A 61063-nucleotide genomic window follows, 5' to 3' on the forward strand; every position below is an offset into this window, starting at 1 on the left:
CATGCGAATTTTTATGTCAATCGGATGTTATTTACCATTCAATCCATAAACTCATCTTTTATGTATTGTTTTAATCTACAAAAACTTAAATTTAAACACGTAATTGATGACATGGTATATTTGATCATCTTGAAATTTTGCAAGTTTGGAGAATAGATGAAGATAATGAAATCTAACAATAGATTTGTCAAAATTTACATTTAATTAAAAAATATTGGGTGATATAACATTATTTAAAGTTATATTATGTGTAACTTTTTTTTTTTTGAAAAGATATTGTGTAACTTGAACCCATGGATGTATTGTATTGGTTAAAAGAGGGGCTTCTTCCATTTGTGGCCTGATGGAAACATGTTGCAGCCCAGAAATTTTTTATCATGCACATTATTTGGCTGGTAAAAATTCATTACCAAATGATATACACATTAGTATGCAACATGCCTAGCCAAATAAAATAAGAAGAGTGTAAGAAATAGGAGAAATAGATAATCAAATTGAAGAAACCTGGAAGTTGGAGTTTTTGGTATAACGATTAATGACATCTCCGCCATTCATTGGATAAGATTCAGGCACTGTATATGTATTGTTGCTCATCTTCATCTCTCTCTCAATAATATTAATAAGGCACTCGATCTTATAGAATTTTGTGGGCTTTCAAGTTTTAACTCTATGGAAGAGGGCGATTCTTTGTCACGATGATTTTTTTATTTTTTATTTTTAATGACAATCATGGCAATATGTTTCCAAAAATAAAAGGACGGATGTTTCCAATAAAAAAAATCCATATACTATTTTTTTTCTCAATTATTTATATCATATCATCTATCTATTTATCTATCTATCTATATATATATATATAATCGAAACTTTTGAAGCCCCTCCCATAGTTTTCCACCACAACACAATAAAAAATAAAAAATAAAGTAATAAATTTTTTTTAAAACCCGACTTTGCCTTTCCCTTTCACGATGCTATGTCTTCACTTCCCTGCCTTTATTCTACTTAGTTGGCTTTGCAGACCCTTTCTCTTTCCTCCACCGTTTCCCTTCTCCTTCCTCCAAAACAAAGATCCACTCCTTCTCCTTCCTCGAAAACAAAAAACAAAATCCCTACTATTAGCGAACTGAGAACCAGCGTAAGAAACCTCCTTTTCTCCCATTCCGGTCTCTATCTCCAATGATCCAAAAAACCCAATCATTGCTTTGAGGTACGCTTTTTTTCATCTTTTTTCATCTTCTTAATTGTTTCTCCCTCAACCTCAGGCCTCAAATCTCTCTCTCAATTGAAGTTTTCTGTTTTCAACTTTTCCAGTCCCAACTCCACCAAACCTTTTTCCCATTTTTCAACTTTCAAAGCATTTGATAGAAGAAGAAGAGAAGAAAGGCAGTGGATCTTATTGTGGGCAAAAGAAAATAAAAATAAAGAGAAGATGAAAGAGATGACAGAGAGATACGAAGGGCACTGTGAGAGAGAAAAAAAAATTGATGGAGAATGTCAAAGAAGAGAAGGGAATGACGATAATGAAGAAAGGAAAACAAAAAAAGACTAGTACTATAACTATAAGAGAAGCTACAATGAAGAAAAGAAAGAGGAGAAAAAAGAAGAAGAAAGAGATGAAAAAGAGTTACAATGAGAGGAGATAATCACGTAGGGAGGGGTAGATTTTAGCAAAAGTGAAAAAAGAAGCTTCATACAAGGTGCATGATATATAAACACCCTTCTATATTTACTAAATTACAAAAATACCAATTTTTTTTTCCTTTAAAACTTCTAATTTACATCACTTTTAAGATTTCCTTTTACTGTGCATTAGATTAATAATAATAATAACTAGTCGCTAACCCGTGCTATGCACGGGAACCTACCTATTTGTGAGGTAGACTAAAATAATTTTATAAAATCTTAAATTGATTAAGAAACTACACTATTACATGATTTACTCTTATATGACTATAATTTGTGTTACAATTTGATGAAGAAGCCATTGCTTGAACGTGCAATAGCTTACAAAAAAATTTTCAGACAATTTCAGATACTGCAAAAAATAACTCAAAAATTCAGATATTAAAACTTCTGAAAGACAAAAAAATATTAAAGAATCAAATGATTCAAAAAATATATATTACTAAAAAATAGAAAAAAAAAATTAGGTTACATTCAAAAGAATAATCCATGGCTATAAGTTTGCACCCTATCATAAAATATCATGTTAGTGAAGTAGAGAGATAAAAAAAAAATAATAATAATAATAATAATAATATCAACGTTTGAGTTTGAGTTTAAGTTAGACTTGTTAGAGAGATAGAGTTCACTCCTTATTAAGTTTGGATTAAACAAAAATAAAATTTTCTCTTTAAATGATGAGTTTGAGTTTAAGTTGGACTTGTTAGAGAGATAGAGTTTCATTCTTTATTAAGTTTGGACTAAACAAAAATAATTTTATTTGAATAAAATGATAATGTTATTTAAATATTATGCTAACGTGGAAAATTGTGAGAGTTTCAGAAGTTTTGGTTATAATAATAACTAGTCGGAAACCCGTGCAACGCACGGGAACTTACCTATTTATAATAGACTAAAATAATTTTATAAAATTTTAAATTGATTATGAAACTATACTATTGCATGAATTGCTCTTATCTTTTTGAGTTACAATTTGATGAATAAGCCAAATTTAGATATTGAAAAAAAAAATAACTAAAAAGTTCTGATATTAAAACGTTCGAAAGGGGGAAAAAAATCAGAAATTTACTGGCACTGCCTAGAAATTATTGAAAAAAAACAAAATATATATGACTACCAAATAGAGAAATATAAGAGAAAGATAGGTTATCTTCAAGAGAATAATCCATAGTTATAACAGTTGAAATTTGCTAAACTGTTTCAAATATTGCAAAAAATTGAACCCAAAAATTTAGATGGTCAAACTTTCAAAAGACAATAAAATTAAAAATAAAAACATTCAGAACCTACAAATTATAAAAACAAAACAAAAAAAAAAAGTCATTATTGCGAGACAATTTCAGTAAGGATGGAAAGCTTTTCTAAGTTTTTTTTATCCAATTCTTCCTAATTGATGAAAAATTTGGTTCAAACATTGTCGAACACTTTGAAGGTGCAAATAATATAGGCTTCCAACATAATCTTTAATTAATGAACAAAGAAGCATGACACCATAAGAGAAAACATAAGATAACATATAGTGCATATACCTTAAGGTAAAGCTTAAGGTTATATAATCTAAAATAATATAGAATATAGCATCTTTGAACCACACAAAAAGTTAGCAAACTTACTACAATACTTGTAGTTATACTATATATTGTAAAGTACTACTCCATACAAAACAAAAGCAAAAAAAACTAATTCACAAAAAAGAGAAAAAGCAATAGCAAGCGTACCAAAGAAATTGAAGCTTAGGGTTTTCTCTCTTAGTGGAGACGGATAGATGAGATTGCTTTAGGGTTTTCAAAGATTTTGTCTCTTATATATATATAATAGACTCCTGTTAGGACTCTCTCACTATTTAGTTTTAAAAATTAAAATTTTTTTTAAATTAAAATGATGATGTGGAAAATTGTGGGAGTTTTAAAGGCTTCGGTTTTATATATATATAGATAATTATTAGTATTATTATTATAGAACTAATTTATATATATTAGCAATAATCCAAAATAAGTCAGCACCGAAATATTCTATAGAAAATGTGAAGGACACAACTTTTGTGTTGTGGCATTGTGGGATTTTTAGTATCCTTAGCATTGCGCATATTCTATTCTAATAGACAAACCAAAATGGGCATCGAAACTGCATTTAGAACATTAAAATGAAACTTTTTAAAAGGTACATGTTATATAAATGACTTACTTATTTAAAAAGAAAAAAAAAATACTAAATGTGTTACATTTAGTATTAATATTATTATTATTTCATCTTTCACATGTATTTTCCATTTGTTTCTAACTATCTACCATTAGTCTTATTAAAATAATTGGTATGAATTTGTTTCTAAAACAAAAATTGCTATGGAATAGACAATAAAGAACAAAAATTAATGCTAAGGCAGATATAATTTTTGCTAGATTTTGCTAATAAATCATTACTCTCAAAAAATTAAAAATAATAATTCAAAGGTTTATGTATTATGTTTTCTTTTTAAGAAAATATACTATAAAAAATGCAATTATTTATGAATATATGTGTAGGGTCACGTTTTTCAGCCCAGGCCCAAGATGCATGGGACCTTAGACCAGTGAGCCCGGTACAATGAATTTGTAGAGAGTGGGCCAAAGAGTTAGGCTTTAGTGTATGGACAATGGTTAGCACGGTGTTCTTCACGATCAAGCTGAGATGGACTGAGTTTACCAGAGAGGATTGGTTCTTGGCACGGTCCGAGGAGCTTTTTCTGGTGCCTCTGGTGTGTTGGGGGGTCTCAGCCTCCTTTTCTGTCTCCCTCCACTTCCTTTTTATAGTAGTTTCCTTCCTCCTGAATGGGGTTTTTAGGGTAGGTACTTGTCCCATCAACCCTTCCCTCCAGTTGTTGGGAGTGGTTGTAAAGGCAGAAAAGCATGGCTATGTCAGGCACAAGACACTGAATGTAATCATGGCAGCTTTTCCCTCTGACATTTCCATTTTCTCCATTGTCCTTTTTTGCTTTAGTACTTTTTCTGTTCCGTGGAATGACCTGGAGTGTCACTACCAGTGGCAGGTTGCCCCCTTTGTCCTCGGCTACATACATGCCGAGGAGGGTTATTCCCATGGCCAAGGAGGGGTTTTTCCTTAGACTGGACCCCTGGCCCAATGTAGACATTGACATGGACCTCTTGGTCTTTTACCCCCCACAATATGTTTTAATTTGTTAGTCACTTTATTATATCAATTTCTTTTTCTTTTCTATTTTTAGTTATACAATGTTATTATGATTTGTTTCTAAAAAAAAAATGTTATTTATGACTATAACTTATTTTAGAATGAATGCAATGTCTATTGGATAGTTTATATCAATAATTTTCAAATGGCATCTTACATTGTATTATTAATGTCATTTCCTATTTAAAAGCATTTCACACATTTATGCTAAATATTCCTCTCTTTTTTTAGTAATTATTATGCTAACTATTTCAACTTAAATATAATGATACTCTCTTCTAAACTCATTTTATAGTTTTTCCTGTGCATTGCACGGGTTTAGCGACTAGTATACTATATATTAAAAATTGGACATAGAAGAATTGATTGGGCCAAAAAAAACAACTACAGCTAATATAAGTCTAAGAACTTTAAAAAGAAAAAAAATTCTTGCAAGTTTGGAGAAATCTGACTATGATATCTAACATAAAGGTTTGAAATTATCTACGGCTTAATAACTCAAGAACTAAACAAATTGCCCAAAGGAGATTGCTTTCAGATAAATAAATGACATATTCTGCATGAAATATAGGCGTGGATCTACAAACAAATCATGTGGTATAAAAATCTAGTTATAACCAAACAATCAGAGCATCACAAATCTACTAAGTCAACACCTTCTACCATGTGAAATACTTTTTAAATAGTTTAGGAATTGGATGTGCCCTGTGTAATGGTGATACATATTGACTAAGATATTATGGTACCTTGCATGAGAGAATAATTGCCGCAAGCTCAAAATTAGAAGAGTTATAAATAAGTGGATGACAATACTACTAATACAGAAAGCACAGGTCTTCAATATAGACAACAAATCAGTATAATACAGCCAATGATTTCTAACCCAAATGTAATTCATTCATGGGAGATTGAATCGACTGGCATATGTCACAAATTACACCACAATCCTTTGAGGTGTATCAAAATGACATTCCCCCCAAACGTTTGTATAAATGACACTCTTTTCCCTAGAGGTGTTCTAAATCTATGTATATCTAAAAGCTAAGATGTAGAATTTAATGTTACTATACTCCTGTTGAGCCACCTTATCAGCCACATCATACTTTAAAAAAAAAAAAATTCCTTTTATGATTTTTATATTTTATTTTATATAAAATAATTAAATATAGTTCATGGACAAACCTGTTAATGCACTCCATTACTATCCAACATGTTACTATTCATTTGTTTTAAATGCAAATATTTGATTATTCAGCTACCCAAATTGATTTCAATTTTTCATTTTTTTTTCTTTTTAATTTCAAGGAATTGTTAAAATTGAATAATTTATTATCATTTCAGTGGATATATGCACATGTTTGACTATTCATTATAAACATTACTATTCATTAGATGCAAATGTTTAACTATATTCAGCTATCCAAATTGATTTCAACTTTTCATTTTTTGTTTTCTTCTTTCTAATTTCAAGTAATTGCTAAAATTAAATATTTAAACTTTTCATCTTCCTATTCTTAAAAAAAAAAAAAAAAAAAAACCTCTTCTCTTCCCCCAACCTTTCCCCTCGCTCTTTGCCCCTTTATCTCCCGACTACTCTTTACTTTACCATTAAACTTCCCTCATCATTTCATCTTTCTTATATTTTAACTCTTCTTCTCCTGCATCTTATTTTGTATAAATTTGATATCATTTATTCCATTCAATCCATATTTTTTCCCACAAAAACTATGAGTACTCTCTCTCTCTCTCTTGCTTGATTTTTGTTCTTTCTTATAACTCTAATTTAGGTGGATGGTTTTTTTATTTAATTTTTTTGTGTTGTATTTTTTAAATTGCCCATCACAAATCACTCTTATATCTTTGGTTGAATTTTGGTTTGGGTTAATAAGTAGTTTTTTTTAATAGAAATTTGAGTTTATATCAAAACAAAATATACATGGCTACAAATTTGAATGTGCCTACCAATGGACTTCCACTTAATAGAGATGTATTCACAATGTTTTTAGCTTCATATGCTTCTTTGGTAATGTGAATTTGAGAAAGAGAAAAGGGTAGGCAAATGATGTATGATCTTTTATAATTCCCTATGTTTTAAAGAAAGTGGAGGCCTATTAGTCTCCCTTCTATTGGAATTTTGTATAGAAAGTCTTTTGTTATAAGTTCCTTGACTTTTTGTTTTTTTATAATGAAATAGGACTGAAAGTTTTCCTCTGCCTGACTAAAAAACTAAAAAAAAAAATACAAATACTTTTGGAGAAGGCTGATATGGCTCTTAAAAAGTACAAGATGCATATAGTTATGGCAAATGAGCTTTTAACTCGCAAAGATGAGGTTGTAGTTGTTACAAGCAATGAAAAGATATCAGTTCACCATTACAAGACTCAGGTTGGTGATGTTGTGGAGAATCCCCTGATTAGACTCATTGTGGAAAGACATTCAGCTTATGTTGAGAAGCCAGATCTATTATATATAAGCCTAAAATATCATCAAATGTTTGATATAACAAACATTTACCAAAAATTTCTCTATGGTAATAGGTCCTTATGATAATCATCTGGATTATTTGGTAGGCTGACTTGCCTTTGGGCAAAAAATAAAACAGAAATAAAAAGCATATTTTGATTTCAATCAAAGTGCTTATAAAATAACCTCAAGAGGGAGGGGGGGCAGGGGGGGGGGGGGAGATTATATTAATAAACATTGTAATTGCTCTATAGTCTGTAATGTGACAAAAAGTGAATAAAGTTGTTTTATTTATACAATATCAAAAAAGTCAAAAAATATTCAGTGTAGTAATTTTGAATTGTTGCATCTCATGTGTTTGGTAAAATTTCTTTTAGAAATCTTATGTGTTTTTCTCACATCTATTTGTTATTTTTATTTTGGTCATTTTATTACAAATAATTAGCATCTCCACCATCAAATTTTTAGTTAACTTGAACTTTCTTAGTAAGTTTTTACTTTGCTTAGTTGATCATCTTTACGGAAAATGCCAAAAAGAGAATAAGATAAAATATAATTTACTTTAAAGCATCATTATGCTATTAATGTTTTTATGTATAGATACTTAAGGAACTTTTTCTTTTTGCACTTTATTTTATTTTTTATTTTTACTTTATGATATATGATTTATTGATAATGATCTATTGCATAGTTATCTTTATTTACTTTTTCACTTCGTTTCAATTGTGAGGATGAAAGAGATGTGGATCTATGTTTTGGAGAAAAATATATCTATAAGAGTTGAATCGCATACATCTGTATAGTAATAAACAAAGTATACATAGTTACAACTTGGTTTAATAGTTCTCATCACATTATCAATTTAAAAAATAAAATTATTGCATTGTGTTTTCATACATATCTCACTATATATAATACCTAACTACAAAAAACTTCTAATTTAAAACATAATTTCAAATAACACATATTGAATTTTTAAAAATATACAATCAAATATATTAATTCAATAATTATCCAATAAAAAATAGTATATCAAATTTTCCTGCGTATCGCGTGGGTCTTCGACTAGTGTAACATTAAAGTCCATGCTTGCTCAAATTGTGATTTCACTAACATAATATTTCTTTTTAAATAGATTCTGACCCAAACTATGGACAAAATGACACTCCCTTGATGGTTGTGGATGAATGACTATTGAATACATACAAACCTCAAGGAAGAGGGACATTTAGTAAAACCTTAATAGAGGCTGGAATACTTTACCCAAAAATATATCATTTCAAGAGGGGCATTGGCAATCACAAGTCATTCCACTCATAGACACTAGGGGCATGAAATGAAAGAAACCTTGTTTATCCTCTAAGAACCGGTATGGTCACCATTACTCAGATTGGAAACAACAACATCAATGTGGAGATGCAACAGATGGTTAAAAGGCTTCAAGAAAATGTGCACTTCCTAAATAACCAAGAGCATGTAATTGATGTGACATGTCAATCCCATTTCTGCGTATAAGTACACATTGGGGTTGTGTAACACACAATTATACAAAGCCACTAAAATGAAATCTAAAGCAGTATGCTTACATGCTCTCTACGCTTACAAAAACTTATCTTTCACGCTCAAGCTTCGTTAATTTCTTCTCTCTTTGGATACTGTAAGTGCTTCACTCATGCCTATTTTCGCTTTAATTTTAATGTACTTAATCTGATGGTATGCCAAATCGTGAGAAGCATATATGGAGTTCTTGAATTATAGAAATATTATATATTATTGTTCAAGTGTGTCTTTGGTTTCATTTGTGTAGTGGTGCCCGTCTCTCCAATTGTTATTGTTTTTATACTAAAGGTTAATTTTTGCTTCCTATATTTTTATGGGTGTCTTATAAAAAACCAGAAAAAATTACTAATTCAAATGTTTGACATGAGGACAAACTTCATTTACAGATTAGAAGCCTCAATTTTGTCTTTTCCTTGGTAACTTGAGAAAAAGGGGGTTGTCTATGGCTTAGTGGAATAATGAATGAAAACCAACGTCATGATCATTCAAGCTAGGTTTTTTTTTTTTTTTCTTTTCTAGGCAAGGTTTTGTACTCATATATTCAGATTCTTTATTTTTTTTTTTTTCTAGACATATATTTGTTTGTAGTTTTGTCGATTGATCGTAAGGTTAAAGACTTAAAGTATGTTTTTATGTAGATCTTCAATTGTGATGAATTTTATGATTTGACTAGAGGAAAGAAAATAAAAAGAAAATATTCCTTTGCTTGGCTGATGAGGAAGTTTGAGGAATAAAAATTAAAACTTTTTGCTCTTTGCATAAACTTTTTTATAGTATTAGATAGATAAACAACGCATTCTATTAGCCAATAAAGGAAGTCTTTTTTTTTTCCAAGTGAGATGCCATACATAGATACAAACATATATATATATATATATATAGGGAGCAGGTGCCCAAGAATGCAAATTGGGCCTTGGGCCTTGTCTGAGGACACTCATTGATCCGAGGACAGGTAAACAGTAATGAAGATATAAGAATCAGAGCTCCACGGACAAGCTATGACTGATAAGGCTTAGGAAGGTATGCCGAGGAGGGATATCTCCTCGGCTAGGCAAAGCAAAGGTCAGATGGTGCATTCTGATATCTAAAGTGACCTCCCAAGAGATTCTATTGATAAAGATATGCTTCATGGAAGCATAGAACCACGAAAAAGTTAAGAAATATCTAAAGAAAAAGTTGTTACCATCGCATTGAATTCTCTGTAGCTAACTCTCTGGTTGCATTAATGAGGAAGTGATGCTTGAACAATAATTTTCAGTCTTACAGCTACTACCAAAGACTTTAGAAAGGGGCTGATGGGACAAAGATCAACACCTACATTCTACTCTACACCTAGAGGGCAGAGATGAAGAAGGAGGATAGTATAAAATAGAAAGAGGTCCTTAAGAGAAGGGGATCGAGAAATTAAGAGAAAAACACTGTAGCAATCAAGAACTGAATTTGTAATCAAACTTGAAAGAAATATATAAGAACAAGTCTCCATAGATTGTGCCGAGGATGATTTTCCTTAGATAAAACTAGTCTATCTTCATTTTCTTGTCATCTAAGTCCACTTTAATTGTTGTCTGACTCATTAAAGCCTAATTTTCCAACCCACTCTCTACAAATTCATTGTATTGGGCTTTTTGGGCCTAAATTCACTCATCATTTGGGCTAGGGACTCAAATTGTGACCTTACAAATGGCGCCGTCTATGGGAATTTTGGTGTTGTGGTGAGTCTAACGTTCAGTTATGGTAGGTTCAAGTCCAAATCAGGCGGAGTCTAAGGGGTCTTAATGTCAAGATCACTTTCTCCATCTTGAACAAGAAAGGAACCACAAGGGAAGTGTGCACACCACCCATACTAGTAAAACCCATTCTCAGGGTGGGAGCCACGTCTCTCACAAAGAGAATGCTAGAAACATGCAGCAGGAGATAGATCATTTGTGAAGAAAGTTACGTCGTAAGCAGAGGAGAAGGACTCCTCCAAGCTCGGAATCTCCCTCTGATGATGATGATAGTTATAGGCCCAGATCAAGGACTCCCTCTAGTTAGTCTTTCTCATATGATGAGGACTACCATCATGAACACAGGAACAAGAGCTCATCCTTCGAAGGCTTGGGAAATGATGAGATGAGAAAAGCGCTCAACCAAATTTCCAGGTCACCTTTCACGCGTAGGATTGAGGGAGGAAGACTTCCTCGACGTTTCACTCAACCAACATTTACCATGTACAACGGTTGTACAGACCCTGTGGAACATGTAAGCCACTTCAACCAGAGGATGGTACTGCACTCCAAAAACGAATCCCTGATGTGTAAGGTATTCCTATCCAGCTTGGGGCCTGTGGCGATAAGGTGGTTTGATGGCCTGGGTGCAGGTTCTATTGGTTCCTTTAAAGAGCTTACTCAAGCGTTTGGATCTCATTTTATTACGTGCAGTAAGGTTCCTCGACCCTTAGATTCCTTGTTGTCCATGTCCATGCAAGAAGGGAGACCCTAAAAACGTACTCGGACAAATACTGGGAGATGTTCAATGAGATCGAGGGGGATTTTGATGACGTAGCTATAAAGACTTTCAAGGTCGGCCTGCCAGCCGAGCATGATTTGAGAAAGTCCTTGACCAAAAAGCAAGTAAGAAGTGTGCGTCAACTTATGGACCATAATTATGAATACAAACGGGTTGAGGAAGACCAGCAGCAAGGGAAAGAAAAAGCTAAGGTTATCCCTCAAGAGATGAGGGATTTCAAGTTGGACTGCTACAAAATAACAGACCCCAAAGGGATTTTGCCGGGCAATCTGGGCCTGCGACTCCTCAGGTGGTTAACACGGTATTTTGAAAGCCAGTACATCAGGTTTTGAAGAAGATCAAGAATGAGCCATACTTCAAATGGCCAAACAAGATGAGCGGAGACCCCATGAGGCGTAACCAGAGCCTTCATTGCCAATACTACCAGGAGCGAGGACATACCACTGAGGACTGCAAAACATTATGAAATCATCTGGAGCAACTGGTCAGAGATGGTAGGTTAAAGCAATTTTTGTATCAACCCAACAAGCAAGGAAACCAAATTGAAAGTTCAAATAGTGTAAAAACACCCTTGAACGTTTAGACCTCCAAATTACAAATTAACTAATTCAAGCTTTATGTCAAACAACTAGTGTGCGGAAAATGAACAAAAGCTATAAAACATAATTGGTAAACAATCTAAGCCAATTTAAAATCACAACCCACAGCAGATAATAAAAGGCAAAGATAAAAGGGAAGGAAGATGCAAACACAAGGACAACATGCGATGTGTTATCGAAGAGGAAACCGAAGCCCTTGGCGTAAAACCTCTCTGCCGCCCTCCAAGTAGTAAGTAATCCACTAGATAATGTAGTTGGGATACATGAACAGCAAAAGACCCTCCAAGCCTAATCTACCCAGTGCACCTAAGCCCTCCAAGCTTCTTGCTCCAACGAGGTTGCACCAAACCTATTTCTTCTCTAGCTTCCCAGATTCCGCTACTTGATCATAGCATCAACCAATGTAAATTGGTTCCTTCCTAACTGCTTCCCAGAACACCAAACAGCCCTCTCACAGTAATGGATATGGTGAGAAAAGGTTTTGGTAAAATGCCTCTCAAGGGTTTAACAATGGAGAGGAAGAAAGTTGAGGAATTTGAAGAGACTCTTATATAAAGATTGTAGATGAATCAATCTTGTTTTACTCTAGGGTTTCTCTCTCAAAATTCTCTCTGGAAGCTCTCTTTCTTTTGTGGGTATAAGGGGTATTTATACTAGGGTGAGAAGGGAATGTGAAATGTCAGGTTTTTCAAAACAGGGGTGGCTAGCGGCTTAACTGAGTCGCGAGATCCAGCCGCACAATAACAGAACGGTCAGTTGTCCTGTAGTGCTCCAGCTAGCATGACGCTTCAACTTCTGGTATGCTTGGCACGTGTGCTGCTTCTGGCGGCTTGCAGCCGCAAGTCACCCTCAAGATCCAACCGCGAGACTCTGTTTTCTTGCACACTCTTGAGCATTCAACACTTTATCTCACTTACTACCCTTACAACAAACCCACCTAAATACAGGGTTACTAATTGCTAAAATACAAGCAAATTTGGCACAGAATAAAGCCAACAAGATGGTTGATTAAATTCAACCTTACACAAATAAGGTCAGGGGCTCAGAGGAATGCTTCTTCAAGGCCCTCTTTGGGCACAATCCACGTCATCCTCGTCGCTCCAGGGAGGACTGGTTCTCATCCGTCCAGGGTGATGTCTGTGGCTCGTCCACCTGCCGAGGATTCTGAACATAAGCTGAAGAGGGCTAGAGTAGGGATCCGGCCAGCGTTGAGCTTCTCAGAAAATGATAAGGCCGGGACCATACAACCACATGACAACGCCCTGGTGATCACCCTCAAGATAGGGGGGGTATGATGTGAAGAGGGTGCTAGTAGATCAGGGTAGTGAGGCTGAGATTATGTACCCTGACTTATACAAGGGGGCTGAACCTCAAACCTAAGGATTTGACAAGTCATGATTCACCTCTGTTGGGTTTTGATGGAAATGTGGTCACCCCAAGAAGCCAGATCAGGCTACCTATGCAGGCAGGTTCGGAGGTAGTGGAAGTGGATTTAATTGTGGTGGATGCTTATTCTCCCTATACTGCTATTATGGCAAGGCCTTGGCTTCATGCCCTAGGAGCTGTTTCTTCTACTCTCCACTTAAAGGTGAAGTATCCATCCGATGGTCAAATTGAGGAGCTAGTTGGGAGCCAATCTGTGGCTAAGCAGTGCTTGGTGACTGCAATTATGCATCGGCCTGGAGTTGAGTCCTTGGCCTCTGTTGAGGGGAGTTCATAACAATCAAGGATCTCGGCGCTACTTGTGGGTGCTGAGTCAGAAGGGGTAAAGTGTGAGAAGCTAGAGGAAGTTGTTATAAATGGTGATCCAGAGAAGTTTTTTCAGGTCAGGGCTCAGCTACCTCCTCGAGGGAAGGAAAAGCTGATCATGTTTCTTAGGAGGAATATAGATGTGTTTGCGTGGAATGCTTATAAAGATCCTAAGGTTGATTTGGACTTCATTTGCCATCATCTGAACATCAACCCGGCTATCCTCCCTAGGAAGCAATCACCTCAGCGCTCATCTAAAGAATATTCTAATGTTGTCAAGGAGGAGGTGAACAAGTTTAAGCAGGCTGGGGCCATTAAGGAAGTGTTCTACCTTGACTGGCTAGCCAATACTGTGATCATGAAGAAGAAGAATGGAAAGTGGCGTGTGTGCGTGGACTTTATAGATTTGAACAAGGCCTGCCCAAAAGATCCGTTCCCCATGCCTCGAATAGACCAACTAGTAGATGCAACTATAGGCCATCCTTGGATGAGCTTTTTAGACGCTTTTCAAGGATACCACCAGATACCTTTGACTTTGGATGACCAAGAAAAGATAGCTTTTGTTACTCCTATTAGGAATTACCACTACAAGGTGATACCTTTTGGTTTGAAGAATGCGAGGTCTACCTATCAAAGCATGATGACCAAGATGTTTGAACCACAGTTAGGGAAGAGCATTGAAATTTATATAGATGATATGGTGGTCAAGAGTAAGTTAGAGTCTGAGCATGTTGATGACCTCAGGAATATCTTTGAGATATTATGGAAACACAATCTACGCCTTAATGCTTTTAAGTGCTCTTTTAGTGTTGGTTCAGGAAAATTTTTGGGGTACATGGTCACACACCAAGGAATTGAAGTCAATCCTGATCAAATCAAAGCAATTAACAATTTACAGCCACCTCAGAATCCCAAAGAGGTCTAGAAGTTGACGGGGATGACTGCTGCCTTAAACCGATTCATTTCACGGTCAGCAGATAGGTGCAGGCCTTTCTTCCAACTATTGAAGAAGTGGAAGGGCTTTGAGTTGACCGAGGGGTGTGTCTTGGCCTTCTAGCAGTTGAAGGAATACCTTTCTCGACCACCCATTATGTCCAAACCTGAGGTGGATGAGGTTATGTTTGCCTACATCGCGGTGGCATCCCATGCGGTGAGCCTAGTGCTAGTACGGGTTGATGATGGTGTGCAGAGTTCAATTTATTATGTTAGCAAGTCACTGCATGAGGCCGAGGTGCATTACCTACCACTAGAAAAGGCCATTTTGGCAATGGTGCATGCTATACGTAAGCTCCCCCACTATTTCCAATCCCACACAGTTGTTGTCTTAACTCAACTTCCACTTAAATCACTTCTTCGAAGTGCTGATTACACTGGAAGGATTGCCAAGTAGGGTACAATCCTAGGGGCTTTTAATATCAAGTACATGCCTTACACCTCTATAAAAGGCCAGGTCCTTGCCGACCTCATAGTTGAATTCGCTGAGCCTTCACTAGAAAAGAATGCCAAGAGGCCAGACATGGATTAAAAAATCAGTTGGCATGATCTCCCTAAAAGAACCTCTATCGTGGAGGGTGTATGTTGATGGTGCAGCGAACCAAAGGGGATTCGGAGTGGGGCTAGTTCTAGTATCTCCTGAGAAGATCACTATGGAGAAATCCTTAAGACTGGGCTTTTCGACCACAAACAACGAGGCGAAGTATGAGGCTCTATTCGTGGGGATGACCGTGGTTCAAAAAATGGGTGGAAAGGCACTAGAGATATTCTCGGATTCAAGATTGATCGTAGGTCAAGTGAGAGGGGAATTAGAAGCCAGGGATGTGAGAATGTAAAAATATTTGAATCAGGTTAAGCACCTGTAATCAGGATTTGAATCTTTCAGCTTGCTGCATATCCCTAGGAGTGGAAACACACATGTTAGCTCTCTAGCAACTCTTGCAACCTCATCAGCATAGGGTTTACCTCAGGTCATCCTTGTTGAAGACTTGTACAAGCCCACTGAAATGGAGAGAGAGATGGTCTGTATCCATCAAATTAGGGTGGGGCCTAGCTAGATGGACCCTATAGTGCTATTCCTTAAGGAAGATATCTTACTTGAGGAGATATCAGAAGCTAATAAGATACAGAGAAAGGCCCCTCGGTTTTGGCTGTCCAAGGACCAAAAATTGTACAAGCGCTTTTTTTCTGAGCCATACTTGCTATGCATACATCCTGAAGTATCGGAGTTGCTCCTTGAGGAGTTGTATGAAGGGATTTGTGGAAGCCACACAGGAGGGAGATCCTTGTCTCACAGAGCCCTTACTTAGGGGTATTGGTGGCCGAACATGCAGAAGGAAGCATAAGAGTATGTGAAGAAGTGTGATCAATGCCAAATATTTGCACCATACATTCACCAACCAGGAGGAGTCCTTAATCCTTTGTCCAGCCCTTGACCATTTGCTCAATGGGGTTTGGACATTATAGGTCATTTTCCTAAGGCAGCTGGGAATAAGAGATATTTGCTAGTCGGCACGAATTACTTCACCAAGTGGGTTGAAGCTGAACCATTGGCAAACATCAAGGACGTGGATGCCAAGAGATTTATCTAGAAAAATATTGTCACTCAGTTTGGAATCCCTCGTACACTCATCTCGGACAATGGTCTCCAGTTTGATAGCAAAGCTTTTAGGAGGTATTGCTGTGACCTAGGCATAACAAATAGATATTCTACTTCGGTATATCCGCAGGGGAATGGACAAGCCGAGGCTATCAATAAGGTCATAGTGAGTGGGCCCAAGAAAAGGCTGGATGATGCAAAGGGAAAATGGGTGGAAGAGTTGCCACATGTCCTTTGGACATATCGAACCACACCTCGCGAGTCCACTAGGGAGATGCCATTTTCAATGACTTATGGAGCCGAGACTGTTATCCCTCTAGAGACTGGGTTCCCAACGCTGAAAACAAGCTCTTTCACCTCGAGCAACAATGATGGACTGTCGGGGAAAAGCTTGGACTTAGTTGAAGAGTGAAGAGAAAATGCCATGGTCCAATTAGTTTATTATCAACACAAGCTCAAGCAAGGGTATGATGCCAACATGAAGCTAAGGCCACTAGCGCCTGGAGACTTAGTATTGAGAAAGGTTTTGAGTACTGTAAAGAACCCAGTATGGAGAAAATTAGGATCCAACTAGGAAGAGCCATATCGCATCACCTCGGTGGCCGAAATAAGTACATATTATTTTGAAGATCTAGATGAAAAAGTTGTACCATGCCCTTAGAATGTAAACAACCTGAAAAGGTATTATTATTAATGAAAGTTTCCATTACCCTGTTTTGGTTTTTTACATTACGCGTCATGCATCCTACTATTTGTTTAAGTATCAAACAGAACCTTGGTCATGCCTGGCTCCTCGAACCACATACCTTGGGTAAATTTATATATTTTAATCATTTTCCTATGTATTAAACAGAACATCAGCTATGCTTGGTCCTCGGACCACATGCTTTAGGTAAATTAATACTTCCTAACATCTATCTAAGTATTAAACAGAACCTCAGCTATGCCTGGTCCTCGGACCACATTCTTTGGGTAAATTAATACTTTCTAACATCTATCTAAGTATTAAACAGAACCTTAGTTACGTCTAGTTCCTCGGACCACCTACTTTGAGTAAATTAATACTTCCTATTATTTTCCTAAGTATCCAACAGAACCTTGATAGTGCCTAGATCCTTAGACCACATACCTTGGGTAAATTGGTATTTTAAGCTATTTTTCTAAGTATTAAACAAAACCTTAGCTATGCTTGGCTCCTCGGACCACATGCTTTGGGTAAATTAATACTTCCTGACATCTATCTAAGTATTAAACAGAATCTTAGTTACGTATGGTTCCTCGGACCACCTACTTTGGGCAAATTAATACTTCATGACATTTTTCTAAGTATCAAAAAGAATATTGGTCATGCCTGGCTCCTCGAACCACATACCTTTTGTAAATTGATATTTTAAATCATCTTTCTAAGTATTAAACAGAACCTTAGTTACGTTTGGTTCCTCAGACCACCTACTTTTGGCAAATTAATACTTCATGACATTTTTCTATATGTTAAATAGAACCTTAGTTATGCCTGGTCTCTCAGACCACATGCTTTGGATAAATAAACACTTCAACTTATTTTTCTAAGTGTTTAACAGAACTTTGGATATCTCGGGTTCCTCGAATCGCATGCCTAGGGGAAATTAACACTTGGAAAGCTCACCTTAGGTCTTAGTTAAAGGATTCCAAGGGTACACTGATAAGATACTCTTAAAATGAGATACCTCAGACATCCTCTTTTCCTACTAGGTATTTCGTTGGTCTCTAAGGACTTAGCCATTTTCCTCACCATGCACGCAGGTTAAATTTGTTTAAGTTAATGATAAATTATTACTACTAGCATTTGTCAAAATGTGGGTGTTCACCTTTGGAGGCATCATTAGTTTAAAGGTTTCAACAAAAAGTAAAATAGAGATTACTGTTAACCAAAAATAAGTATTGCAAGAAAAGTAAAGATCCAAAAAGTAAAGTTGAAGTCTTTTCATTAAATAAAGGAAAAATACATGATAGACAATGGCAAGCTGCCAATACAAAAGAGTACAAAAGAAAAACTACAAAGGGGAAATAAAATCCTAAAGCTAAGCCTTGGAATTGGGGGGAGGATCTTTTTTGCTCGGCTGGGAGGTAGGAGCATCTTTGACTTGGGGGTCAACCTTCTTGGACTTAACCTCGGCCTCCTTTGCTTTGACGGCAGCATCCTTAACCTCAACAACATCCTTAGCCTTAGCAGCATCCTTCTCCTTGGTAGCATCCTTGGTCTCTGATGGGGGCTTAACCTCCTTGCCCTTGTCCATGTCTTTGGCCATCTTAGCCCCCAGATCTTGGTCACCAATTTGGGTGGAAGGGGGCTGCTCAATTGAGAGTGGTGCAAGGGTAATGGAATGTGGGAGTTCAGCTGGGACCTCGTGAATGTCAGTAGGGTAGTAGACGTTTCCAGCCTCCTTCCACTCCGAGGTAGTGGGGACTCTTGCACAGTTGAGGACCTCCAACCACACTTCCTTACAGTAGTCCCTACAGACCTCGGCCAACTCGTCCGCCAGTCGGATCTCGGTCTCCTGCACCCCAAGTTCGTAAGATACTTTCTTTGAGGCTTCTATGGCTTCCTCGGGCATCCGAGCAGAGGCCTTAGCTTTCTCCAAATCAGCCCTCAGCTCCAGAGCCTGTTGTTTTGCTATGGCTAGCTCTATCTCAGTATGATAGAGCCTTTTACGTTGGTCCTCAGCCTGGTCTTGGGCATTCTTCAAGCCCACCTCAACACTTATTCGCGCCCTCTCCTCGGCGATCAGCTTCGCCGTGAGCTCTTTTTTCTTATGCTCAACGGTGCCCCGGGCTTTGTCGGCCTCAGCTCGAAGGTTGGCCTCAACCCTAGCCTCATTTCGTGCATCCTTGACCCATTCCTCAACCACAAAGACCTCCTAGATAGCCTATGCAGAAACAGCAAGAAAGTGCCATGTAAAACAAAATGCGAAGGGTAATAAAAAATATATATATAAAAGAATGAAGATTGAGAACTTACCAGGACCAAGTCCCTCTTCAGAGACAAAAAAAGATCTAGTTACCTCATGGTATGAAGGGCAGTCATGTCTTTTGGCAACAATAGGGGCTACTCCAGGGACTCAGCTAGGTGATGGGTGTGCCCTTTTTGGAATTCCCGGATGGAAGAACTCCGTGGGATGGCTGCGCCCTCCAACTGCAGCCGAGGGGCCCATACTGGGAATAGAGGGCGCACCTCCTTTACATTAGGGTCCTTAATGCTTTCGACTGAGGAGGCCCTCACCTGGCCATTGGCCATTTTCCGCTTTTTGTCCTCCTTCTGATGGACCACTTCACCCTCCTCCAAGTCCTGATCCCTTCTTTTCTTTTTCAAGTTAAAGATGGGGAGCAGTCCGACTGTGGTTGTAAGAGGAGGAGGAGGAGGGGGAAGAGTAGGAGGAAGTTGGGATTTAGAGGCCTCCTTGGATGATGACCCTTTCTTCCTCCTAGCCAAGAGGTCCTTCAAACCTTTCCTCTGATTCAATGCCATTTCGTCTTCCTCCTCTAAGCTACTATCTACCTTGGCAATTATGAGCTTAGGAAAGCGAACTGCTGAGGATCTGTCAAGCTTGCCCTCTGAGTCCAAGATCTCAACAAGATCTACTCGTACCTCTCCTTCTTCCTCAAGTTGGAATTGGTCTATTTCCTCCTCGAGTGATAGACATGAAGAAACAGTCTCTTCCCTCGAAACCACTACTTCAGGGAGTGCAAGAGGGGGAGGCAGCTCAATGGGCACAACGTCCTCGCGGGCAAGGAACCCGGGTACTGAGACATCTATCCTGCATAGCCAAGGATCACCGGCCCTAATGGCATTGCCCACTTCTAAGAAATTTTCTAATAGTGGCACGAAGTCTAGGATGAGGTGGACCACTCTCAGCTCCCTGTCCTCACTCACAAACACCTCGGACCTTAGGACTTTGTTGAGGTCCGTGGCGTTGACCAAACTGAGGCGAGGTGCTACGTGCCTTTTATCTGTTAAAATAGCCGAGGAGAAAAATCATGGTCAGACCAACAAAGCCCATCATCAAAGGAAAATGAAATGCTAAAGGGAAGAGTAGCAAAGCTGAAAGTACTAAATCCCATGTCATGGAACCTAACCCTAGGGTACCCCACTTGACTCTCCCTCCAGAGTTGGGCAGTGAAGACCATCATGCCACTCCCTAGAGGCGATTAGGTAGTTGTCCTTCATGCCCTTGTTGGACTTGGGAAGACATGATACAAGCTTAACGATGGAGGACCTAGACTTGAGGTAATACCCCGCATCAGCAAGTGAATGGCACTCGTACATATGGACGACGTCATGCCAAGTGAGTCTCAAGTCCATCTACTCGTTGAGAGCATCAATGCAGCCCAAGACCCTAAATAGGTTGGGCGTGCACTAATAAGGACACAGCCTATGGTTAAGTAGGTAGTCTTGGGTTGCCCTACCCATGGGAAGCGTCATTCCTCCTTCTATAAGGGCGATCATTGGAATGACAATCTCCCTTTCGTTTCTATCTGTAACCACCTAGTTTGGAGCACAATACCTCAAGGCAACTCCTTGTGGAATGTGGTACTTCGCCCTGAAGCCCTCCATACCAGCGAAAGAGTTTACAAGGTGCTTAAATCTACCCATTTAGGCAAATTAAGGGGAAGTAAGGGCAGTGTTTTTGAAAAATGAGTAAAAGTTAGAAGGCCAAGGAGGCAAGTCAAGAAGAAAAGAACTTGAAAACATAAGGACTTACGAAAATAAAAACAAATGACACTTCAAGAGCTTCTTAAGAGTTGGGAGATTTTGGAAGTCTTGAAAGCTTGAAAGTTCGAGAGGTCTTAAGAGTTTGCAGATTTGTGAAAGTAAAGGAAAAGTAAACCCACCAGACACCTTTATATTGGAGGAGGAATTAAGTGGGAGTTATCTCGCTCAAAATTTGAGGGAAATGCCAGCTGTAGGATCTACATCTCACCATAGGATGTGGGGAACATAGCGCCTCTTGGAGCATTTAATGAAATCTTTCAAACTCCAAAACGTCAGGGGTAGTTACTAGACACTTGAAGTGACATTCTCACGTGTGGAAATCAAAGAAACATGTGGGATTATTTATCCAAAATCAAAACCCCATTCTTCTCCTCAGATAAGAGGGGAAAACTGGAGTTTTGAGGGACTATTGTAGGGAGCAGGGGCCCAAGAATGCAAATTGGGCCTTGGGCCTTGTCTGAGAACACTCATTGGTCTGAGGACAGGTAAACAGTAATGAAGATGTAAGAATCAAAGCTCCACGGGCAAGTTGTGACTAATAAGGCTTAGAAACGTATGCCAAGGAGGGATATCTCTTTGGCTAGGCAAAGTAAAGGTCAGATGGTGCATTCTGTTATCCAGAGTGACCTCCCAGGAGATTCTATTGATAAGGATATGCTTCATGGAAGCATAGAACCACGAAAAAGTTAAGAAATATCTAAAGAGAAAGCTGTTACCACCGCATTGAATGCTCTGTAGCTAACTCTTTGGCCGCATTAATGAGGAAGTGATGCCTGGACAGTAATTTTCAGCCTGAATAGTAATTTTCAGCCTTACAGCTACTACCAAAGACTTTAGGAAGGGGCTGATGGGACAAAGATCAACACCCACATTCTACATTACACCTAGAGGGCAGAGATGAAGAAAGAGGATAGTATAAAATAGAAAATATACTATAAAAAAAAAAAAAAAGCAATTATCTATGAATATATGTGTAGGGTCACGTTTTTCAGCCCAGGCCCAAGATGCATGGGACCTTAGACCAGTGAGCCCGGTACAATGAATTTGTAGAGAGTGGACCAAAGAGCTAGGCTTTAGTGTATGGACAACGGTTAGCACGGTGTTCTTCACGATCAAGCTAAGATGTACTGAGTTTACCAGAGAGGATTGGTTCTTGGCATGGTCCGAGGAGCTTTTTCTAGTGCCTCTGGTGTGTTGGGGGGTCTCAGCCCCCTTTTCTGTCTCCCTCCACTCCCTTTTTATAGTAGTTTCCTTCCTCCTGAATGGGGTTCCTAAGGTAGATACTTGTCCCATCAACCCTTCTCTCCAGTTGTTGGGAGTGGTTGTAAAAGCAGAAAAGCATGGCTATGTCAGGCACAAGGCACTGAATGTAATCATGGCAACTTTTCCCTCTGACATTTCCATTTTCTCCATTGTCCTTTTCTGCTTTAATACTTTTTCTGTTCAGTGGAATGACCTGGAGTGTCACTACCAGTGGCAGGTTGCCCCCTTTGTCCTCGGCTACATCCATGCCGAGGAGGGTTCTTCCCATGGCCAAGGAGGGGTTTTTCCTTAGACTGGACCCCTGGCCCAATGTAGACATTGACATGGACCTCCTGGTCTTTTACCCCCCACAATATGTTTTAATTTGTTAGTCACTTTATTATATCAATTTCTTTTTCTTTTCTATTTTTAGTTATACAATGTTATTATGATTTGTTTCTAAAAAAAATGTTATTTATGACTATAACTTATTTTAGAATGAATGCAATGTCTATTGGATAGTTTATATCAATAATTTTCAAATGGCATCTTACATTGTATTATTAATGTCATTTCCTATTTAAAAGCATTTCATACATTTATGCTAAATATTCCTCTCTTTTTTTAGTAATTATTATGCTAACTATTTCAACTTAAATATAATGATACTCTCTTCTAAACTCATTTTATAGTTTTTCCTGTGCATTGTACGGGTTTAGCGACTAGTATACTATATATTAAAAATTGGACATAGAAGAATTGATTGGGCCAAAAAAAACAACTACAGCTAATATAAGTCTAAGAACTTTAAAAAGAAAAAAAATTCTTGCAAGTTTGGAGAAATCTGACTATGATATCTAACATAAAGGTTTGAAATTATCTACGGCTTAATAACTCAAGAACTAAACAAACTGCCCAAAGGAGATTGCTTTCAGATAAATAAATGACATATTCTGCATGAAATATAGGCGTGGATCTACAAACAAATCATGTGGTATAAAAATCTAGTTATAACCAAACAATCAGAGCATCACAAATCTACTAAGTCAACACCTTCTACCATGTGAAATACTTTTTAAATAGTTTAGGAATTGGATGTGCCCTGTGTAATGGTGATACATATTGACTAAGATATTACGGTACCTTGCATGAGAGAATAATTACCGCAAGCTCAAAATTAGAAGAGTTATAAATAAGTGGATGACAATACTACTAATACAGAAAGCACAGGTCTTCAATATAGACAACAAATCAGTATAATACAGCCAATGATTTCTAACCCAAATGTAATTCATTCATGGGAGATTGAATCGACTGGCATATGTCACAAATTACACCACAATCCTTTGAGGTGTATCAAAATGACATTCCCCCCAAACGTTTGTATAAATGACACTCTTTTCCCTAGAGGTGTTCTAAATCTATGTATATCTAAAAGCTAAGATGTAGAATTTAATGTTACTATACTCCTGTTGAGCCACCTTATCAGCCACATCATACTTTAAAAAAAAAAAAATTCCTTTTATGATTTTTATATTTTATTTTATATAAAATAATTAAATATAGTTCATGGACAAACCTGTTAATGCACTCCATTACTATCCAACATGTTACTATTCATTTGTTTTAAATGCAAATATTTGATTATTCAGCTACCCAAATTGATTTCAATTTTTCATTTTTTTTTCTTTTTAATTTCAAGGAATTGTTAAAATTGAATAATTTATTATCATTTCAAATTAAGAGAAAAACACTATAGCAATCAAGAACTGAATTTGTAATCAAACTTGAAAGAAATATATAAGAACAAGTCTCCTCGGATTGTGCCGAGGACGATTTTCCTTAGATAATACTAGTCTATCTTCATTTTCTTGTTATCTAAATTCACTTTAATTGTTGTCTGACTCATTAAAGCCTAGTTTTCCAACCCACTCTCTACAAATTCATTGTATTGGGCTTTTTGGGCCTAAATTCACCCATCCTTTGGGCTAGGGACTCAAATTGTGACCTTACAATATATATATATATATATATATATATAGAAAATTCCACCATTGAATTACATATTTTATATGTTCTTAACATGCATGCCAATTTTCATATCAATCGGATGTTATTTACCATTTAATCCATAAGCTCATCTTTTATGCATTGTTTTAATCTACAAAAACTTGAATTTAAACACTTGATTGATGACATGGTATATTTGATCATCTTGAAATTTTGTAATCTTGGAGATCGAATAGATGAAGATAATGAAATTCAACGGTAGATTTTTCAAAATTCGCACTTTTTTTTTTTTTGAGGATCAAAAACGGTGAAATGTTATTAGAAAACTATAAATCTGAAAGTACAAAAGGAATCACATCCGGTGGAACATGCTCCATCCAGACTAACAATGGAAATGCAAATCTTGCTCTTTTTGCTAAGGCATGGGCCACACAATTACCCTGCCTCCTAGTATGAGAGAAAGAGAAAGTTCGAATCGAACCGGAAATAGACATTATGTCTTTCACATACTGACCAATTGAGGCGTGACCCACGTCACCTGACTTCAAAGCCTTGTAAACACTCTCTGAGTCTCCTTCAAATATTGACTGTGCCATGCCCAATTCTGCAATGAACTGTACAGACCTTCTTGTAGCTAGGATTTCCACCAACTCCACTGTACCGGGGTAAGGAATTTTTTCTGAAAGTGCAGCAAGTACTTCGCCATTTCCGTTTCGCACTTAATTAAAAAATATTGGGTAATATAACATTGCTTAAAGTTATATTATGTGTAACATTTTTTTTTCCAGAAGATATTAAGTGTAACTTGAACCTATGGATATATATATATATATATATATATTTTTTTTTTTTCTACGTTGCAAAATAAATAAATTAAATATATTCTATTGATTAAAAGGGGGGCTTCTTCCATTTGCGGCCTGATAGAAACAGCCCAGAGATTTATTATCATGCACACTATTTGGCTGGTAAAAATTCATTACCAAATGATATACACGTTAGTATATAACATGCCTAGCCAAATAAGATAAGAAGAGTGTAAGAAATAGGAGAAAGTGGATAATAAAATTGAAGAAACCTGGAAGTAGGCGTTTTTGGAATAACTATTAATGCCATCTCCGCCATTCATTGGATAAGATTCAGACACTGTATATGCATTGTTGCTCATCTTCAACTAACTCTCTCTCTCAATAACATTAATAAGGCACTCAATTTTATAGAATTTTGTGTGCCTTCAAGTTTTAACTTTATGCTACTCTCAAAAAAAAAAAAAAAAGTTTTAACTTTATGGAAGAGGGCGATGCTTAAAATTATATCATGTGTAACATTTTTTTTAGAAGATATTAAGTGTAACTTGAACCTATGGATATATATAAATATATATATTTTCTACGTTGCAAAACAAATAAATTAAATCTATTCTATTGATTAAAAGGGGGGCTTTTTCCATAAATATAGTAATAAACATATAAAAACAACTATAAATTAAGCAATAATATCAAAATAACTAATAACTTTATAAGTTAAACTGGTCAAACGGGTCGAACATGACCCGTTTATTAGATGGGTTAGCCGTGTCAATCCGAATATGACCCGAACTGTTTAACCTCAACCCATGACCTGTTTATAAACGGATTAGTTGTATCGGGTTTGCAAGTCATATCAAATTTTGCCACCCCTATTTGCTGGTCCTCTATTCCAATTTGGGAAGTTCCAAAATGAAATCCTCTTTTAATAATTAATAAATAAATTTTCTATCTTACACTTTACTTCATTTAGAAATTTAATACCATTAATTTTCTATAGTTTAAATTAACGAGGGTAGTTCTGAAAATTTATACTTTTTTATACAGCAGACAAAACAATAAATGATGTTTCCTTAAAAAATTTAAATTTTAAAATAGAATAAACAAAAAATTGGGATAGAGGGAGTAATCTATATATATATATATATATATAAAACCAAAGCCTTTGGAGCTCCCACAATTTTCCACATCACCACTATTTTCTTTTTCTTTTTATTTGCCACATCATTTTTATTTTTTTGCTCCAATTCCAATTAGAACACATCTTTATTTCTCTCTTTACGTAACCCTTCTTTGCCAAAAGGCCCAAAACCCACACTTCATCATTGACTCAAATAAAGGCTGCCTCCATAAACCCTAAACCTTCAACAACCCTAAATGTTGTAGCCAGCGTCTCCCTCTGCCTCCAAGAAAACATTTATCCATATTGGGTTTTCAAGTCATGTAGCTACAGAGCTTACAGTCAAGTTGCTAAGGATCCTATTGTAGTGACAAGAGAGAGTGCAAAAGAATAAACAACTAGGAAGAAAGAAGAAGCTGAGAGAGAATTGGAGGCTAGAAGATCAGCCGAAAGAAAGGTATGTGTGTACCAAAATTATATCTTTACTATTGCATAGACCTTCAATTATATGACTTTTTGAACATGAAATTCTACATGTTTACCTTCACAGCTTCACAACACTAAATTGATGTTTGTAAAAGTAGATCACTAATTTAAAGTTGCCACAAGACAGTATACATTTATTTAGAATTGCCAAAGACTAAGGTAGTATTAACTGTATAGATGCATAATATGGATTATGAAAACATGTAGCATGGTAAGAGGAGTCTTGGCAATAATTTAGATTAAATTTAGTAGCAGTAGCCAAAATTAGGCTATAGTTAATTTCTGAAGCATTCATTGGTTTGTTGTAGTTCACCCTTCAATATTGTACAAATAAACATTCTCTTTGTTTGTGTTCGTGACTAATTTGACGTTAGAGACTTTTAATTTGAACTATTTTTCCTTTGTTATTTTCTGCTCTATATTTATTCTTCAAACATATTTATTCCTTTGTTATATTTTGCTCTATGGGTATTTATTGTAAAATATAGGTTAATGCACTTTTTTATTTAGTTAAAAATTTGTATTTTGTTATTGTGATTTTCATGTTTTGATACTTTTGTTGTAAGTGAATGGACAAGTGCTTGCATTGCGAGTGTCCTAGCCAACGTATTCAAATAATTTTTATTTCTTTGGTTACATCTTTCATAGTTTATGAATTATGTTTGTTTTAATTATTCGAATTAAGCTCTTCTTAATTGGAGGCTTGGAGTGACTAAACTTATTGGGAATTTTTATTGAGACCTCGCATTGAAGATAAGAACATTGGCCTGATCCCTTTGTGACATTCAAGGTTTGGTCTTATCAAAATGAAAATTTTTCTAAGCAAGGTATGCTTTAGTTTCCCCACCTATCAACTAAAATCCAACTAAGTTTAATTAAGTCTTTTACTATCTTTGATGTTAGGGTGTGCTATCAATTAGGGGTTTCATTGTACATTTTTTTTTTTTACTTTTTTTGCAAAATTATTAATGTACCTTCAAGCAAATTAAATATATATGATTATTATTGAATTATTCCGTACATCGCACGGGTTAGCGACTAGTTTTATATATAAATATAAAGAGCTTTGTAGATGAAGTGATTAGAAGTTTGGAACCACACAATTATGATAAATTTCAACTAATAACTGCCATAATTAAAAAACATATTTATGTTGAACTTTCTCGTCCATTACAAAGAGCAGACTAGCTTATTATAGATTTGAAAACTATATATATTTGTCCACTCGTTTTGTGTTTTGCGAAATACTCACCAAAGCCATTTGGATTTTCTTTTCTTTTACACTATGATTCGTTCCGTGAAACAGTGTGTGAGCAGGACGATTGTTGCGTCCGATTTATTTCTGTGGAAAGAGTCTCACTCTCTGGTACCACCGATTCCTCTAAAAAAACCCAATGAGCGGCCCATCGTATTGGTTTCAAGGCCTTTGTATGTATCAATTACGCCGGTTGAGAATCTGAGTTTCAAATGGGAGGTGTCCGAGTTGGTGGCTAAGAAGAAGAATATTATTGGTGTGTATTTGGCGATGTGGTAGGTTCTGCAGAATGAGTTTAAGTTGAACTTGAAGCAACCACTGTTAACTCTCTCTATCTCATGATGCTGAATCTATGTCCGAGTTCGGGATCTATCAAGCTCGTTAACGAGAGTGACAGTGATATTGAGCTCCGTGTCTATCAGGGTGGAGTAACTCAATTTACACATACGCTGAAAGCTCATGAAAGAGATGAGATTAAGAAGAAAAAGTTTAAAAAATATATCACTCCGGATGCCCCTACAACAGTGTTTATCGAAGCGGCTAATGCAAAGTGCGAAATCGAGACCTTATCTCCGGAAGATTTTACCAAATACAACAAGTTGGTCTTCAACATCGGCAAAGGGGGCTTATCTATCATGTTAGGTTCTAAGAATTTAGGAACTAAATGTATTAGAACTTCAATATGTATATGTTGGCAAACCATAATCAAAACGTTATGTCTAGATTTAGGCTGCTCAAAGTGTGTATATATGTAAAGTTGGAATCAAGTAACTGCAAGAAATTACTATTCAATTTCTGCAAGGCTCGATCGATCGAAAATTAGACTCGATCGATCGAAGCTCGTGTAGATTGTTTTTTTGCAGAATTTTCCAACTCAGCCCAAGCCCATATGACGTGTAGGGTTTTATATTTTGCTTCAAGTATAAAAGGAAAAACCCTAACCACGTTTTAGATGTTGTTGATATGTTGTGTGTGTGAATCTCTTGTGAGATCCAGAGGTGTTTGCCTTCATACATACTTAAGGTTATCAAGATCAAGATTGATGTCAAGAACTTGGTGATCGTTTCAGTTGCTGCATAAAGAGCTTAAAGAATATCACAAGTGGGAGAACTTGTGCTTGCTGTGGATCAAGGAAAGAAGTAGTTTGTGAACTCGGAGCTGTCACGTGGTCGTGGTAGTAAGTTTTCTACTCGAGGTAGCAATAGGATGTTAGTGGTCTAAGTCGCTATTGTAAAATTTCAATTCTTTCATAGTGGATCTGTTTTACCTTGAGGATAGCTAGGTTAAATTCTCTCCAGGTTTTTTACCGATTTGGTTTTCCTGGGTTATCATATCGTTGTGTTCTTTATTTTCTACATTGTTTACTTGATATGATTTATTTGTGTTAACCTAGATTTGAATAATTTATCTAAGTAATCACTTGGCTAAATTACTATGTTAAACAACTTGTGTTTTAAGGGGTCTAAAAATGTACATATCAGTAAACACTAGCCAGCTTTCATTAATTATACTAATGTGTGTAGAGATTCGGTAATTAACTTCCTTAGGTGTGAAGTTTGATTTATTTTATGCTTAGTAACTGTTGTATACATAATATCTCTGTCACATCGGTGAATCTCATACTTCTGAGATTTACCTTCATGTGAGAGGGATGTATACAACAGTTATACAAAACCGTAAATTTGCTTGCAATAAAGTTTCGTAATGAAACTGTTTGTGTCCATCGTACGTGTTTGCAGCTTGGATGTAATCCTTAGATAGGTAAAGGGAATAGGTTCGACCAAGAATGAAGGATGAGCGAGCACGTGGTCTTAGCCGAATGAATTATCTCTTGGGATCCAAAAAACTATTCCTCTCATTTCCTTTGTATGTGTTCTTGAATGTAATTTTAAGGAATAAGTTCTTGTTTGCTACATATATTGCTTGCATATTATTGATCAAACACTTAGCAGGAATCTATTATTTTGTCTTTAAAAAAAAAGCACGATTCTATTAAAGCGCACCCAAATTTGAGTCCAAATCTCATGTCCCACTTTTAGTGCTCTGCTCCATGCTTTACAAATAAAAACTTGCCATGTGTAACCTAATTCATTAAATTCTAATTTTATTACTTTAATTTTTCATGAGTTACACAAAATAAATAAATAAAACTCAGCACACCTATCACCACCACCACCACCAACCTCCACCAGCACACCACCTACCTTCACCAGCGCCACTAGCAAGAGGTTGTCAACATCATCAATGTTGCCATTGACAACCAACCATGGCCTCTAGCGAACCCATCTCTCTTCCATTTCATCCCTCTCAAACCCATCCACCACCATCGTCACCTTTATATTGAAGGGTTACTAAGGATTTGTTGTGACTATTCAGATCAACCTACAATAATCTCATTTATTTTCAAAAGGGTATTGCTGATTTTGCTTTTAAATTGATGGGATTGTTGTTTTAACCAAAATTTCAATTTGGGTGTTTGTTCTTCGGTCGAAATTAGTGGTGGGTAGAAGGGAGATGGATCCGTCAAGGAGGGTGGCTGGCTGTGACTATGTTGATGGCATCAACGACCTCTTGCTAGTAGCACTAGAGATGGTAGGTGGTGTGTGGGTTTGAAAGGGATGAAGTGAAAGAGAGAAGAGTTCATCGGAGGCGGTGATTGGCCGTGAATGGAAGCGTCGATGGCATTGATCGCCTCTTGCTAATGGTGTCGGTGAATGTAGGTGGTGTGCTGATGGAGGTAGGTGGTGATAGGGTGTGCTAGGTTTTTTATTTATTTTGGGTAACTAAAATATTAATGGAATAAAATTAGTATTTAATAAATTAGGTTACACATGGCAAGTATTTATTTATGAAGTATAGAATGGAGCAGAAAAAATGGGACATAAGTTTAAACTCCTTAAATATCTATTGTGACTTCGCTTCATAAATCTATATTTGGTAGTACTCTAAGGATTCAAATAAGAGTAATGCTACAGGCACAAACTATTCTACAAACATTTTACAAACTGCTGATGTGGCATGCTCCACCTCAGATTTTTAAAAACTAAAATACCACATCAGATATTAACAAAGAAAATTAATAAAAGAAAAAAGAAACCCAGATTAGTTTTGCTTCTAAACCCTCTCTCTGCGCCTCCCTCTCTGCCTCAAACGTATGGCGCCACCCTTTCTTCCTAAACCCATTCGCAGTCAAATAGGCCAACATTCTGCTATTCAAAACATATTCATTCTATAGAAACAAAGAAAATTATATATATGATATGATTACAAATCAATTTGGTAGGTAAGCATATAATTTTGTCACTGAAAGAGATTCAGTAGTGAAATTATTGCAAGTGGTATTAGTGATTATTCATTCACATTCAAAGAAAAAGTTTGTTGTTTTCCGTAATGTGATTCAAGCTCTAGATTAATAAGAAATTGTTGTCTTTTCTTGATTCAACCAAAGAAGTAATGAAAGCATTGAAAGGGGATTCAAATGTTATTTCTTTCAATTTTACGTCTTAATTGAATAAAGCCAAAATGTGTGATACAGATTATGCCTTACAGGTTGATATATGTTATTTGTGGTGGTCGATCAAGTTCAAATGACAGGACAGAATTAAAAAACTGGAACCCACCAAAATATGCAAGTACAAATAGACAGTAGATAAAGATAATTGTTTGTGTGATCATCTTTATAGTGAAATTTTGGCCTGATATGAAGCAAATCTGTAGCGCCGGAACGTTTTGTGTTTTTCACCAAAACGTTTTGTGTTTAGGATATTGTTGGCACCAATGAGGCAAGGAGGGAGGGAAAAGTCGTACGTTTGAGGCAGAGAGGGAGGCGCAGAGAGAGGGAATCGTTGCAAAAGTTGATTTGGGTTTCAGCGGCATTAGTCAGAGTGTGAGGCTTGGGTTTAGGAAAAAAGGGAGGCATTATACATTTGAGGCAGAGAGAGAGGGTTTAGAAGCAAAACAAATCTGGGTTTCTTTTTTCTTTTATTAATTTTCTTTGTTAATATCTAATGTGGTATTTTAGTTTTAAAAAGCTGAGGTGAAGCATGTCACATCAGCAGTTTATAAAACGTTTGTAGAATAGTTTGTGTCTGTAGCATTACTCTTCAAATAAATAACAAAAAATAGATAGTGAAAGTTTTCGTCAAGGCAATTCATGTTGTAAGCACAATCATTGTCTCCTTAATAAATTTCAAAATAATTTTTAACTTTACAATAACCTAATACTTTTTTTTTTTTTTCAATGTTAGTATTTTCTAGAAAATGGGTCATTTTCCAAAAAATTATTTGCTATAAAACTAGCTCATTTTTCTTGTTTGGCAGCAACCATAAATGAGTTGGAAAATGATCTCTTAACTTTGCTTATTTAGCTTTGAGATAGAGTTGTTTTCAACAAAAAATAAAATAAAATAAATAATTAAGTGGAAAAAATCTCTAAAAAATAAGCAATTCTTTCTTTTTTACCAAATATAGTTTTTCTTTGACTTATTTTTTCTAATGCTACCAAACATTGAAAAATGTGAAAATTATCTTCACACAAGGTTTTCCATCAAAACAAATGGAGCGTTAAGTATCAAACTACAACACGAATTAAACTTAGAAGGCATCAAAATTCAAAACGAGGCTTAAGAGTAACCATCTTTGAATCTAACGCTCCATTTGTTTTGAAGTGAAACACATTTTTAAGTGTTTGGTTGCATGTAAAATGTGGTCAAACTTGTAAAATACTTTCCATTAACTGTAAAATCCTTTTATAAAAAGTTATAAAACGTGTTACTTTAAAAAAATTTATAAGAAAATTTTACAAAAACACACAGTAGCTTCCCCTCCCCCCATCTAATGGTTAGGTCACTAGTCTGATGGACTAGGCCGTCAGTTTGGCCACCAGAGACATCAATGCCAAAGGTCTAATGGCCGTAGCTGCCATTTTGATGATTAGTGTTGGTGGTACGGTCACTATAGACACTGCTATAATGGCGATTGTGGGCAGCTTGTTGGTTGGAGAAACCGCTCCAACGATTAGTGCTGCAAGTCCAGTCACTAGAGAGACTGTTTCAACCAGGGACGGACCCAGGATTTTAAGCTAGTGGGACCCGAAGTAAAAAAAAAAAAAAAAAAAAAAAAAAAAAAAAAAAAAAAAAAACTCCAAATAGACATCTATATAGTATTAAAAAATTATAAATACTTAAAATTATGTTCTAAATACATTAAGATGCAATCATTTACCAACAAAAACAAAATAATGTTTTTTTTTAATACTAGGCTGGTTAGGATTTTTTTTTTTTTTTTTTTTTTTTTGAAGTTAGAGCATTCACATTGGTGTCGCTAAAAATTTTAGCTTTTAGTACCTCAAAAAGTTACTTTATGTATTTTACTACCTCACTTTACAATACACCCAACATCAAATATTTTATTTTTTTTATAATTTCATTTAAAATAATATAAACAATTCATTAAAATAATAAAGGAAGCGAAAGAATTTGATTTTTTTAATTGAAGGAAAAGATATAATCTTAATAAAATATTGTGTTTTATATTTAACAACTTGTTACAATCAACTGGTATTTATACCAGTTTACTGTAGTTGCAAAAAAAAAATAGCTTTAGTTTCTCCAATAACACATGATTTTTTGGTTCTTTGGTGGTAAAATAGTTTTTTTTTTTTACTAAAATACAATCATCATTGTGAATAATTTTATTGTTTTTGTTAAGTTTTTTGGTTGGATAGTTGCTATTTGGGTGAGGTTAGTTAGGCTTATTATGGAGAAAGGGAACCTAAGATTTTGGAAGAGGACCTAACAAAAAGAACGAAAAATTTTATAACTTATAAAAAAAAAAAAAAAAAATTGGACCCAGGGGGGCCTGGGCCCCACCTAGGTCCATCCCTAGTTTCAGCAATCAAAACCGCCAATTTGGCCATCAATGCCAGCAATCTAGTGGCCGAAGTTGTCGTTTCGACAATCGGTGCTAGTGGTTCGGTCATTGGAGACACCATTCAGGCTGCTAGTCAAAGGCTTCAGTTAGTGGCGGAGCCAGAAATATTTTTCAGGGGGGGGGGGGAGGGGGAAGCTAAATACACACACACATAAAAATTAAATCCAAAGAATAATACACACACATATATTTATAGTATTTATTTATTGCTTATACATTGAATATTTGTAATTTTAATTTAAAATATTATATTTTCTTACCTAAACAAAAATATTTACATCTAATAAGTGTTTGAATCTTTGCAAAAAAAAAAATTAATAATAATAAAGTCCTATCATGTCTAAAAATATAAGTCAATTTAATAAAAATAAAATATAATTAAATTATGTATGGTATACATTAAATACATTTTAATATAATGAGCTATGTATAATATAAGAATAATTAGAGGAAATAAAAAATGCATTAGTCAACTATATAAATACATTACATGTTTTTAGTAAAGATCTAGAGGGCATTATTGAAATTTATGTCCAAAATCATTATTTCTTATCCAAAAAAACAAAACAAAACAAAAACAAAAACAAAAAAAAAAAAAGGAAATTTTTGAAAAGTCAAGGGGCCCCTCCCTTTGCCCATCCCTAACTCGAGTGGCTGAGCTACCTGTTTTGGTAGTTTGCTTGAAAAATTTTGTTTACCATACCAAATTCTTGAAAATATTTTACTTCAAAATAAACAGAGCATAGGATATAGATGAGATCAACTTAAAGATCCTTGAAATTTAAATTTGATACAGCCTAGATTCAAGACAAGTTACATATAAGAACTCTAAAGACACTTTTTTTTTATGTAACCTTTTGAAATCTATGGTCAGTAAAATACATGTATGATTTATATAAATGAAAATTTTAACTGTGCAGTTACCTGAAATCATTTGAGACAAAAGCAAGTTGTTCACTGGTGGATGTTGAAATTGGTTTCCTTTAAATATACCAAAACATTCGTTCATTGGCTTGCTGGTGATCAGGAACAGAATAAGTACAAGCGATAGGATGCTAAAATGGGTTATAATGGTGATCCGCTTTATGTTTTCCGTAGGAACAACATTGAGAATATGGATCAACTATTCTTTGAATGCTCTTTTACAATAAGAATTTGGAGGCAAATTGTTATGAGCTGTTGTTTGATATCTTATCCAAAATTTTGGTGGGAGGAATTAATGGAATGGGGTTGTAGCTAAGACTCTTTTATTACAAGCAGCTCTATTAATTTGTAGCTAAGACCTGCAACGATGCAGTAGAATAAACTGTGAATATTGTATCAACAAACTGTGAATATTGTATCAACAACTTGCTAGAAGAATACTGTATAGAATAATGCTGGGTTCCGTACAAGCTAAGAGCCTTAAGCTTCTCTTTTCAAAGAGACTGCCCATCCGCCTGTATCTTCAATTCTTCATAAACTGTACGTGCAAGCTATCTATGATTATCAGTGGTTGAAAGTTGAATATAATAGACTAAATAAACAGACATACAGTACTCTTTGCCCTTGGACCCCACAACTCCAAGCTTTCATCAACCCAATGGTGGGTGAGAACGAACCAGAAGAGAAACTGCTGGGACGGTTCAGGAGGGAGGTGTTGAAAGAGGAGGTTCTTTGAGTATGATCACCACAAGAAGAAGAAAAAGGCACGTGAGGCTGCTAGAAGGAACCGAAAGAGGTTCGGACTTTTGTCCTCTTTCTGTCCATTTCTTTGTTTTTTTTTTTTCCTTCTTTTAAAATTTTATTTACATTTCTCAAAAAAAAAATATATATATATATATATTTACTTTTTGTGGTTCTGGTTGGTAGCGGAGAAACGGGGAAGAAAAAACATGGAAATAAATATTCTAGCTTTGGGTTTTATGTTAGTTCTGCAAGATAGTGATTGTTATAATAATGCTTAAATAAAAGAGATTTAACGTTGGTAATCAATCAAAAGTGATGGATTCATGTAATTAGGTAGGAAGAGTAGAAAGTGTCACCACTCACACAGTAATTGATTATATCAATATGTTGTAAAATTGAATGTGATCTTAAAATTGTTGTAATTAATTTTTTTTTTTTTTTTATACCAAAAAGGGAGAAAGCAAACCAACAGATTACACAACAGCTGGATTAAACCATCTACAGTTCAGAGGCATTTGACATGCCAAGTTAGCAACTGACCAAACAGAATTAACAACAAGTTTAGGCACTAAGTACACATCACAGCAAAGCCCATTTTGGTTCAAAAATTCTAAATCAGCAAGCCTGATTTGTTGCAGCCGGTTTGTGGTCTTCCTGTGCTGAAATAGATGGACTAAATGTTTGCTAGTACCTAGAAACAAAATATACTCGAACCCATGGTTTTTAGCTTTGAGAGCAGCTTCCACCATAGCATCCAACAACGCCCCACATGTTGTATCAGCTACACTACTATTAACACCATAAAACAAGCTATCTCCCTGTCTAGTAATAGCTTTATAAGCTGAAGACCATCGGTTTGGCTTCCTGCTCCTGGCTCCAGCAAGCTTAACTATCAACTGCCATTGCCCTGAGGATGAGTAGTGGTCTTGTTAAGGTCTTCTTGGCTGACTAGTGTGGCTTGGTTGATCAAGGAAAGCCTCTTTGTACCTGCAAGCCATAGATTGAGAAATTAAAAATCACACTCATAGGAATAGGATGTAACCCATCATATAGCACTCTGTTCCTGTGTAACCAAATATGCCAAAGGGTTGTAAAAATTGCTTGTAAGTAAGCCATTGAAGAAGTCTCCCTGGATTTGAAGTTGATGAGGATTGTTGAAAGCCATTGTTGGACACTTAAACTCCTAAAGTCAGTAGCATGTACAGCCAAGGTTGATCCGTGCCAACAAGCTCTAGTAAAGGGGCAGAGGAGAAAGAGATGAGTTGAAGATTCAACATCAGAATTACAGAGGGGACATGTTGTTTGGTTTGGAATGCCTCTGTTGTTCAGATTAAGAAGAGTGGGTAATCTGTCCTGGATAAGTTTCCAAACAAAAGTATTGATTTTCAAAGGTACTTTGACTCCCCAAATCAGATTCCACACATTTTGGTTTCCATGAATATTTCCAAGAGAAAGGGAATCTTGTATAAGAATCTCATAGGCTCTTTTGACTTTGTAGTTACCATTAGCCTCATTGGAAAACTTCCAAAGCAACTTGTCTTGCACATCATGAGTTTTAGGTAAAGGAATTTGAAGGATTTGTTTGCTCAAAGGAAAGGGGTAAAAGGTTCGGACCAAGTCAGCTTTCCATGTTTTGGAATTGTGGTCAATAAGATCCCCCACTGTACCTGTTTGTATTTCAGGATGATGCAAGTTACCATGAGAACTAGGAAACCAGTTTTGATGAGTAAGTGGGATATTGAATCCATTACCAACTCTCCACTGCCCCTCCCTAAGTCTAAAATCAACCTGCTTAACAATATTCTTCCAACACCAAGAATGATGAGACTTTGGAGGGCCAAAATGGCCATATACCACCTTTTTTGGAAATTTTTAGCAACAAAACACTGTTTCGGAAATAAATGGCAAAGTACCACTTTTTCCAGAACTCGAGTTTCAGAAACTCGAGTTCCTCATCAGTTCTACCACCTTGGCACTGCTGAGTTGGATTTGTGCGATTAAAAAAAATTATGTGGTACTCGAGCTTGGTAAACTCAAGTACTGTTTACACAATACTCGAGTATACCAAGCTCGAGTACATTTTATAAATAAAATGCAAAAAAAAAAAAAAATTACACAGTACTCGAGTTTGGTTTGTTTTTTTGTTTGGGGATAAACAACAAATAAACCTAAAGATAAAAATAAGTATTTTTTTATGTTTTTATTTATTTAAATAGAAGCATTGTAAAATATAGAGATTTTAATTTCGAAATATGAATTTAATTTTTACATTAATTAAAATTGTTCACTGTTTTCTCATAAAAATTGTTCACTATTTTCTGTATAAACAATTTCTACGATTTTGCATAAAATTATTTTCTGTTCAGCATTATTTATGAAATTGTTCGCACTCTTTTTTGCATAAATTATTTTATGTTCACTGTTTAAAAAATTGTTCACTGTTTTCTCATAAAACACCAAGTGAAATCGTGTTTTCTAAATTTAAACCCCAAATCTGAATGCTTTTTCATGTTTGAATTTCACAATAATCGAATATATGTTTCTGCTTTGATAAAATCTATTTCTACATTAATAAAATTTTCCCTCTGCACATCATATTTACTATATATTCAAATCTGCTTACCGCATTCATAAAATCTGTTTTTTGCATAAATTAAAACTGTTCACTGTTTTCTCATAAAAATTATTCACTGTTTTCTGTATAAACAATTTCTACGATTTTGCATAAAATTATTTTCTGTTCAACATTATTTATGAAATTGTTCGCTCTCTTTTTTGCATAAATTATTTTATGTTCACTATTTAAAAAATTGTTCATTGTTTTCTTATAAAACACCTAGTGAAATCGTGTTTTCTAAATTTAAACGCCAAATCTAAATGCCTTTTCATGTTTGAATTTCACAATAATCGAATATATTTTTTTGCATTGATAAAATCTGTTTCTACATTAATAAAATTTTCCATCTGCACATCATATTTACTGTATATTCAAATCTGCTTACCGCATTCATAAAATTTGTTTTTTGCATTAATTAAAACTGTTCACTGTTTTCTTATAAAAATTGTTCACTGTTTTCTACATAAACTATTTCTAGCATTCTGCATAAAATTATTTTCTGTTCCGCATTATTTAAGAAATCTTCCCTCTTTTCTGCATAAATTATTTTCTGTTCACTATTTAAAAAATTGTTCACTATTTTATCATAAAACACCTAGTGAAATCGTGTTTTCTAAATTTAAACGCCAAATCTGAATGCTTTTTCATGTTTGAATTTCACAATAATCGAATATATTTTTCTGCACTGATAAAATCCGTTTCTACATTAATAAAATTTTCCCTTTGCACATCATATTTACTGTATATTCAAATCTGCTTACCGCATTCATAAAATCTGTTTTTTGCATTAATAAAAACTGATCATTGTTTTCTTATAAAAATTGTTCACTGTTTTCTGCATAAACTATTTATAGCATTCTGCATAAAATTATTTTCTATTTAGCATTATTTAAAAAATTGTTCACTCTCTTTTCTACGTAAATTATTCTCTGTTCAATGTTTAAAAAATTGTTCGCTGTTTTCCCATAAAACACCTAGTGAAATCGTGTTTTCTAAATTTAAACGCCAAATCTGAATGCTTTTTCATGTTTGAATTTCACAATAATCGAATATATTTTTCTGCATTGATAAAATCTGTTTCTACATTAATAAAATTTTCCCTCTGCATATCATATTTACTGTATATTCAAATCTGCTTACCGCATTCAAAAAATCCATTTTTTACATTAACTAAAACTGTTCACTGTTTTCTCATAAAAATTGTTCACTGTTTTCTGCATAAACAATTTCTACGATTTTGCATAAAACTATTTTTTGCATTAATTAAAACTGTTCACTGTTTTCTGCATAAACTATTTCTAGCATTCTGCACAGAATTATTTTCTGTTCAACATTATTTAAAAAATTGTTCATTCTCTTTTCTGTGTAAATTATTCTCTGTTCACTGTTTAAAAAATTGTTCGCTGTTTTCCCTCAAAACACCTAGTGAAATCGTGTTTCTAAATTTAAAAGCCAAATCTGAAAGCTTTTTCATGTATTTCACAATAATCGAATTTGTTTTTCTGCATTGATAAAATCTGTTTCTACGTTAATAAAATTTGCTCTCTACACATCATGTTTACTGTATTTTCGAAGCTGCTTACCGCATTCATAAAATCCATTTTTTGCATTAATTAAAATTGTTTACTGTTTTCTCATAAAAATTGTGCACTCTTTTCTGCATAATTTGTTTTTAGCATTGGCCCAGTTATTGCACTTATATGGTTCTTGTGTTTTTTTTAAATATGTAACCATATGAATAATGGACAAACTCCATGAAAGAAAAATGAATGATTTGTACAAATCACCTAATGGTGAATGCCTCGAAAAATTCAAATTTGTAAAAAAGTTCGAATTAGTTGAATGTAGAATTATTCACTAAGTAAAACTATTTTCTACATTAATTAAAACTGTTCACTGTTTTCTTATAAAAATTGTTCACTGTTTTCTGCATAAACTATTTATAGCATTCTGCACAAAATTATTTTCTGTTCAGCATTATTTAAAAAATTGTTCATTCTCTTTTCTGCGTAAATTATTCTCTGTTCACAGTTTAAAAAATTGTTCGCTGTTTTCCCATAAAACACCTAGTGAAATCGTGTTTTCAAAATTTAAAAGCCAAATCTAAATGCTTTTTCATGTATTTCACAATAATCGAATTTGTTTTTTTGCATTGATAAAATTTGTTTCTACGTTAATAAAATTTGCTCTCTACAAATCGTGTTTACTGTATTTTCGAAGCTGCTTACCACAGTCATAAAATCTCTTTTTTGCATTAATTAAAACTGTTTACTATTTTCTCATAAAAATTGTTCACTCTTTTCTGCATAAATTGTTTTTAGCATTGGTGCAGCTATTGCACTTATATGGTTTTTGTATTTTTTTTTTTAAATATGTAACCATATGAATAATGGACAAACTCCATGAAAGAAAAATGAATGATTCGTATAAATCACCTAATGGTAAATGCCTCGAAAAATTCAAATTTGTAAAAAAGTTCAAATTAGTTGAATGTAGAAATGTTCACTAAGAAAACTAGTTTCTGCATTAAGTAAAACTGTTCGCTGTTTTCTCATAAAAATTGTTCACTGTTTTCTGCATAAACTATTTCTAGCATTCTGCATAAAATTATTTTCTGTTCAGCATTACTTAAAAAATTATTCACTCTCTTTTCTGCTTAAATTATTCTCTGTTCATAGTTTAAAAAATTGTTCGCTGTTTTCTCATAAAACACCTAGTGAAATTTAAACATGAAAAAGCATTCAGATTTGGCTTTTAAATTTAGAAAACACGATTTCACTAGGTGTTCTATAAGAAAACAGTGAACAATTTTTTAAACAGTGACCAGAGAATAATTTACGCAGAAAAGAGAGTGAACAATTTTTTAAATAATGCAGAAAAGAAAAAAATTTTATGCAAAATGCTTGAAATAGTTTATACAGAAAACAGAGAACAATTTTTATGAGAAAACAGTGAACAGTTTTACTTAATACAGAAAACAGATTTTATGAATGCAGTAAGCAGATTTGAATATACAGTAAATATGATGTGTAGAGGGAAAATTTTATTATTGTAGAAACAGATTTTATCAATGAAGAAAAATATATTCGATTATTGTGAAATTCAAACATGAAAGGGCATTCAGATTTTGCGTTTAAATTTAGAAAACACGATTTCACTAGGTGTTTTATGAGAAAACAGGAAACAATTTTTTAAATAGTGAACAAAAAATAATTTATACGAAAACAAGAGCGAACGATTTCTTAAAAAATGCTGTACAGAAAATAATTTTATGCAAAATCGTAGAAATTGTTTATACAGAAAACAGTGAATAATTTTTATGAGAAAACAGAAAATAGTTTTAATTAATACAAAAAACAGATTTTATGAATGCGGTAAGCAAATTTGAATATACAGTAAATATGATGTGCAGAGAGAAAATTTTATTAATGTAGAAACAGATTTTATCAATGCAGAAAAATATATTCAATTATTGTGAAATTCAAACATGAAAAAGCATTCAGATTTGGAGTTTAAATTTAGAAAACACGATTTCACTAGGTGTTTTATGAGAAAACAATGAACAATTTTTTAAATAATGTTCAGAAAATAATTTATGGAAAAAAGAGAGCGAACAATTTCATAAATAATGCTGAACAGAAAAAAATTTTATGCAAAATCATAAAAATTGTTTATACAGAAAACAGTGAATAATTTTTATGAGAAAACAGAGAACAGTTTTAATTAATACAAAAAACAGATTTATGAATGCGGTAAGCAAATTTGAATATATAGTAAATATGATGTGCAGAGGGAAAATTTTATTAATGTAGAAACAGATTTTATCAATGTAGAAAAATATATTCGATTATTGTGAACTTCAAACAGGAAAAGGCATTCAGAGTTGGCGCTTAAATTTAGAAAACATGATTTGACTAGGTGTTTTATGAATTAGTGAACAATTTTTTAAATAGTTAACAGAAAATAATTTACGCAAAAAAGAGAGCAAACAATTTCATAAATAATGCGGAACAGAAAATAATTTAATGCAAAATCATGGAAATTGTTTATACAGAAAACAGTGAACAATTTTTTAAATACTAAACAGAAAATAATTTATGCAAAAAAGAGAGCGAACAATTTCATAAATAATGCTGAACAGAAAATAACTTTATGCAAAATCGTAGATATTATTTATACAGAAAACAGGAACAATTTTTATGAGAAAACAGTGAACAGTTTTATTTAATGAAAAAACAGATTTTATGAATGCGGTAAGTAGATTTGAATATACAGTAAATATGATGTGCAAAGGGAAAATTTTATTAATGTAGAAACAAATTTTGTCAATGCAGAAAAATATATTAGATTATTGTGAAATTCAAACATGAAAATGCATTCAGATTTGGCGATTAAATTTAGAAAACACGATTTCACTAGGTGTTTTATGAGAAAACAGTGAACAATTTTTTAAATAGTTAACAGAAAATAATTTATGCAAAAATGAGAGCAAACAATTTCCTAAATAATGCTGAACAGAAAATAATTTCATGCAAAATCGTAGAAATTGTTTATACAGAAAACAGTGAACAATTTTTATGAGAAAACAGTGAACAGTTTTAATTAATGCAAAAAATAGATTTTTTGAATGCGGTAAGCAAATTTGAATATACAGTAAATATGATGTGCAGAGGGAGAATTTTATTAATGTGGAAACAGATTTTATTAATGCAGAAAAATATATTCGATTATTGTGAAATTCAAACATCAAAAAGCATTCAGATTTGGCATTTAAATTTAGAAAACACGATTTCACTAGGTGTTTTATGAGAAAACAGTGAACAATTTTTTAAATAGTTAACAGAAAATAATTTATGCCAAAAAGAGAGCAAACAATTCCATAAATAATGCGGAACAGAAAATAATTTTATGCAAAATCGTGGAAATTTTTTATACAGAAAACAATGAACAATTTTTTAAATAGTAAACAGAAAATCATTTATGCAAAGAAGGGAGCGAACAATTTTATAAATAATGCTGAACAGAAAATAATTTCATGCAAAATCATAGAAATTGTTTATACAGAAAACAGTGAATAATTTTTATGAGAAAACAGTGAACAGTTTTAGTTAATGCAAAAAACAGATTTTATGAACGTGGTAAGCATCTTAGAATATATAATAAATATGATGTGCAGAGGGAAAATTTCATTAGTGTAGAAACAGATTTTCTCAACGCAGAAAAATATATTCGATTATTGTGAAATTCAAACATGAAAAAGCTTTCAGATTTGGCGTTTAAATTTAGAAAACGAGATTTCACTAGGTGTTTTATGAGAAAACAATGAACAATTTTTTAAATAATGAACAAAAAATAATTTATGCAAAAAAGAGAGCGAACAATTTCATAAATAATGCTAAACAGAAAAAAATTTTATGCAAAATCGTAGAAATTGTTTATACCGAAAATAGTAAATAATTTTTATGAGAAAACTGTGAACAGTTTTAATTAATGCAAAAAACAGATTTTATGAATGCGGTAAGCATATTTGAATATATAATAAATGTGATGTTCATAGGGAAAATTTCTTTCATGTAGAAACAAATTTTATCAATGCAGAAAAATATATTCGATTATTGAGAAATTCAAACATGAAAAGTCATTCAGATTTGGCGTTTAAATTTATAAAACACGATTACACTAGGTGTTTTATAAGAAAACAGTGAACAATTTTTTAAATAGTTAACGAAAAATAATTTATGCAAAAAAGGGAGCGAACAATTTCATAACTAATGCTGAACAGAAAATAATTTTGTGCAAAATCATAGAAATTGTTTATACAGAAAATAGTGAATAATTTTTATGAGAAAACTGTGAACAGTTTTAATTAAAGCAAAAAACAGATTTTATGAATGCGGTAAGCATATTTGACTATATAATAAATATGATGTTCATAGGGAAAATTTCATTAATGTAGAAACAGATTTTATCAACGCAGAAAAATATATTCAATTATTGTGAAATTCAAACATGAAAAGTCATTCAGATTTGGCGTTTAAATTTAGAAAACACGATTTCACTAGGTGTTTTATGAGAAAAAAGTGAACAATTTTTTAAGTAGTGAATGGAAAATAATTTATGCAAAAAAGAGAGTGAACAATTTCATAAATAATGCTGAACAGAAAATAATTTTATGCAAAATCGTAGAAATTGTTTAAACAGAAAAAGTGAATAATTTCTATGAGAAAACAGTGAACAGTTTTAATTAATGCAAAAAACAGATTTTATGAATGCGGTAAGCAGATTTGAATATACAGTAAATATGATGTGTAGAGGGAAAATTTTATTAATGTAGAATCAGATTTTATCAATGCAGAAAAATATATTCGATTATTGTGGAATTCAAACATGAAAAAGCATTCAGATTTGGCGTTTAAATTTAGAAAAGACGATTTCGCTTGGTGTTTTATGAGAAAACAGCGAACAATTTTTTAAATAGTTAACAGAAAATAATTTATTCAAAAAAAGGAGCGAACAATTTCAAAAATAATTCTGAACAGAAAATAATTTTATGCAAAATAGTAGAAATTGTTTAAACAGTAAACAGTGAATAATTTTTATGAGAAAACAATGACCAGTTTTAATTAATTCAAAAAACAGATTTTATAAATGCGGTAAGCAGATTTGAATATACAGTAAATATAATGTGCAGAGGGAAAATTTTATTAATGTAGAAATAGATTTTATTAATACAGAACAATATATTCGATTATTATGAAATTCAAACATGAAAATGCATATAGATTTGTCATTTAAATTTAGAAAAAACGATTTCACTAGCTGTTTTATGAGATAACAGTGAACAATTTTTTAAATAGTGAACAGAAAATAATTTATGCAAAAAAGGAAGCGAACAGTTTCATAAATAATGCTGAACAGAAAATAATTTTATGCAAAATCGAAGAAATTGTTTATACAGAAAACAGTGAACAATTTTTATTAGAAAACAGTGAACAGTTTTAATTAATGCAAAAATTAGATTTTATGAATGCGGTAAGCAGATTTGAATATACAAAAAATATGATGTGCTAAGGGAAAACTTTATTAATGTAGAAACAAATTTTATCAATGCAGAAAAATATATTCGATTATTGTGAAATTCAAACATGAAATGGCATTTAGATTTGGAGTTTAAATTTAGAAAACATGATTTCCCTAGGTGTTTTATGGGAAAACAGTGAACAATTTTCTATATTGTGAACGAAAAATAATTTATGCAAAAAAGGGAGCGAACAGTTTCATAAATAATGCTGAACAGAAAATAATTTTATGCAAAATCGAAGAAATTGTTTATACAGAAAACAGTGAACAATTTTTATTAGAAAACAGTGAACAGTTTTAATTAATGCAAAAATTAGATTTTATGAATGCGGTAAGCAGATTTGAATATACAAAAAATATGATGTGCTAAGGGAAAACTTTATTAATGTAGAAACAAATTTTATCAATGCAGAAAAATATATTCGATTATTGTGAAATTCAAACATGAAATGGCATTTAGATTTGGAGTTTAAATTTAGAAAACATGATTTCCCTAGGTGTTTTATGGGAAAACAGTGAACAATTTTCTATATTGTGAACGAAAAATAATTTATGCAAAAAAGGGAGCGAACAGTTTCATAAATAATGCTGAACAGAAAATAATTTTATGCAAAATCGAAGAAATTGTTTATACAGAAAACAGTGAACAATTTTTATTAGAAAACAGTGAACAGTTTTAATTAATGCAAAAATTAGATTTTATGAATGCGGTAAGCAGATTTGAATATACAAAAAATATGATGTGCTAAGGGAAAACTTTATTAATGTAGAAACAAATTTTATCAATGCAGAAAAATATATTCGATTATTGTGAAATTCAAACATGAAATGGCATTTAGATTTGGCGTTTAAATTTAGAAAACATGATTTCCCTAGGTGTTTTATGGGAAAACAGTGAACAATTTTCTATATTGTGAACGAAAAATAATTTATGCAAAAAAGAGAATGAAAAATTTCATAAATAATGCTGAACAGAAAATAATTTTCTACAAAATCGTAAAAATTGATTATACAGAAAACAGTGAATAATTTTTATGAGAAAACAGTGAATAGTTTTAATTACTGCAAAAAATAGATTTTATGAATGCGGTAAGCAGATTTTAATGTACAGTAAATATGATGTGGAGAGGGAAAATCTTATTAATGTAGAAACAGATTTTACCAATGCAGAAAATTATATTCGATTATTGTGGAATTCAAACAAGGAAAAGCATTCAGATTTGGCGTTTAAATTTAGAAAACATAATTTCCCTAGGTGTTTTATGGGAAAACAGTGAACAATTTTCTAAATTGTGAATGAAAAATAATTTATGCAAAAAAGTGAGTGAACAATTTCATAAATAATGCTGAACAGAAAAAATTTTTATGCAAAATGGTAGAAATTGTTTATACAGAAAACAGTGAATAATTTTTATGAGAAAACAGTGAACGGTTTTAATTAATGCAGAAAACAGATTTTATGAATGTGGTAAGCAGATTTGAATATACAGTAAATACGATGTGCCGAGGGAAAATTTTATTAATGAAGAAACAAATTTTACCAATGCAGAAAATTATATTCGATTATTGTGGAATTCAAACAAGAAAAAGCATTCAGATTTAGCGTATAAATTTAAAAAAACACGATTTCACTATGTGTTTTATGAGAAAACAGTGAACAATTTCTTAAATTGCGAATAGAAAATAATTTATGCGAAAAAGAGAGTGAACAATTTCATCAATAATGCTGAACAGAAAATATTTTCTTGCAACATCGTAGAAATTGCTTATACAGGAAACAGTGAATAATTTTTATGAGAAAACAGCGAACGGTTTTAATTAATGCAGAAAATAGATTTTATGAATGTGCTAAGCAAATTTGAATATACAGTAAATACGATGTGCCGTGGGAAAATTTTATTAATGTAGAAACAGCTTTTATCAATGCAGAAAAATATATTCAATTATTGTTAAATTCAAAAAGGAAAAGGCATTCAAATTTGGCGTTTAAATTTATAAAACACGATTTCACTAGGAGTTTTATGAGAAAACAGTGAACAATTTTTTAAATAGTGAACAGAAAATAATTTATGCAAAAAAGAGAGCGAACAATTTCATAAATAATGCCGAACAGAAAATAAATTTATGCACAATCGTAGACATTTTTTATACAGAAAACAGCGAAAAATTTTTAAGACAAAACAGTGAATAGTTTTGATTAATGCAAAAAACAGATTTTATGAATGCGGTAAGCAGATTTGAATATACAAAAAATATTATGTGCAGAGGGACAACTTTTTTAATGTAGAAACAAATTTTATCAATGCAGAAAAATAAATTCGATTATTGTGAAATTCAAACATGAAATGGCATTCAGATTTGGCGTTTAAATTTAGAAAACATGATTTCCCTAGGTGTTTTATGGGAAAACAGTGAACAATTTTCTAAATTGTGAAAGAAAAATAATTTATGCAAAAAAGTGAGTGAACAATTTCATAAATAATGCTGAACAGAAAAAAATTTTATGCAAAATCATAGAAATTATTTATACAGAAAACAGTGAATAATTTTTATGAAAAAACAGTGAATAGTTTTAATTAATGCAAAAAACAGATTTTATGAATGCGGCAAGCAGATTTTAATATACAGTAAATATGATGTGGAGAGGGAAAATTTTATTAATGTAGAAACAGATTTTACCAATGCAGAAAATTATATTCGATTATTGTGGAATTCAAACAAGGAAAAGCATTCAGATTTGGCGTTTAAATTTAAAAAAAACGATTTCACTATGTGTTTTATGAGAAAGCAGTGAACAATTTCTTAAATTGTGAATAGAAAATAATTTATGCGAAAAAGAGAGTGAACAATTTCATCAATAATGCTGAACAGAAAATAATTTTTTGCAACATCGTAGAAATTGCTTATACAGGAAACAGTGAATAATTTTTATGAGAAAACAGTGAACGGTTTTAATTAATGCAAAAAATAGATTTTATAAATGTGGTAAGCAGATTTGAATATACTGTAAATATGATGTGCAGAGGGAAAATGTAGAAACAGATTTTATTAATGCAGAAAAATATATTTGATTATTATGAAATTCAAACATGAAAATGCATTCAGATTTGTCGTTTAAATTTAGAAAAAATGATTTCACTAGGTGTTTTATGAGAAAACAGTCAACAATTTTTTAAATAGTGAACAGAAAATAATTTATGCAAAAAAGAGAGCGAACAATTTCATCAATCATGCCAAACAGAAATTAATTTTATGCACAATCGTAGACATTTTTTATACAGAAAACAGTGAAAAATTTTTATAACAAAACAGTGAATAGTTTTAATTAATGCAAAAAACAGATTTTATGAATGTGGTAAGCAAATTTGAATATACAATAAATACGATGTGCCGAGGGAAAATTTTATTAATGAAGAAACAAATTTTACCAATGCAGAAAATTATATTCGATTATTGTGGAATTCAAACAAGAAAAAGCATTCAGATTTAGCGTATAAATTTAAAAAAACACGATTTCACTATGTGTTTTATGAGAAAACAATGAACAATTTCTTAAATTGTGAATAGAAAATAATTTATGCGAAAAAGACAGTGAACAATTTCATCAATAATGCTGAACAGAAAATATTTTCTTGCAACAACGTAGAAATTGCTTATACAGGAAATAGTGAATAATTTTTATGAGAAAATAGTGAACGGTTTTAATTAATGCAGAAAACAGATTTTATGAATGTGGTAAGCAGATTTGAATATACAGTAAATACGATGTGCCGAGGGAAAATTTTATTAATGTAGAAACAGCTTTGATCAATGCAGAAAAATATATTCAATTATTGTTAAATTCAAAAAGGAAAAGGCATTCAAATTTGGCGTTTAAATTTATAAAACACGATTTCACTAGGAGTTTTATGAGAAAACAGTGATCAATTTTTTAAATAGTGAACAGAAAATAATTTATGCAAAAAAGAGTGCGAACAATTTCACAAATAATGCCGAACAAAAATTAATTTTATGCACAATCGTAGACATTTTTTATACAGAAAACTGTGAAAAATTTTTATGACAAAACAGTGAATAGTTTTAATTAATGCAAAAACAGATTTTATGAATGCGGTAAGCAGATTTAAATATATAGTAAATACGATGTGCAGAGGGAAAATTTTATTAATGTAGAAACAGATTTTATTAATGTAGAAAAATATATTCGATTATTATGAAATTCAAACATGAAAATGCATTCAGATTTGTCGTTTAAATTTAGAAAAAACGATTTCGCTAGGTTTTTTATGAGAAAACAGTGAACAATTTTTTAAATAGTGAACAGAAAATAATTTATGCAAAAAAGAGAGCGAACAATTTAATAAATATTGCCGAACAGAAATTAATTTTATGCACAATCGTAGACATTTTTTATACAGAAAACGGTGAAAATTTTTTATGAGAAAACAGTGAATAGTTTTGATTAATGCAAAAAACAGATTTTATGAATGCGGTAAGCAGATTTGAATATACAGTAAATATGATGTGCAGAGGGAAAATTTTACTAATGTAGAAACAAATTTTATCAGCGCAGTAAAATATATTCGATTATTGTGAAATTCAAAAAGGAAAAGGCATTTAGATTTGGTGTTTAAATTTAGAAAACACGATCTCACAAGGTGTTTTGTGAGAAAATACTGACCAATTTTTTAAATTGTGAACAGAAAATAATTTATGCAAAAAAGAGAGCGAACAATTTCATAAATAATGCCGAACAGAAATTAATTTTATGCACAATCGTAGAAATTATTTATACAGAAAACAGTGAATAATTTTTATGAGAAAACAGTGAACAGTTTTAATTAATGCAAAAAATAGATTTTTTGAATGCGATAAGCAGATTTGAATATACAGTAAATATGATGTGCAGAAAGAAAATTTTATTATTGTAGAAACAGATTTTATCAATGCATAAAAATATATTCGAGTATTGTAAAATTCAAACAGGAAAAGGCATTAAGATTTGGCGTTTAATTTTAGAAAAGGCGATTTCACTAGGTTTTTTATGAGAAAACAGTGAACAATTTTTTAAATAGTGAACAGAAAATAATTTATGCAAAAAAGAGAGCGAACAATTTCATAAATAATGCCGAACAGAAAATAATTTTATGCACAATCGTAGACATTTTTTATACAAAAAACAGTGAAAAATTTTTATGACAAAACAGTGAATAGTTTTAATTAATGCAAAAAACAGATTTTATGAATGCGGTAAGCAGATTTGAAAAAATAGTAAATACGATGTGCAGAGGGAAAATTTTATTAATGTAGAAACAGATTTTATTAATGCAGAAAAATATATTCGATTATTTTGAAATTCAAACATGAAAATGCATTCAGATTTGTCGTTTAAATTTAGAAAAAACGATTTCACTAGGTGTTTTATGAGAAAACAGTCAACAATTTTTTAAATAGTGAACAGAAAATAATTTATGCAAAAAAGAGAGCGAACAATTTCATAAATAATGCCGAACAGAAAATAATTTTATGCACAATCGTAGAAATTGTTTATACAAAAAACAGTGAAATATTTTTATGAGAAAACAATGAATAGTTTTAATTAATGCAAAAAACAGATTTTATGAATTCGGTAAGCAGATTTGAATATACAGTAAATATAACGTGCAAAGGGAGAATTTTGTTAATGTAGAAACAGATCTTATTAATGCAGAAAAACATATTCAATTATTATGAAATTCAAACATGAAAATGCATTTAGATTTGTCGTTTAAATTTTGGAAAAAACAATTCCGCTAGGTGTTTTATGAGATAACAGTGAACAATTTTTTAAATAGTGAAGAGTAAATAATTTACACAAAAAAGAGATCGAACAATTTCATAAATCATGCCGAACAGAAATTAACTTTCTGCACAATCGTAGACATTTTTTATACAGAAAACAGTGAAAATTTTTTATAAGAAAACAGTGAATAGTTTTAATTTATGCAAAAAACATATTTTATGAATGCGGTAAGCAGATTTGAATATACCGTAAATATGATGTGGAGAGGGAAAATTTTATTAATGTAGAAACAGATTTTACCAATGCAGAAAATTATATTCAATTATTGTGGAATTCAAACAAGAAAAAGCATTCAGATTTGGCGTTTAAATTTAAAAAACACGATTTCACTATGTGTTTTATGAGAAAACAATGAACAATTTTTTAAATAGTGAACAGAGAATAATTTATGCAAAAAAGAGAGCGAACAATTTCATAAATAATGCCGAACAAAAAATAATTTTATGCACAATCGTAGAAATTGTTTATACAAAAAACAGTAAATTATTTTTATGAGAAAACAGTGAATAGTTTTAATTAATGCAAAAAATAGATTTTATGAATGCGGTAAGCATATTTGTATATACAATAAATATGATGTGCAGAGGGAAAATTTTATTAATGTAGAAACAGATTTTATTAATGCAGAAAATTATATTTGATTATTGTGGAATTCAAACATGAAAAAGCATTCAGATTTGGCGTTTAAATTTAAAAAACACGATTTCACAATGTGTTTTATGAGAAAACAGTGAACAATTTCTTAAATTGTGAATAGAAATTAATTTATGCAAAAAAGAGAGTGAACAATATCATAAATAATGCTGAAAAAAAAAATTTTTGCAACATCGTAGAAATTGCTTATACAGGAAACAGTGAATAATTTTTATAAGAAAACAATGAAAAGTTTTAATTAAAGCAAAGACAGATTTTATGAATGCGGTAAGCAGATTTGAATATACAGTAAATATGATGTGCAGAGGGAAAATTTTATTAATGTAGAAACATATTTTATCAATGCAGAAAATTATATTTGATTATTGTGGAATTCAAACATGAAAAAGCATTCAAATTTGGCGTTTAAATTTAAAAAACACGATTTCACTATGTGTTTTATGAGAAAACAGTGAACAATTTCTTAAATTGTGAATAGAAATTAATTTATGCAAAAAAGAGAGTGAACAATATCATAAATAATGCTGAAAAAAAAAATAATTTTTTGCAACATCGTAGAAATTGCTTATACAGGAAACAGTGAATAATTTTTATGAGAAAACAATGAAAAGTTTTAATTAAAGCAAAGACAGATTTTATGAATGCGGTAAGCAGATTTGAATATACAGTAAATATGATGTGCAGAGGGAAAATTTTATTAATGTAGAAGCAGATTTTATGAGTGAAAGTTCAAAAACGTGTAAAAACACCTTTGAACGTTTAGACCCCCAAAATACAACTTAATCAATTCAAGCAATATGTCAAACAACTAGTGTGCGGAAACATAACATATGCTATAATACGAAATTGATTAAATACTATCTAAGCCATAGCAGATTAAAAACCACAGCAAATAAAAGAAAAGGCAAAGATAGAGAGGAAGGAAGATGCAAACACAAAGACAACACGCGATGTGTTATCGAAGAGGAAACCGAAGCCCTCGGTGTAAAATCTCTCCGCCGCCCTCCAAGCGGTAAGCAATCCACTAGAAAATACAGTTGGGATACAAGGACAGCAATAGACCCTCCAAGCCTAATCTACCCAGTGCACCTAAGCCCTCTAAGCTTCTTGCTCCAACGAGGTTGCGCCGAACTTTTTTCTTTTCTAGCTTCCCGGATTCCGCTACTAGACCATAGCATCAACCAATGAAGATTGGTTCCTTCCTAACTGCTTCCCAGAAATCCAAACGACTGTCTCACAGTGATGATGATGGTGAGAACCAGGTTTGGTATAATGCCTCTCAAGGATTTAACAATGGAGAGGAAGAGAGTTGAGGAATTTGAAGAGATTCTAAGGTAGAGATTGTGGGTGAAACAATCTGGTTTTTCTTTAAGGTTTCTCTCTCAAAATTCTCTCTGGAAGCTCTCTTTCAATCGTGGGTAAAAGGGGTATTTATACTGGAGTGGAGAGGAATGTGAAACGTCAGGTTTTTACAAAACAGGGGTGGCTCGCGGCTTGACCTCGCGGCTTGACCAAGTCGCGAGTTCCAGTCGCGAGATAACCGTATGGCCAGTTGTCCTGTTTTGTCCTATAGTGCTCCAGCTAGCATGACTGTTCATCTTCCAGCATGCTTGGCACGTGTGCTGCTTCTGGCGGCTTGCAGCCGCGAGTCACCCGCGAGTCCCAGCCGCGAGTCTCTGTTTTCTTGCACACTCTTGAGCAATCTTCACTCTATTTCACTCACTACCCTTACATCAAACCCACCTAAATACAGGGTTACTAAATGCTGAATTACAAGCAAATTTGGCACGGAATAAAGCCAATTAGATGGTTGAATAAATTCAACCTTACAATCTCCCCCTTTGGCTATTCCGTGACAAAACCCTAAAACAGACTCTAGACTTAACATGTGAGTTGGGAACAACTGAACAAAACTCACTCACACCTAACTCTAGAAACTGTGAAGCACTTGAATCATATGAACACAATACTCCTGAAACACAACAATACACCATGATCATTGTAAGCAGAAAATTATAAATGCATATGAAACAGGCAATATGTGATCAAGCAAAGATGGAGTTAAGAAACAAACCATGGCTTGATCAACCAAGTGAACACCACAAGGTAGTGATCACAGTGCTCATTCACACTTGGAATGAACACAAGGACATACAAGTTAACAAGCACAAGGCAAGACACTTGTATGTTCAACACTCAACCAATGCATAACTCACAAGGTATATGCATCTAGGAACAATCCTACAAGGGCACAAGAGTGACAGTACATAAACCAAAATGCAGAACATTTAGATTAAAGTACTGATTTCAACATAGCATAAAGGCTGCATTAAGTAAGGTACAAACCATAAAGCCTACAAACTATGCATAAAACATAAACCCTAAAAGCTTACAAAAGCACATGGGTACAAAACACAAAACATCCTGAATAACAGTTTACAAAACAACGTAAAGTGAAAACTTAAGCTGAAGAAGAATGTAAAGACACTCCCCCTTAGGTAAAGACACTCCCCCTCTGATCATGCCTATCTTTCCCCCTTTTTGTCATGGAATAGGCTAGTCATCCTCTTCCAGCTTTCTCTGAATTTGATCCAATTGAGTTTGAAGAGAAGTAAACTTCATATCCCACCGAGTGCTTTGATGGTGTAGAGAAGCTGTGAGCCCATCTTTGTATTCAACTCGTGGACAGAGGATACAATGCGATCAAGTTTCTCATCGAGGGAGAGAGTGCTAAACTGAGAGTCACTGTGAGATGCAGAAGTTTCTGGTTTGGCTCTCTTCCGACTATGTCCAATGCTTGCATTGAATGTACGCATGTTGATTGGACTTGGTTTGGACATAGGAGATTCATCAGCCATTGGATAAATTCCCTTGAGCTTCAAGATCCGTGAAATGAGACTGCAGAAAGGAACACAGATCCGAGACTCAGTTCGAAGAACCGTTTTGCGCAGAACATGAAAGATATGAGCACAGATGTCTATTTCCACATCAGAGATTAGATCATGAAGAAACAAAGCCCGTCCGAGGTTCATATACCCAGTGCTGGATAAAGGGTACAAATTGTGAAACATTACAATTGTAAGCACTCTCAGTTTTGGAGAAAGAGAGGAAACACTGATGGATTTTCCATTTGGCGAGAACTCCAAGTCTTGACCAAGACTTTCTTTGAGAAGCTCCTCATCAGGACAGAGATCATCGTAAACCGGCGAATGTCGGAAAATGGGTCTGTTGATGTGAAGAATTTCAGCCAGATATGCAGGAGAGACAGAAAAGCTCTTTTTCCGAACCCAGCACTTAAGTTCATCTCCTTCCACAATTGCGTTAGCATAAAATTCTTTTACCAACTCTTCATACGCGTCACCCGGATCAGAGAGAAGGTAATTCCAATCCTTGTGAGCAAACCATTTTGGAATGTCAGTGTCATGAAGTGAGGGCTGATCCAAAGCTCTCTCTAGTAATGGTTTGGCATAAAGAAAGAAATTCTCATAAGACTGATAGGCTGCATATGATCTGAACTTGTCGGGATCGAATCTCTTTGATGAAGAGCGAGTCCCTTTTGGTTGAGATGGGAAATCATCAACATCAATTACTGGTTCCTTCCCTTTGGAACTACCTCCTTTTACAGCAGCTTTCTTAAATGGTGACATGACCAGTCTGCAATATGAACAAGGGAAATGACAGAACACAATCCAACAAGCTTTATTAGCAGTGGGTTAGTGGAAATATAGGGACAATGAAGAAACCCTAATAGCTGGATGAAAATGGTCAGACAATATCAATGAGGGACACAAAAGACCCAAATTGAACAACACTGTAGAGGAAAACCAAAAAGAACCACATAATCAGCTGAAAAAGGACCCACATTTAACAACACATCAACAGGAAACCACACAGGATCATAGTGAAACACGACATCAACAGCAGATTAGACAAAAATGAGCTAACCCTAGCTAAGCACAAGATGAAGAACACAAAACCATCCAAAATAAACTAGCTCAAAAACAGAAACACAAGTTTCCATAAGCTAAGCATGGACAAAGAGAAATAGTTGAGCTAAAAACCCAGCACAAAATCACAATCAAATGTGAAAGATCCAGAGGGAAAACCATAACAACAAGTAAAATAGAGTTCAAGACAGAAATATCATACCTGTTAGTCGACGATTTTGATCTGAAAAGAGGCAAACAATAGAGATCGAAAATGGAGACACGGTGTGATGGGTAAGAGCAGATGAGAAAGACAATGAACAGTCACAAAAAGATCGAGGGAAAAACAAAAAGTTTAAAACTGCCCCTGTATGACCAAAACACGCGATTTTCGCGACTGAGACGAGTCGCCAAAAAGTCGCCAAATCAAGCCGCCAAAACAACCCAGGATGAAAATTTGGAAATTTTTCTAAGTGTTTTTCGCGACTGGAAGGTCTACCCGCGAGTGAGTCGCGAGCTGAGCCACGAAAATCTCTAAGTGAACCTCGCGACTGGACCTTCCACTCGCGAACAAGTCGCCAAAAATGACCAGCGAACATGCAACTGAGGCACGCGAGTTGACATAACCGCGACTGAGCCGCCAAAACAGGGCAAAACAGGATTTTTTGAAATTATCAGATTTTTCAAACAAAATACTTTCCAAAAACACCTAAAACACTCAAAAATCTTTTTGTGCTTGAATTAACACAGATTGAGCATGTGAAAACACATTTCATCAAGTACAATCACACAAATGAATATGGCATTTATTGAACATAAACTTGTGTGTTGTGTGTGGATATCAACAATGAGATAGTCCTTCGTCTAATGTGAAGCTTCAATGATCAATTCAACCAAGGCATACACAATTAGCACTAGATCATGTGACCCATCTCAATTATAGAAATATGTATATATGACTTCCCACAAAACTTGATAACATGATTTGGAGCTTTACATTTGACTCCACTTTTAATCATAACATTTGATCTTTTTGATCTTTTGAGTCAATCACCTCTCATTGTGAGAGTGATATTTGATATTTCACTTTAATGAATAAGCCTTTGGCTTTTTGAATAAACATTCACTTCAATATAAGGTCGCTTACCCTTTTTCCTAGTCAAATACTAGAATGTGCGACAAGCTTTTGCAGCTCAATATCTCTTTTCATTTGGAGATTTACATTTGGTGAGCTCTTTTTAGCAAAACAAAAATAAAGAGTGGGAAGATATATAGACACAAGTCTATGCATGTCTCAAGATCAACAAAAACATTCACTAATCATTCATGACAAGTTTGAAGATCTATTTACAACAATCACAAAGATTTCAAGATTTCTCCCACATAGATATGAGTGCAAAGAAACAAGCAATGCTCGAAAATGCACAAAGTCATTAGCACAAAAGTACAAGGCAAAACAAGTTTTGAGACAAAAACTCAACAAAGTCAATCAAGCTTTCTGATTTTCTAATTTTTATGTGATTTTTGGATTTTTGACATAAAAGAAGAAAGTGATTGAACAGACAAAGAAAGAACCAACAGAATTCACAGATGGACAAACAATAAACATGTTGCACAAAGAGCTAACAAAGAAGTGTGTGCCTCAACACAAGCCAACTTATCATATTAAAAGTATGTGAAGCACACAACACACAAGGGAGTCAAGGAATTGTACCAACACCAATGGTCTTACGGAGTGATTCAAACCGTGGACCATCGAGAGGCTTGGTGAAGATGTCCGCCTTTTGATTGTCGGTGTGTATGAACTCAAGACACACAACTCTTTCCTCGACCAAATCCCGAATGAAATGGTAACGTATCTCTATGTGTTTAGATTTTGAACGCTGGACAGGATTCTTGGAAAGGTTGATGGCACTGGTGTTGTCACAGAAGACACACATCGTTTCTTGAGGAATTCCATAGTCATGAAGTAATTTCTTCATCCAAAGGAGCTGAGTGCAGCAACTTCCAGCAGCGATATATTCTGCTTCTGCAGTAGATAGAGAAACTGAATTCTGCTTCTTGCTCATCCCTGAGACAAGGTTGTTACCAAGATAGAAACAGCCGCCTGAAGTGCTTATCCGATCGTCTACACTGCCAGCCCAGTCAGCATCTAAATACCCAGCAAGACAAGCATTTGAGTCTTTTGAATACCACAGACCATAGTTTGCAGTACCATTCACATATCGAATGATTCGCTTAGCAGCAGTCAGATGAGATTCCTTCGGATTAGCTTGGTACCTGGCACAAACGCCCACACTAAAAGCAATGTCCGGTCTGCTGGCTGTAAGGTAGAGCAAACTCCCTATAATGCTCCTATACAATGTAGGACTTACTTCAACTCCCGACGAATCCACATTCAGTTTAGTGGAAGAGCTCATGGGGGTGGAGGCATGTTTTTTGGAGTCTAGTCCAAACTTCTTGACAATGTTTCTGGCATACTTCTCTTGAGATACAAATATACCCTCCTTCTGTTGTTTGACTTGAAGACCCAAGAAAAATGTGAGCTCCCCCACCATACTCATCTCAAACTCCTTTTTCATCTCCTCAGAAAATTCAGTAGCACGATCTTCGATGGTTGCCCCAAACATTATATCATCAACATAGACTTGTGCCACAAGGAGATAATCTTCATCATTTTTGACAAACAGAGTTCGATCGGCATACCCTCTCTTGAAACCTCTATCTAGAAGATAATGTGTAAGACGATCGTACCAGGCTCTAGGCGCTTGTTTTAAGCCATAAAGGGCTTTCTTCAATCTTAATACATGAGCTGGAAAATGAGGATCCTCAAATCCTTTTGGTTGCTCAACAAATACTTCTTCATTTAGATATCCATTCAGAAATGCGCACTTTACATCCATTTGATAAAGTTTGAAATTCAAGGTGCACGCAATGGACATGAGGATTCGAATGGATTCGAGTCTTGCCACCGGAGCAAAAGATTCATCAAAATCCACTCCTTCTACTTGAGTGTATCCTTGAGCTACTAACCGAGATTTGTTTCGGATTATCTCTCCATCTTCATCAGTTTTGTTCTTAAAAATCCATTTTGTCCCTATAACATGAATGTTCTCAGGCCGTGGAGCAAGTTCCCACACATCATTCCTCACAAACTGATTCAGCTCTTCATGCATTGGCTCAACCCAATTCTCATCTTGAAGAGCCTCTTCAACCCTTTTTGGTTCAAACTGTGCAAGATAGCAGTGATATGTGACATGATTAGCTAGCAGAATGTTTCCTTTCCTGAGGCGAAGACCGTCATCAAGAGATCTTATGATGTTACTTTCCGGATGATTCTTGATAACTCTTGAAGATGGCCTTTTTGAAGTGGAAACTTCCTCACTACGAGAGATAGGAGGATGAACTTCAGGAGGAGTAAGAGGGCTTGATGTTCTAGAAATCGATCTCGTTTCCATTCTTTGGTTGATTGGAGTCGATTCTACTTCTGGTATAGGTTCTTCACCTTCTATATCCAAAGCTTCTACCTCAACATCTGACTCTTTGGTGCTCGGCCCTTCTACATCATCAATCATTTCCACCTTAGGTAAGGCATCATCAATCTTGACATTTATGGACTCCATCACAGTCTTTGTTCTCTTGTTAAACACTCTATACGCTCGACTTGTAGTAGAGTAGCCAAGAAAAATACCCTCATCACTTCTCGCATCAAACTTCCCAAGATTCTCTCGATCATTTAGGATATAGCATTTACTTCCAAACACCCGGAAATACTTCACTTTTGGCTTCTTCCCATTCCATATCTCATAGGCAGTCTTCTTTGTACCAACTCGAAAGAAAATCCTATTGCCAATGTGACACGAGGTGTTGACAGCTTCTCCCCAAAATTTTTGAGGTATTTGCTTGTTAAGCAACATGACTCTTGCCATCTCCTGAATCACACGATTTTTTCTTTCTACCACTCCATTTTGTTGTGGAGTTTTGGGAGCTGAAAATTCTCTCTTAATTCCATTCTTCTCACAGAAGGACTCGAATCTTGCATTCTCAAATTCCCTCCCATGATCACTTCTAACTTTGGCTATCGGAACCCCTTTTTCATTTTGTAGTTTCTTGCACAGAATCTCCAACCTCTCACAAGCTTCTGATTTTTCTCTAAGGAATTCAACCCAAGTTTATCTTGAGTAGTCGTCCACAATAACCATAATGTATCTCTTCCCCCCTAGGCTTTCAGTTCTGGTAGGCCCCATTATATCAACATGAAGTAACTCCAAGCACCGAGAGGTGGCTATCACATTCACCTTGTGATGACTTGCCTTAGTTTGCTTCCCCATTTGACACGCACCACAAACGGTCTTCTTCACTTTTCCAAACTTAGGAAGTCCCTCGACTGCTTCTAGTTTGGAGACTTTTGATACTTGTTTGAAGTTGGCATGCCCAAATCTATGATGCCACAGCTCCAACATATCCACACGAGCACTTCTACATGATATGGGTGCCGTGGGAACTATTCCATAACAGTTATCTGTAGTCCGATTTCCTTCCAAAACCTGAATCCCCTCTTCATTGATGATCACACATCCCTTCTTAGAGAATTGTACTAGAAAATCATCATCACAAATTTGAGTGATGCTCAGCAAATTCGCCTTCAGCCCTTTTATGTACAGCACATCTTTCAACAGCGGCAAACCAGGTATTTCAATGGTTCCTTTGCCTAGGACTTGAGCATGACTTCCATCACCGAAGGTCACATAATCACCAACCTTTTCTTTGAGTGTCTTAAACAGAGACTTATCCCCTGTCATATGGCGAGAACACCCACTGTCAAGATACCACAAACATGTATTAAACACCTTCAATGAGGTATGCACAAATAGGTTCACATGTGACAGACATTCTTGACCTTCAAACACAAACTCATCATCAGTTTTCATGCTTCTTTCAGATTGATTTTTCATTTTCAGATTCTCAATCATCTCACACAACGTTCTATTCTTTCTTTTATATTTCTTAATCAATGATTTAGATTCAGATATGCTACTATGTAAGACATGATTCTGACTTTCAAGATATTCCAGCATGTGAACAAATACTCTAGCATGTTTCTTAGTTTTTAACAACTCTACAAGATCATCAGTAAGACACCTTTCAGACATATGCATAGAGTCATTTTCACAAACACTTAAGCTACAATTCAGCATGGTATAATCCAAAACAATCAACCACAACACAGGGGTCTAGGATCACACTTAGGTAATAAAACCATAACAAGTGTACCTGCTCTGATACCAATTGAAAGTTCAAAAAACGTGTAAAAACACCTTTGAACATTTAGACC

At 34.0% G+C, this 61063-nt stretch overlaps 1 protein-coding gene and 1 pseudogene across 1 annotated transcript; both read right to left on the reverse strand.

Moving 5' to 3' along the window:
• Positions 1–1198, reverse strand: part of LOC115964314 — a 1926-nt pseudogene extending 728 nt beyond the window's left edge.
• A 23471-nt stretch (positions 1199–24669) lies between these two features.
• LOC115964315 lies at positions 24670–39384 on the reverse strand. The gene is made up of 4 exons (XM_031083651.1): positions 39367–39384; positions 36597–37397; positions 36301–36505; positions 24670–25061 (listed from the first exon to the last, which is right to left on the reverse strand). The coding sequence occupies exons 1-4, from the start codon at positions 39382–39384 to the stop codon at positions 24670–24672; spliced, it is 1416 nt and encodes a 471-aa protein (XP_030939511.1).
• Positions 39385–61063: the final 21679 nt, after the last annotated feature.

The sequence above is a fragment of the Quercus lobata genome, chromosome 10, assembly GCF_001633185.2.
Source record: "Quercus lobata isolate SW786 chromosome 10, ValleyOak3.0 Primary Assembly, whole genome shotgun sequence".
Lineage (NCBI taxonomy): Eukaryota > Viridiplantae > Streptophyta > Magnoliopsida > Fagales > Fagaceae > Quercus > Quercus lobata.

Bases quoted from the DNA above. Each gene is read 5' to 3' on its own strand.
- LOC115964315 (XM_031083651.1), bottom strand. The intron at 36,506-36,596 runs GTACAAAGAGGC...GGGCAATGGCAG, and splicing joins TCTCAATCTATGGCTTGCAG to TTGATAGTTAAGCTTGCTGG. The intron at 25,062-36,300 runs GTACTAGCAAAC...TTTTTAATTAAG, and splicing joins CGAGTATATTTTGTTTCTAG to TGCGAAACGGAAATGGCGAA.